General features: G+C 44.8%; 1 protein-coding gene, 1 non-coding gene and 3 pseudogenes across 3 annotated transcripts in view; 3 read left to right on the forward strand and 2 right to left on the reverse strand.

Moving 5' to 3' along the window:
- The first annotated feature begins 7424 nt into the window (after positions 1-7424).
- On the forward strand, positions 7425-8870 carry LOC123117090 (putative vacuolar protein sorting-associated protein 22 homolog 2; annotated as a pseudogene).
- An 11772-nt stretch (positions 8871-20642) lies between these two features.
- TRNAA-AGC (transfer RNA alanine (anticodon AGC)) lies at positions 20643-20715 on the reverse strand. The gene has a single exon. It is a non-coding gene; the product is annotated as a tRNA-Ala (tRNA).
- An 8628-nt stretch (positions 20716-29343) lies between these two features.
- LOC123115077 (NF-X1-type zinc finger protein NFXL1-like) lies at positions 29344-30482 on the forward strand (annotated as a pseudogene).
- Positions 30483-69561: 39079 nt separating this feature from the next.
- The window catches only part of LOC123117091 (immediate early response gene 5-like protein), a 2740-nt gene continuing 212 nt past the window's right edge, over positions 69562-72089 (forward strand). The window contains exons 1-4 of one of the 2 annotated variants that reach the window (XM_044537930.1): positions 69562-70078; positions 70228-70376; positions 70482-70547; positions 71562-72089. The exon at positions 71562-72089 is cut by the window's right edge and continues 212 nt beyond it. In XM_044537930.1, the coding sequence (XP_044393865.1) occupies positions 69639-70078; positions 70228-70376; positions 70482-70543 (651 nt within the window). In that variant the 5' untranslated portion in view covers positions 69562-69638 and the 3' untranslated portion in view covers positions 70544-70547; positions 71562-72089. The remainder of the gene's footprint in view (positions 70079-70227; positions 70377-70481; positions 70548-71561) is intronic. The other variant, XM_044537931.1, reaches the window with a different exon arrangement.
- LOC123115078 (MDIS1-interacting receptor like kinase 2-like) overlaps positions 71521-72089 on the reverse strand; it is a 3214-nt pseudogene continuing 2645 nt past the window's right edge.

Consider the following 72089-nt stretch of genomic DNA (forward strand, 5'->3'; position numbering starts at 1 on the left):
CGGATTGCCCCACGACAGGCCCGTCTCTTTCCAAGATGTGAGCCGGGTGGGGATGCCGGATCGAAATTCGGGGGCCGCTGCCCACTTAGGGTCACGCGGCTCGGTGATATAAAACCACCCCGATTGCCACCCTTTGATGGTTTCCACGAAGGCACCCTCGAGCCAGGTGACGTTGGCTATCTTGCCCACCATGGCACCTCCGCATTCCGCTTGTCGGCCTTTCACAACCTTCGGCTTGACGCTGAAGATCTTCAGCCATAGGCCAAAGTGGGGCTGGATGCGGAAGAAGGCCTCACACACGACGATAAACGCCGAGATATTGAGGATGAAGTTCGGGGCCAGATCGTGGAAGTCCAGGCCGTAGTAGAACATGAGCCCCCGGACGAACGGGTGAAGAGGAAAACCCAGTCCGCGGAGGAAATGGGGAAGAAAAACAACCCTCTCATGGGGCCTGGGGGTGGGGATGAGTTGCCCCACATCTGGAAGCCGGTGCGCGATGTCGTTAGACAAGTATCCGGCCTTCCTCAGTTTTTTGATTTGCCCCTCCGTGACGGAGGAGGCCATCCATCTACCTCCCGCTCCGGACATGGTTGGAGAAGGTTGAGGTGGGAAGTGCGGGCTTGGGCGCTGGAGCTCGAGCGCGCAGGGACGGATAAGCAGAGGAGGAAGAAGGCGTGAATGGAAAGGGCGGATTCTTATCCCCTTATATGGGCGGCCAAAACTACGAGCCCCCCACCGGCCTAATAAAACTCGCTTATCTCCCAAGCGCCGCGGTTAATGGCGCGGTTGGGTTACCCACACCCGTATTGATGAGAATCCCGGAATAAGGGGACACGATCTCTGCTTTGACAAGACGTGCCAAGGAAACCGCCTCGCTAAACGCGCTGAGGTGGAACAATAAAATGAATAAAAGCCTGGCCGTGGCATGATGTCACGCCGCGGAATACGTCAGCAGATCCGATTAACGCAAATATTATTCTCTCTACGGTGGAATGTGGAACTTATTTTGCAGAGCCGGACACTACCCTGGTGTTCAACATCTTCTATGAAATATTCGGAGGAGGAACCCGCCTTGCAATGCCGAAGACAACTTGCGCGCCGGACTCGTCGTCATTGAAGCCTGGTTCAGGGGCTACTAAGGGAGTCCTGGATTAGGGGGTGTCCGGATGGCCGGACTAAGACTTTGGCCGGACTCCCGGACTATAAAGATACAAGATTGAAGACTCCATCCCGTGTCCGGATGGGACTTTCCTTGGCGTGGAAGGCAAGCTTGGCGATACGATATGAAGATCTCCTCCCATTGTAACCGACTCTGTGTAACCCTAGCCCTCTCCGGTGTCTATATAAATCGGAGAGTTTTAGTCCGTAGGACGAACAACAATCATACCATAGGTTAGCTTCTAGGGTTTAGCCACTCCGATCTCATGGTAGATCTACTCTTGTATTACCCATATCATCAATATTAATCAAGCAGGAGTAGGTTTTTACCTCCATCGAGAGGGCCCGAACCTGGGTAAAAACATTGTGTCCCTTGTCTCCTGTTACCATCCGCCTAGACGCACAGTTCGGGACCCCCTACCCGAGATCCGCCGGTTTTGACACCTCAGGTACCTTTCGAAAGATGATCAGGTGTCTTATGTCAATGATATGCAGAAACATGATCTTTGGACTGAGCTGAAGGCAAATTTCGCCCTACCGCCAGAGGAGGATCCGGAGAAGCCAGTTAAAGAGCAATTAATCAAGTCTTGTGCTCTTAAGAAGATGGCAGGCCTATTCAGGAGGTGGAGGAAAGAGCTGAAAAAGTTTGTCGCCAAAGAAGAGACACCAGAATTCATCGACAAATATGAGAAGATCAGAGATCACTGGCCCGCATTTGTGGCCTACACGACATCGGAAAAGAGTAAGAAGATGTCGGCGACAAACAAGCAAAATGCTGCGAAGAAGAAGGTTCACCATCGCACGGGGTCAGGTGGCTACCTGCAAGCCCGGCCTAAGTGGTCCAAGGGTGAGAATGATCTGCTTGATAAAGGGATCAAACCGGAGACAATGAGATGGCCAGACCGTTGCCGGACTTGGTTCTTCAGGGCTGTCGGAACCTTGGACCCTGTATCAGGGAAGTTCCGTTGGACGGACGAGCAACTGAAAACACCAGTCACAAGGCCTCGACAGTATATCCATGCAGCGCAGCAAGGGACGTTCGTTCCAGACAGGGAGAAGGACGAGCTCACAATGGCCCTCGGGAATCCTGAGCACCCTGGACAGACACGAGGCACGCCAGGCTCCATTTTGTGGAAGGTTGGTTTTCCGGAGGCAGGGGGGTACAAAACCCACGAGAGGAGGAAGAAACTGGAGCAGAGCCAACTGCAGGCGCTGCACGAAAGGGTAATGGGGCTAGAGGAACGAGAAGCAGATCGCAACAAAGGACATGCCGAAGCTTCCCCTGAAGCTACCCCGCCATCTCAACGGAGAAGCAGCGTGGCTTCCACCGAGCTGCTTCAGCCGAAGCATGTCTTGACGGCTCCTGGCAGCTATCCCGTGGATGCTATCACGGGGGCTCAAAGTTGCCACCTTATGATGCGATGGATGAATTTGAAGGTCAAGGCGGCTGTTGGCTCTGTTTATCCTACTGAACACGGCGCAACTTTTCACTGCCGGCCGATTCTAGAAGGATATGCCAGGGTGATGGTGGATGAAATAACGGAGGGATTTGAGGACCTCCAGCTTGACTACCCTACCGGTGAAGGGGAGACTAGGCTGGGTTCTGCTCTGAAGACTCCATGCCTATGGAGGAAGGAGCTCATCAACCTTCCGAACTGGACGCATCCACCTCCTCCTCCTCCTCTGGCGAGTCAGGGCACTCCGCCTCCTCCACCGCCTCCTCCTCCGGCGAGTGTCGATCAGGGCACTAGTCCTCCTTCTCAGGCGCGTGGCGGCACTCCGCCTCCTTCTCCGCCTACACCGGCGCGCCCGAGCAGCCAGCAGCCTCCTCCTTCTCCGGCGCGTGGTGGCACTCCGCCTCCTTCTCCGCCTGCGCCGGCGCGCCCGAGCAGCCAGCAGCCTCCTCCTTCTCCGCCTCGCCAGCAAGGGCGGAAGAGACCCGCCGCCGCCCCGGCTGCTCTGGTGCGTCGTAGTCCTTCTCCTCCGCCTCGTAAGCAAGCACGAAAGAAGACAGGCGCCACAGCCGCTCCGTCTGTTCCAGCGTCTAGCAGTACAGCCAGCAGAGGCGGGAGGCAATACAGATACGGTCCACCTCTCAAGCCTCTAGAGAAGTTACCGTACGAGAGGACCGAGGAGGAAAACATGACGATCGTGCGGGCGCACGTGAAGGACTTCTTTGAAGGGGTGAAAGCAAAGAGACATCCACCTCCGGAGGAGAAGGTAGATCCGGTGAAAGCAAAGCGCACTATCGATGCCCTGAGGAAACCACCAAAGTCTCCGCCGAGAACCAACTATGAGCGCATTACTGAACAGACATATCTCGAAGCCCAATGGTCGGGAAGTACTGTCAGTGATAAAAGGTTAAAAGAACGAGCAGCTGGGAAAAAAATTGCCCAGCTCGGCGAACAAGCACAGCAATCGTGCCCCCGCTCAATGTGTCTAGCGGCAACATCGTCGCTAATGCTCCGGGGATGGTGTCCGATTATGGCAATCTTGGAGATTACCTGCCTGACGATCAACTTCCATATTTCTTGGAGGTGGACGAACACAGACACGAGTACGAGAAGCCTCTCATCAAAGATGAAAAATCTCTAACAACTATGATGCGAAGATTCCATGATTGGTACATGAAAACCTGCAGAGAGTCTGAGGGGACGAATGCTTTGTATCTGAATATTAAAGAGGAGCACGACCTCATTGGAACTGATCTTTTGACTGTTCCATTTGACGAGTTCTTCGCGTTCTTCAATCAAAAGGCCCTCGATAAACTAACGGTCTTTTGCTACTGTCTGTAAGTACTATTTCTGTCATTAAGTCTCTATATATAGCTCGGCTCTTTCATTGCATGTATTTATAATTAATTATCCTCACTATATTATGCAGATTGAAGATCGTCGAGTGCAAAAAACAAGAAATGTATGATATTGGGTTCATTAACACAAATATCATAGGTGAATTTCTGGTTGAAAAGGACGTCGAAGAGGCCGAGGGGTACTTGCTACAATCGTTGATCAAAAATCAAAAAAGATTTAATACTCTTTCCTTACAACTTCAAGTGAGTGTTACTGTCGTGTGCATATTCGGTTTCCCTTATTACTCGAGCGAGGTTATAGTAATGTAATTGATGAGTTATGCATGCGTGCGCAGATTCCACTATGTTCTTCTGGAGATTAAGCTTGAGCAGGGAGTAGTAAACGTCTTAGACTCGAGACGAAAAGATCCCCAAACCTATGCGGACATGACTAAAATGCTCAACAAGTAAGTTTAATCGATCATTTATCGCACCGTATCGGCAACTTTTTGTTCATTTCCTGATATCTCAAGTAATAATAATTATTTTCTTTGTCTTGCAGGGTTTGGAAACAGTTCACCGCAGAAGTTACGGGACTGCCGAAGGAGCTGCGATATACATACCTGAAAGTAAGTACTACTAGCTAGCTAGTTGCGCGCATCTCCCGTTGATTCTATAGCTGTACTTTCATCAATGCCATTTATAATGCTTCATTATCAGTTTGGTTGACCTTTATTTCTCGTAAAGTGCTTGTGGCAGGAACAAGGGAATGATTTCTGTGGATACTACGTGTGCGAGTTCATTTACAACGCGACTTTGAAAAATAACTGGGGCTACTCTAAAAGACAACATGAAGTGCGTAAGCAATAATATTCACAATTTGATTTTATTACACCATCATTTCTGTTGAGTTTCATTCATATATGTATTAACCCCCTTCTTCAAATTAGACGTGGCAGATGCGGGATGAACTCCTAGAACAAGATCGCATGAAAGCAATTCAAGAGGAATTGGCGGGATTCTTTCTTGACCACGACATCAATAAAATCGGAGAATATCATGTGGAAATTGATTTCAAATGCTAGGGGATTGTAAGAGATTTTACATATTGTATATGTATGTAGCCAGTAGCGTTGGATAGGATAATACGAAAACTTGTTGTTCGACCAATCTCTCGGAGAAGGAGAGGTCGATCGATCACTTCTCTCGGTATGCATGACGAACTTCTGTACTTAATGGTTCCCTTCATTTTCTTACTAGCTAGCGTGTCGAGGGCCTCTCTATGTACAGTACGTAGCGTCGACCAAGCACGGACATAAAAGAGGACACTTCTCTCTATTAATTAGCTAGCTAACACAATATATTAAACACCTAAATTAACCCCCCCAAAACCCCCCAACCCCCCCCCTTTCAAAAAAAAAACAAAAACCACAGCCACTGAAATGCTGACGCGTGGATGCCTTTTGGTCCCGGTTGGTGCCACCAACCGGGACCAAAGGCCCTCCTGCCTGGGCTCGGCGCACTGGCCACGTGGAGGCACATCTGTCCCGGTTTGTGTTAGAACCGGGACTAAAGGGGGAGGCATTAGTAACGACCCTTTAGTCCCGGTTCAAGAACCGGGACTAAAGGCCCTTACGAACCGGGACAAATGCCCCCTTTTCTACTAGTGGGGCATCATTTGTCCCAGTTCGTGTTGAACCTATAGTACCGGTTCGTGACACGAACCGGGACTAAAGGGGTGGTGGTAGGCTGGTGTCAGGCTGGGGCCCCGCCAATCCCTTTAGTTCCGGTTCGTGACATGAACCGGTACTGGAAGCTCACATTTAGTCCCGGTTTCTGTCATGAACCGGGACTAAAGGTTTTCCTATATAAACCCTTCGTCCAGCCCGCGATCAAGCTCTCTGTTCTTCCCCTTTCCGCTCCTCTCTGTTCTTCCCCAAAGCTCGAGCTCATCCTTCATTTTGCCCAAAATTTGTCAAGATTTGAAGGCCCCGCATCCATCCAAGTGATCACAAAGGTTAGCGACTTTGTCCTTTTATCTCTCATTGCTAGATTAGCTCTTGCAATGCTCTATAAGTATAGTGATTTGTGGGTTTTACTTTGGGAGTAATTATATCTGGTAGTTTATTTGATTTATACGCAATTTGAGTTCAAATTAACTCTTAGTTTGCATATTTTACTTAGTGCCTTCCCATCCCCGTCCTAACCACCGTCGATCGCCTGCACCACCTTGGTGAGCCTCTTGTTATTATCTTTTTTATTAAAAAAAATCATGTTTATGTGATTTAGATATATAGTTACTTGTATAATTTTCTTACCCGTACGTTGTTTGTTATACATAGTGGCATGGTTTTGATATCCGGCCCCGTCGGCCCTCGTCCGGTTTATGATTGGATGTGGTATATTCTCTTTTATAACTATTTGTTGCATTTCGTGTTTATGACAAATTATGCCCATCAAGTTGACATATATATTTTTATCTAGGAGGTATGTGAACCAGAAATTCCAACCGACCCTCTTGTCGAGAGGTTAAATTTAGTTGAAAAAGAAAACAAGTATTTGAAAGAAAAATTGAAAATAATTAAAGAAGATAAGATGAAACTAGAGTTGTATATGTTGCCGATGTCGTCGATGATCACAAGTTAGAACACCTTATATTTGTGGAGGGAGGGAGTAGCTTTCAACTACATGGGCGAGAATACACCCTCAGTTCAAGCAAGGTTCATCTGATCGCAAGAATAAGGTAATTCATTGCTTGCGGTAGTTGAGGTGAATTGAAGTGGAGGGGGCAAATTGCTTGTGGTAGTTCCACTGAATTGACACGATACTAACTATTATTCTGATCTACTATCAATCTTGCTATATTCCGCACTTGTTTGTATCTGCTATTTGCTGATCCTAACTAGCTTTTAAGTGCATGACCTGCATGTACCCAAAACTGAGCAAACATAACATGCTGTTGCGATTTTGTTTGTTTGTGTGTGTGTGTGTGTGTGTGTGTGTGTGTGTGTGTGTGTGTGTGGAATTACTCATATACACCCCGGTCTGACTAATATGCTACTATTGGGAAAGGTGTCAAGAGGGGGGCAATCAGCCATTTTGATATTTTTCATCATGGCACACCTTATCAAATTAGCATCCAGCAGATTGTACTGTACATATAGAAAGCTATATGTTAACATTATGGTTTATGGCAAAACAAATGCAATGTCAGCAACTTCATTTGTTGATTTCTACTATTTTAGTGACAAGTATTACCCTGGGGTTTGGCCAATTGATTAATAATCAGTTAATAACGTCATTATCAAACGAAGTAAAACCTAATATTATTGCTAAAACGCCCGTCTGGATCCAGAGAACACCAAGTAGAACTTTATTTAGTATCATCTTGTATCAGTTAGGTGTCAATTGGTTGCTATTTTTTGTGATAGCTGATAGTTCTAGATTTCACTCTTCTCATGGCATAATTCCAGTGTGGTGGTATTATATTTTTATCCCCATGTGCTACAAGAGATGAGAATAAATTGGTAATGGCAAAGCATATTTCAATTACCTCTGCTAATGGTATGTACATGATTGTGCTAGTGCAGAGTGACATCCGTAAAAAATCGGTATTTAGGCAGCAGTTTCATGAAATGTGTGCAAAAGTTGGAGTAGATCCATTGGCATCGAATAAAGGAGTTTGGGCAGAGCTCCTAGGAATCGGTGACTTCTACTATGAATTGGGTTCGTATAGTTTAGCTTCCTTTGATCTTCTTTCAATCTTGTAAGTTTCTCTTATACCTTTTTATGCTCAGCTTAACATCCATGTCAATCATGGCAGGTGTTCAGATTGTTGACATATGCATAGCAACAAGATCGCATAATGGTGGTCTTATTGACTTGATAGAACTCCGCAAACTTCTCTGCTAGAAAAGAAAAACTGATCTTGGTTCATTATCGTCAGATGACTGTTTACACGCTATAAGTAAGCTGAAGGTCAGTCTTATAAGCTTATATTGTCAAATAATATGTTTGGAAAATTGATGCTTCACATCATTTTAGAGTTTGAACTATAATTAATGCATAATCCTTGCTCAGTGCAATGTTATTTGATGTACTTTTATAGCTTTCCGGCTCTTGTAATCCTTCATTTGTGCAGGTTCTTGGTAGTGGTTTTGAAGTAATTTCTATTGGGAAGAAAAAGCTTGTGTGATCGGTTCCTACTGAGTTAAATAAAGATCATAATGGGATACTTGAACTAGCTCAGGTTTGTGTTTTTTGACACAATGTTACAATACAAGCGTATCAATAGCACATTTGAAAACTATTTTGGCAATATTTTAGTTAGGCACTAGACAAGCAAGACATAGGTTGATACAACCTATCAAACTGAGAACATGCATAAACTGATGTGACCTATACCATAATACCACATTACTCTAGTTGTAACATCATTCACATGCTGGCTAAAGGCTATGTCACTGTAGAACATATTGAGATGGAGTTCTTATGGTCAACTAGACGCGGAATCGATGCCCTTGAAACTTTGCTGAAGGTAAATACCGCTCTCTGGATTTCCTCCTTATGATAGCAATCTACATGGTTCATTCCTGCGCCAAAAGGAAAGAAAACCAGCTTTGTTTTTTAGACCGCAAGTTATGCTGGAACTCTGATATATTCACACTGGACCGAGACCTACACTGCTGTTTTCTGGAGCCATATGCATGCCCATGGACAATTTTCATGCCCGGATTATAATTAGCTGTAAAATTCTTTGCCGCCTGTATAATATGGGCGACTTCTAACCCATGGAACTCTGTTGCGCGATTAGGAGGGACTTGCCATGATCTACAACGGACACAGGGATGGCAAGCGTAGATACTGGTTCATGTGCGTCACCCTCAGCTCCGATGCCTCCAGTTCCGAAGCTAAGTCATAATGTACCCGTGTTGTTGTATTTTTACCCTTTGTGTTGATGAGAGCTGGAACCACCTGTGCTGCTGGAGCAGTTACATTATTGGCTCACTAGTACGCCCTGTGCAAGAAGTAAGTGAAAACAGTACACGTAGTACCTGCAATAGTCAAATCGTGTGCGATTCTTGCTTCAGACCTTTCTGCTCCTGCATACACACAGTAATTTTGATCAGAATTCTGATGCGTTCTTTCTGCTCCTGCATACGCACAGTAATTTGGAGTAGTTACAGTTGCTGAAGAAAATTCTGATGCTCATGTAGTTAAAGTGAGGATCAAGTAATTTCTGATGCTCATGTACTTTCTTATCAAGGATAAAGTGATCATTCTTCTTCTCTGATGCTCTATCTAACTTTTGCTGAAGAAAAGCAGAGAGTTAATTGAGGCTTAACATTTTGGCTGGCATACGCTGTGTGCACTAAATCTTGGTAATTTCATGACAAAGCCAAGCTACGACAATGCTACTCTTTCTCCAATGATTAATAACCATGGCATACATTACACGTAGTACCAGCAATAGTAAAATCGTGTGCCATTCTTGCTTCAGACCTCTGTTGTGTTCTTCAGTAAAAGTTGTGGATGCTGTTATGGGACTGGTGAACAACTAGAAATAAAGCAAGCGAAGGGGGAAAACAGAGGAGCATGGCCGAGGTCAGTGTGGTCATTAGTAAGCATGTGTTAGATTTCAGCCCGGACAGGCCCCCCAATCCAGTTCGCCGGTGATGATACATCAGGCTTGGCAGTTGACGGATTCAAAGTTCATGAAAATAAAATGTTGATGCTGCCTATAAGGAGGACTGAGGAACGGGCGCTTGGGGTTTTGTCAGTTTGTGATGAGTTTGGCGATTTCATTGCTGCGGGGGCTGGGAAGCTGCAACATGTGCGTACTGCTCTCCATGCTGAAACTGAAGCATGTGTCAAGGCCATTGAGGGAGCTATGGACCTGGGTTTGCACAGTGTAATCTTTGAAGCAGACTGCCAAACTTTGGTGACTGCCCTGAAAGACCAAAGAGTATGAAGCTGCAGATATTGGGGTCCTCCGAAAAGCTAGAAAATGTCTCTTGAGAAAGCTAATTTCTGGTTTTGCTCCGTGAATGTAATAGAGTTGCGCATGAGTTAGCACGACATGGTTTTGAGGCGCCTGTGCCGTTCTCTGCTTGGGCTGAAAACGCCCCTGACTTTTGTTGTTGCTTTGGTGATTAGCGATTGTGGTAGCCACCCCATTTAAGTGGAATACCATATTTCTAAAAAAAACTATTGTACACATGTTTGATATGGTGTATGCAAGCTTACTAGTTATACATGTTTACAACTTATGTGTTCCTATTTTTGTTTTTGCTGGGATACAACTCATGTGTTTCGACTGACGAACGAATTGAATGCTCCCCAACCGTCCCATGTGTGAAGGGTGCTTTCCCTTGTACATATATAGACCTTCAGCCGGTGTCATTCTATGCATTTCAACATATTGGTAGCACTAGCCTAGCACACTGTATATGTAGTGATCAAATGATCAAATTGAGGAGAGGACGAGAGAAGAGTTAGAAGGAAGATGTTATAACAAGTACTACATGAGAACGAGAGACGTCAGGAACAATAAGAAAACCAGATCCTTTAGTGAGTCAGAGATGAAGGGAGATGCTCAAATATGAAGCTAAATGGTGTGTCTCTCTTTTAACACCCCACAATGATATTCTGGACCTTGAAGCGGAACGCGCTTTAGAATTGATTCGCAACTTAGCAGCGGTCAAACCTATGAAAGATTCCGACATAGATGCTTTGGGAGTCAGGGTGCTAGATACTTTCTGTGCGGATCTTGCCCTATCCCTCCCTGAGACAAGGAGGATGACGGTTCTATACCCCTAGGGGATGTTGCCCCGATCGAGGATCAGGTTGTTAGGTCCACGGAGCCCGGTTGTGAGGACCGGATGGAGGATCAGAACAAGCCTAAACGAAAGTGGAGCTGAAAGATTTATCCAGCATCCGCGGTGCGTACAAGTGCCAGGATCTGTACTACTAAAATATTCCATCATGAATTATGAGAGGAATCTTTTGGAATAGCAGAGGTCTGAATGACTCGGCTAAAAGAAGGTTTCTAGCGGATGCTTCCATTGAGCATAGGTTGGATTTTATCGCCCTTTGTGAAACAGGAAGGGACAATTTTTCTCCACAGTTTTTAATTACTTTATCGGGAGGTGTCGATTTTGATTAGCATTGCCTTCCCCCAAGAGGAAGATCAGAGGGGATCCTACTTGGGGTTAGATGTGAGATGTTGGAAGCCCGAAGTGTGATTATGGGTGATTTCGCTGTCAAATTTCGGGTTAGATCCAAGGTCGATGGTTTTAATTGGGTACTGGTGGCGGTATATGGTGCCGCGCAGCCAGAACTCAAACCAGACTTTTTGGCGGATCTCGTCCGTATTTGCGGGTCTGAGCAGCTTCCAATCTTGGTTGGGGGTGACTTTAACATTATTAGAAGGAGAGAAGAAAAGACCAATAATAATTTTGACGGCAGGTGGTCGTTCATGTTTAATACCATTATAGAAAGCTTGGATCTCAGAGAGATAGAGCTTTCGGGTAGAAAATTCACTTGGGCTAATACGTTGCAAAACCCGACGTTTAAAAGCTGGGTTGAGTCCTCGCGACATCGGCTGGGAGCAGAAATTCCCTCTGGTAACAGTCCAAGCGTTATCTCGCGGAATCTCAGACCACACCCCTTTGCTGGTTGACTCTGGTGAGGCAACGCATGTGGGCAATAAAAATAGCTTTTCTTTCGAACTAGCATGGTTTGAAAGAGAAGGTTTCTTGGATCTGATAGCTAGGGAATGGGCGAAAGATGCAGGAGGAAGAACTTCTGTTGAGAGATGGCAGAATAAGATTAGGCACTTGAGAAGTTTCTTACGAGGGTGGGCTAAGCATCTCAGTGGGATTTATAAGATTGAAAAGGAAAGGCTCCTTACACTTATTCAGTCCCTAGATTTAAAAGCCGAGTCCACAATTTTAGAAACCACAGAGCTTAATGCTAAAGTAGACGCGGAGATGAGATTGAAAGAACTTCTGCGAGAGGAGGAATTGAAGTGGGCATTGTGAGCTAAGGTTCGCAAAGTTGTCCAAGGGGATGCCAACACTCAATTCTTTCATATGATCGCCAATGGCAAGCATAGAAAGAAAAGAATCTTTCAGCTCGAGCAAGACGAGGGGACGATTTTAGAACAGGAAAACCTAAAATTATACATAACCAATTACTACAAGGAGCTATTTGGGCCTCCAGAGGATAATTTCGTGTCCTTGGATGAGTCTAGGATTGAGGATGTTCCTCAGCTTGCTGCGGATGAGAACGATGTATTAACTGCCACATTTTCGGAGAAAGAGGTGTTTGAACCTATTTCACAAATGAAGAATAATAAAGCTCCGGCGCCAGATGGATTTTCGGCGGAGTTTTATAAAAAATGCTGGCACATAATTAAAGGGGATTTGATACCGATGTTCCATGATCTATTCTCTGGACATCTTCAGTTGTTTCATCTGAATTTTGGAACAATAACTTTGCTTCCGAAAAAACAGAGGCTGTGAGAACTTAGCAGTTCAGGACTATCTGTCTTCTTAACGCAAGTTTCAAAAAATTTACCAACGTTGGGACTAATAGACTCACACAGATTGCACACTCTGTGGTGCAGCCGTCCCAAACTGCTTTCATGCCGGACAAAAACATCCTAGAAGGGATTGTGGTCCTTCATGAAACGCTCCATGAAAATACGAAAAAAATAGTTGGGGTTGTTTTCGAAGTGGATTTCGAAAAAGCGTACGATAAAGCCAAATGGCCATTTCTGCAACAGGCCTTGCGTATGAAAGGTTTTGATCAGGCCTGGAGACACCAGGTAGAATTTTTCACGCAAAAAAGGAGTGTTGGAATTAAAGTGAATGATGACATAGGTTACTACTTCCAAACACATAAGGGCCTGAGACAAGGAGATCCAATGTCACCTATTATGTTCAACATAGTAGTCGACATGTTGACAATTCTAATAGGAAGGGCAAAGGATGCTGGTTAAGTAGGTGGCATGGTACCTCATCTAGTTGATGGAGGTGTGTCTATCCTATAGTACACCGATGATACTATCATCTTCATGGAGCATGACTTGGTAAAGCAAGAAACATGAAGCTGGTGTTATGCTTATTCGAACAATTGACCGGGTTAAAGATCAACTTCCACAAAAGCGAATTGTTCTGCTTCGGAAGAGCCAATGGGGAACAAGAGACGTACAAACAATTGTTCGGGTGTGAACTGGGGGCTTTACCTTTCACGTATTTGGGTATACCAATTCCCAATCGTAAGCTAACAAATAGAGATTGTAAGTGTATTGAGGATCGATTTGAAAAGAAACTGAGCTGCTGGAAGGGCAAGTTGATGTCATATGGGGGGCCGATTAATTCTCATTAATTCGATACTCACGAGCATGCCTATGTTTCTCTTGTCTTTTTTTGAGGTACCAGTTGGAGTTCGGAAAAGACTGGACTTCTATCGATCCCGCTTCTTCTGGCAGAGTGATGACCTGAAGAGAAAGTATAGACTCGCTAAATGAGATATTATTTGTTGATGAAAGACCAAGGAGGTCTAGGTATCGAAAATCTTGAGGTTAAGAACAGATGTCTTCTCAGCAAGTGGTTGTATAAGCTATTTGTAGAAACAGAGGTCACGTGGGCGCAGATTATGCGTAATAAGTACCTTCATTCCAAAACTTTATCCTAGGTGACAGTGAGGCCAACGGACTCGCCTTTTTGGAAAGGACTGATGAGAGTTAAATCAATCTTTTTCAACCGGACAAAGTTTATAGTCGGAAACGGTACCTCTACGAGATTCTGGGAGGATACATGGCTAGGGGAAACACCCCTCGCGCTTCAATATCCTTCCCTTTATAACATTGTTCAAGGAAGAGATGCTTTCGTTGCGACGGTACTTCAGTCCACTCCTCTTAATATCCAGTTCAGGAGAACACTAGCCGGAACCCGTTGGGAAGCTTGGCTCCATCTTGTTAGACGATTGATGGATGTGCAGCTTTCTCAACGACCAGACTAGTTGTGCTGGAAACTAACTAGGAATGGAGAGTTTACGGTTAAATCCATGTTTCTGGAGGTTATCAACTCTAGCTCTATTCCTAGTTCGAAACATGTTTGGAATGTCAAAGTACCTTTGAGAGTTAAAGTGTTTATGTGGTTTATACACAAATAAGTCATTTTAACTAAGGACAACTTGACAAAACGCAAGTGGATTGGTTTCACAAGATGTAGTTTTTGTGACCGGGATGAATCCATCAAACACCTCTTTCTGGACTGTCCGATGGCAAAATTTTTATGGTGGACTGTTCATATAGCTTTTTATATTACTCCTCTGAATAATATCAACATGTTATTTGGGACGTGGCTTGACGGGATAGATTCCGAAACAGCGAGACACATTCATGTAGGAGTATGTGCTTTACTATGGGCAGTCTGGAACTGCAGAAATGATTTGGTTTTTAACATAACAACAAATACTCATTTTTTGCAGGTTGTCTTCCGAGCCACTGCGTTGATCCGTATGTGATCGCTACTCACTCCGACGGAGCCCAAGGAGCATTTGGTTACTGGATCTATCCGATGGGAGATGGTAGCTCGGGCTATTTTCAACCGGTTTGGATGACGGTCATGTAATAGCATAGGCAATTAGTTTTCCTATCTTTCTTTTGCCAGTCGGTTGTGGCTTCACTTTTACCCTTCTGCTCTTTGTGAGCTTTTTTGGTTTGTTCGTTTTGAGACTTCAAGACCTATGTTGAACTTATTTGCTTTTTAATAAATGTGGCCGTATGCATCGCTCTAATGCAGAGGCCGGGGATCTCCCTCTTCTCTAAAAAACCCACCGCTAGAGCCCATCGTTGCAGCCGTTGTCGATGAAATAGGGTTTCACCCCGCTTTGTATTACAAAGCAAACATCACCGATACAACCAGATAGGTGCTGGGGCGAAAGCAGCACAAGCACGCCCAAAAGAAATGAAATGAGAAAAAGAAAAGAAACAAATGCCGACACTGGCGGATCAACAAAAATGAAGAAGCTTCGCGACCATCGCGCCCACCGGGGATCCTCCATTAAGCTCCTATACTCCAAAGCGCTTGTACCAATCAACACCTCCAAGAAGGGATGCGACGATGACGACGCTGCTGCCAAGGGTTTCCCCCGATACGCGACGAGGAGAGAGGAAGGGTACCCCCGACGCCCTCCAGGAAGGTCCGGCGGCACCCTCAGGCACCACCACGTCGGTGTCGGCTCAGCCGACAGAGATTTCTCCTGATCCCAACCTTTACCTCGGGCACTCCGGAGCACGCCACCAAACAAACCACCACTCTGCGCCAAAACGATCTTGAAGCTTCCGTACCGTCTCACCACGGCACCGCGAAAGGGGCCTGCTCAACGAAGAAGAGGAGCCGGGACTCGGGACAACAACATCGTCGGCACACGGGAGGGCCCAACCTCCACCGTCAACGACAGTAATCGACCGGAAGCGACAGCAGGAGCATACCAGGCCCATGGGCCCACAGGCCCCGCCGGGACCGCAATGCCCGTAAAACTCCCGCCGTCATGCTGCAAAAGGCACGCCGATGGCGCCACCACCACGAGTCCGAGCTTCTCCTCCTCCGCGCCACGCAGAGGACGTCGAAGCCACGCCAATGGCCGGTCCGCTAGGACCCAGATGGGGCCGGGAGGGGCCAGATCTGGGCCGGGGGCACGCTGTCGGCCACCGCACGTCACCACGCCGCCAAGGGGCAGCACCTCCACCTCGCCCGCCGCCGGGTCGCCGGGCCGCCGCCTAGCCGAGCAGCACCGCCGCCGTCCCTTGCCCCGAGAAGAGGAGCCGCACGCGCGGGGACAGGAGGTCCCGCCGCCGCCAACACCACCCGAGCTAGCGCAAGTGGCGCCCGCCGGCAGCGGCGAGGAGGAGCTGGAGGACGGGGACGGCCGAGAGGGAGAGTTGGGAGTGCGCCGCCCTGGCCACCTCCCGGGGAGGCGGGGGAGGAGGGGGCACGGGAGGGGCGCGCCAGGCGGCTGGTGGCGGCAGGAGGGTCCGGCGATGGCGGAGGGAAACCCTAGCGCTGGAGCCGCGAGCGCGGAGCTGCGGGGCCTCGTTGCCGTGCAGCTCCCCATGATGCATGTGCTTTTCCACAGATGGTCCGCTTCATCAACCGTAGCTTCGAACCCTGCGCTTCTGCTCGTTGTCATTGTAATCGCGACGGCCGCCGGGCACGCCTGACATATCTTTGCGCAAGGGTATCCCACGCTACTGTGTACCAGCCACAACTGCGCCGTTGATTCTCTTCCATGGCCTCAAGCAGCTCTGCCCGCCTCGATGAGTATCGCTTAGTAGCAGGTGTGGAGCTAACACTATATATGGCATCGGGTTCACGTCCCCCCATGGATTTACTATATAATATCTTTAGTAAATTGATGCTAATCAAAGCGTAATTAGTGCCCAATACATATAGTATACAAAGATGGCCCAATTGACAAATCTAGCTGGTTTCAACATTTGAATCCACGATGAACATTTCTTTCTTCCAAAAAGAGGGTTGAATGCACACAACCATATTATTAAGAAGTACCCACTTTACTTTAGTTGACTTTGTTCTTGCTGCCCACAAAGAAGAAAAAATAGGTATGTAGGGACAACAGGTTTTAAACATTTTTCACCCCAAACAAACATGCTAGATGCACGGTATTGATCCCCGCACCTCTAATGAAAAAATTGAATGCGTGCCAACCTTTGCTCTCATGAATGGTGATTTCAGGTCATTGCCCTTTATTTACACCGCCGCATCTTCATTCGAGCAGATTGCAACCTTTGTATTTCAATTTAATCTCAAAAAGGTGCCGGTAGAATTTTATTTTCTTAACAACACAGCTTAGTATATCAAATAGGTTAGTCACATATACATATCAATTACAGGATGGGAGAAGATACAATACAAATGTGAGAACCTATGGGAATAGAAGACATTGGGAATAGCGGTGGTACGCCATGTGAAAGTGGCTTAACAGAAACACGAGATATTAGATCTGCACGCGAGTGAACTGTTTTTGCACGAGAATGAACCGTTACAAGGCGTTTTGCTGTTTCCCTTTTGTTTCATTTACGATCCAATGTTACTATGGTTTGTGGCTGCAGCCCCGCCTTTGTGAATTAGATAGATTGTAAGTGTGGTCAACATGGAAAACATACATCCTTTTTCTCTCCCATATTTTTTTTGCATATGTACAGATTTCATAGCTGAAACAGAGGATGATTTAAACTCGTGGCTCGTGATATCATTGTATTATTATTAGGTTTTTTTCCTTATGACATGCTTTGCTCCATTCAATTCCTTTTGATGATACTCTGGTCACACCCTTGGACAGCGAAACCGTGGCGAGCTCATCCACTGCCCCCTCTGCTCCCACCGCCATACGCTGGTAATTCATGCGACGTGTTATCGCGAGCCCTCGGCAGGATGAGCGCCGCCGTACATCTTTTCTGCGACTGTCCCGACACCCCAGTATACTAGTGATCTAAAAGATCTTGTATAAGTTAATAGAGGGACCACTGCTCAAAACAGAAATGTGTTGTGTACCAACACCCCCCGTCCGTCGAAACAGACACGCTAGAATCCAGTGATTGTTCCCTAAAAAAAGAATCCAGTGATTGCTCTGTAGGCTTCAACGATCATGACATTAGATTCAAAACAAAAACATCTCTTCAGAAAAATAGTCAGGGGTATCGATCACCGATCCGTAATTAACTGATCAAGAGGTTTCTTACTCCACTCCGTGTAATGGGGCCTGCTATTTGCTCCAATTACTATCACATCTAGTGCAGCCCATGCCATTCAGCACATGAAAAAAAATGCGTACCAACCTTTGTTCTCATGAATGGTGATTTCAGGTCATTGCCCTTTATATACACCACCGCATCTTCATTCAAGCAGATTGCAACCTTCATATTTCCATTTAATCTCAAAAAGGTGTCAGTAGAATTTTATTTTCTTAACAACACAACCTAGTATATCAGATAGGTGATGGCCACATCTACATATCAATTACAGGATGAGAAGATACAATACATATGTGGGAACTTATGGGAATAGAAGACATTGGGAATAACGGTGGTACGACATGTGAAGATATGGCTTAAGAGAAACACGAGATGTTGGATCTTCACGAGTGAACCGTTACAGGGCGTTCTCCTGTTTCTGTTTTGTTTCATTTACGAGCCAATGTTGCTATGGTTTGTGGCTGCAGCCCCGTGTTTGTGATTGGAGAGATTGTAATTGTGCTAAAAAAGAAAAAAATACATCATTTTCATCTCCTATATTTCTTTTTCTTCGTTTGCATCTATAGGAAAGGGAAAACAGTTTTTATAGCTGAAATTAAGGATGATTGTATTATTAGGATTTTTTTCCCCTTATGAAATGCTTTGCTTTGTTCAGTTCCTTTTGATGCGACTCTGTCGTGACACCCTTGGACAAAAAAAGATCTTATGTTACTTTACAGAGAGAGTACTACTCAAAAGTAAAGGTTGAAAACAAAAATATCGCTTCTGCAAAATAGAATCCGTTGGAGATGCGGGTATCGATCCCCGTACCTCTCTCATCCCTGTTGGTGCGTGTGTTTAAAATGTAAATAATATTTACCTGACTTTAGAATAAACTCAGTACTCTCTGTGTTATTCCTTCACAGGACCAAATGGGTGGCGCAAGCTACAGCCCGCAAGCAGATATCAAAGTCCAGCGTGGCCAGCGATACCTTTGGAAAGCCTATCCAACAAGTTTGAGGCCCAAGCCAGAATTCCATCCGGCGCCCCACTCTCTCTCCTCCCTCCCTACATAAGACACTCCAAACGCCCCAAAATTTGGAGGACACTTGGTTGGACAGGGCAGGTGGACATGTCCTCCCAAGTTTTCCAAGCCATCCAAATGTGAAAAACACTCAAGGAAAAGCAGTGAAACTGCTGCTTCAAGGAGAGCAAGAAAGCTTGTACTTATTTCACGGCACGCCCACAAAGGCCGGAAGAGCGGAGGCCTCTCCGCTCGCTCTTAGCCCGGCATCAACCATCAATTTTGGGGCAGCGCCTCCACCGTAGGAGGTGCCCACACCTGCTTTCCCAGCCAGCCCCGATGGGCTGGGGGAGGGGGGACACGAACCGGTGACTGCCGACGGCCGCTGCTGAGCAAGCCTTAGCCCCAACCCTCTGGCCTTGGCCCAGGCGAGCTTGCACAACGCCGCATCCAAGACCTTCGGCATCGATCTGATGCCAATGCAGTAATGCTACGACCACCACGAACGTCCACCAAGCCCGTGACAGGAAAAACCGAGTATAGGATGACGGCACTACAAATTTAGAACCTATTAGAACAAAAAGAGAGAAAGAGGGCATGCTTATTTCTTTTGTTTTATTTTCTTGACGGGTACAGCGTGTAATGGACATGGCCCATATTGCAGTTACCCAAGTGTACTTTGGGCCACGATAACTGTCAAAGGCTTCTGAGCAGGAAACATAGGGACAAAACAATGAACACATATACTTTTATAGGGATAAAACTGAGCACCCTCGCAAACAAGCGACAAAACTGTCTAGGGTGACTCAATTAAGGGCATGAATGTAATTACCCCTTTTAGTTACTATCACAGCCAGTGCAACCAGTGGCAAAGCTAGCCCAATGGGTCAGAGTGGTCCAATAACGAAAGTATTTATACATATCCATTTATTTTTATTTATGCCCCTAAGTGCAACCCATGCCATTCAGCTCATGGGAAACCAATGAATGACTACCAACCTTTGCATCTATCAATAGCGAATTTTTGGCCATTGCCCTTTATATACAACACCGGAACTTCATTCGAGCATATTACAACCTTCCTATCTCCATTTGATCTCAAGATGTTGGCATATTTTTCTTCTTAATATTGGCAACAATAGCTTATAGCTAGTACATCAAATAGGTGATAGTCACATATACACATCCAGTAGAGGATGAGAGAAGAAACAGTGCAAAGGTTAGAACCTATATGGGAATGGAAGACATCAGGAATAGCCGTGGTGCAGCATTTCCGCCTCAAAGAGCCCTAACAGAAATATAATATTTTAGATCTTCGTGAGAGGGAAATGCTACATGGCCCCTGTTCTCTTCGTTTTATTTACTAGCCAAATGGCTAATGATGTGCAGCAGTAATGTATGTGATCGTGGCGCCGTGCTGACTTACCTTCATTGACTCACTCTCCCGGATTGATTCTGGGTGTCGTATAATCAGGAAAACAAGTAAAGGGTGCATTTTAATTTTTTTCGTCTCCTGTTTTTCTTTCCTTTTTGATATAGAAGAAAAAAAGTTTATTTTCAGAACAGAGCAGATGAAACAGCCGATAATTCGAACTCGTGACTGGCTATATTAGTTGCGTTTGGTTTTTTTCTTTTTCGTGTGGCATGCTTTGCTGTGTCTAGTCCCTTCTGCGCCGGGCCCAAGCCATGCCGCCGGACGTCGTTACTTCAACCGCCCTTGGCACCCCGTTCGTTGTCGAAACTGACATTGCGATGTTAAACCAGAAAGAAAAAAGATGACTACATCCATGAGACCCTGGCAGTGAATTTTCTCACAGGCAGCATCACCGCTGTGGGCGTGCCTCTACTGGACGCTTAACAGCTGCAAAATTTTAAAAAAAGATGCATAAAATGACTATTATTGGAGATGCGGGGTATCGATCCCCGTGCCTCTCGCATGCTAAGCGAGCGCTCAACCATCTGAGCTACATCACCGTTGGTGTGTGCGCCCAAAAAATCATCCCACATCCCGCGACCGCCACCGGAATGGAACCGCCAGCGAGGAAGAAGGCTCCCACAAGCAAATCACATGGTGGTGGCTTGAAGAGGCCGCCGCGCGACCTCGTCAGGGCTTCGTCCCAAGCGAAGAAGATGAAGGCGGCCCCGACTGTTGTTGATGCTTCAGCGCCGCCATGGCCCGCGGTTGGTGCTGCTGTTGATGGTGTGCCTCCTCCCCCACCAACTCCCGCCCCGTCGCCGGCTGTGGAGGAGGAGCCATTGACGCCTGCCTCCACTATCTCCAACTTAGTCTACGAAATGTTGCTATCACGTATTCCAGCATTAGTGCCCTATTTTACATCATCTATTGAAGTCGGAGGTTTTTCGGTGATGTAAAAAAAACCACTTTTAGGTGATATAAATTTTACTTGAACCACAATTGGGTGCACCATTTATATCATCTATTGGAGATGCTCTTAGAAAATATATAGTTGGGCTCCTCAAACACACACTATAAGTTTAGGAAATCGCGACCCAACCGGACCTATACATCCGGCCTAACCGACACCCCTCATATTTTGCCCATATATCTAGGGTGGATATGTGAGCCCAGACGCGCATGGGCTCGTCTGCCATGCCGTTATAGACAGACAAGACCCACCTTAAATTCCACCAAATCGCCTCCTACCTAACCGGATCTGCCCTTTTCTCCTGCTCTCTTCTCCCTTGTTTGCCCCACCCTCATTAGCTCCGCCGCTGACTCGGCCTCACAGTGCTGCCACCATCATCACAAAACTCCTCCCCGCCATTCTCGTTGCACTGGCCACCGCCGCGGTGTGTCCCGCTTTTCCCGTCATACACCTTGCCTTCTATGTGTTCTAAAAATGTTCGAGCAAGTTTTTTTGGATTCTTTTGTAGGCAAAATGATGGATTCATCAAGTTTCAGACGATGAGTATCAAGATAAGGAGCTTGATGAATTCATTCAAAAAGAGTTCTTCGATTCGTCCAATTTGGACAACGAAGATGCTGACTTGATGATGATGATTAGTTTCCAGGAGGAAATGGAGAAGGAAGTGGAGCACATTAGTGAACTTCAAGGGTTCGGTCAAAGGGAGGAGAGTTCTAAACCGGATAGGGTCACTAGCGCACGGTAGCTCTACAGGGACTAGTTCTAGCCTGGACCAACATTGCCTGATACATTTTTTATCGACGCTCCATATGCGCAAACCCTTGTTCTTGCAGGTGGAGGGAGTAGAGGAACATCATTCCCTACTTTAGGCTCAAGAGGGATTGTTGCGGACAACTTTCGTTCTCTCCTTTGCAGAAATGAAAGTCTTCTTTAGGATGCTTGAATTAGGTACTGTCGTCGATGTCGTTGGTGAGATGGTCTGGATGGGGGAGAGCACAAACCTTGATACCACTTTGAGATTTCCTTGTGTAGTGGGGAAGGTCTTTGGAGTAGGGTGTATGAGAGAACCAACTATGCAAGATACATGAATGTTGATGGCTATTGGAGCATGAGAGGTTTTTCAGCTCGGTTCAGTCGATTGCATGCATTCGCAATGGAATAACTACCCCAAAGGGTTGGGAGGGGTGTACCAATGCCACACCAGAAAGGCCACCATATACTAGAAATGTAGTGGCATCAAGGGACTTGTGGGTTTGGCATGCATTTTTTGGCATGCCTATGAGAACGACACTACAAATTTAGAATCTATGAGAACAAAATGAGAGAAAGAGGGTATATTAATTTCTTTTGTTTTATTTTCTTTGATGGGTACAACATGTATGTGACATGGCCCATACTTCAATCACCCAGGTGTACTTTGAACCAAGATAACGATTAAAGGCTTCTGAGCAGAAAACATAGGATTGATACAAAGGGTGCATATACTTTTATAGGGGCAAAACTAAGCACCCTCGTAAACAAGCGGAAAAACTATCTAGGGTGACTCAACAAAGGGCATGAATGTAATAATCCCCTTTAGGTTTTTTTAGGGAAATTATCCCCTTTAGTTACTATCACAGCCAGTGCAACCAGTGGCAAAGCTAGCCCAATGGGCCAGGGCGGTCCAACAATGAAATTATCTATATGCATCCATTTTTTTGTGCCCCTCAGTGCAACCCATGCCATTTATCTCATGGTTAAACAATGAATGACAACCAACCTTTGTGTCAATCAATAGCGAATTTTTGGTCATTGCCCTTTATATACAACACCACAACTTCATTCGAGCAGATTACAAACCTTCCTATCTCCATTTGATCTCAAGACGTTGGTAGATTTTTCTTCTTAATATTGCCAACAATAGCTTAGTACATCAAATAGGAGATAGTCACATATACACATCGAGTAGAGGATGAGAGAAGAAACAATGCAAAGGTTAGAATTCCTCCCAAAAAATGCAAAGGTTAGAACCTACGGGAACGGAAGACATCGGGAATAGTCGTGGTGGAACATTTCCACCTCAAAGAGCCCTAAGAGAAACATAAGATTCTAGATCTTCATGAGAAGGAAATGCTACATGACCCCTGTTCTCTCCGTTTTATTTACTAGCCAAGTGGCCAATGATGCAGTATAGATTCTGGCTGTAGGGTCGTGCTGAACTACATCACTGTCCTCAATTTTGATCCCGAGTGTGGTAATCAGAAAAACAAATAAAGGGCGTATCCTTTTTCCATTTCCCGTGTTTCTTTCCTTTCTGATATATATAGAAGAAAAAAAGTTTATTTTCATAATAGAGCATGTGAAACAGCTGATGACTCGAACTCAGTGACTGGCTATATTGGTTGCGTTTGGTGTTTTTTTCGTGTGGCATGCTTTGTTGTGTCTAGTTCCTTCTGCGCCGAGCCCAAGCCATGCCGCCAACACAGAAATGTACCAACACGCTTGTTCGTCGTCAAAACAAACATTACTATGCTACTGATGACTGGCTATATTAGTTGCGTTTGGTGTGTTTTTTCGTGTGGCATGCTTTGTTGTGTCTAGTTCCTTCTGCGCCGGGCCCAAGCCATGCCACCGACACAGAAATGTACCAACATGCCCATTCGTCGTCGAAACAGACACTACTACGCTAGTAAAAAAAATAAAAAGAAAGAAAGATGACTACAGCCATGAGACCTATTTTCTCACAGGCATCATCACCGGCATCGCTGTGCCCGATTTTTCCTAAAAAGATGCATAAAACGGCTATTGGAGATGCGGGGTATCGATCCGCGTACCTCTCGCATGCTAAGAGCATCTCTAGCCGTTGTGCCCCCCACGAGGCGTTTTTTCGGCCTCCTGGGGAGGCCTGGGCGCTAATTTAGTCTTTGGGAGCAAAAAATTTGCAGCCGTTGTGCTCCCCAGGTCGTCGTTTCTTCCTGGACCACCGTGGCCATCGCCGGAGTTCGGTCCATCCCGACGTGCCTAGCCCCTCTCCCCTCCTCCCAACCTATCCACGAGCTCCCCCTCACTCCCGCAGCTCGCCCCACCCACTTGCCCTCGCCGGAGCTGGCTGTTCCACCGAAAACCATCACCACCGTCGCCGCCTCTGTAACCTCATGTCGTCGTGGCCTCCCCTCTGTTCCATCCCTCCTCACTACCCCCTTGGCCTCTGAACGGGTGCGCCTCGTCGCCCCGGTCCCGCCGGTGTCCTTATATCATCCGGGGCCCGTCGGAGTTGCCCGCACCGTCGAAGACCACCGTCGCCCGCCCGCCTCTGTTTCTCCTCTGGCGCCGCCCGTTGCCGCGTCCCCGCGCCTTCCCGCACCTCCCTCTGGCCGGGAACGGGTGCGGTGGGCCCCGCCACGGCCACAGGTGTGCTCGGCTCGGGCGAAGACGGCAGGAGCCGGCCGGCCCGTCGCCGGCTTCGCCTCTCCCCTCTGCTCCTCTGTCTCTGGTCGGGTGGAGCCGGACGCAGCACGGTGGCGAGCAGGCAGGGAGCGGCGAGGAGAGGAGCAAGGCGGTGAGCGGGGAGATGCGGGGCAGGGGGCGGCGAGGAGAGGAGCAAGGCCGGCGACGGGAGATGCGGGGCGGTGGAAGGAAGAGAGAAAGGAGAGGAGAGAGGAGAGAGAGGGGAGAGAGAGGGGCTGCAGGTGGGCCTGCGCATGCAAAAGGCGAGCGCCGGCGTTCCCAGCTGCCCCGCAGGGAGCTGGGTGTGGGGTGGGCGCGCCGGCCGTAACATTTGCTAAATCCGGCGAAAAATGAGGTCCTGGATGCATGGCTGGAACGTTTTTTTACAACCGGCGCTAAAAAAGTACTCCTCTTTTTTTTGCACAAAGAAAGGCACCTGAAAGGTGCCCAAATTTTCATTGACAGCTTAAGGGGTCATTACAAGTTACAGGGGCAACAGACTGAAGAATAAGAGACAGAGCCCGAAAAAGAGGCTGCAATGGAGAAGCAAAGATAGGTTGAAAACTAATCAACCAGATGAACTGCAGCTTAAAGAAAAGACCACCAGCATCGGTAGAGATGTGTTGTCATATGCTTGTGGTAACACCAGAGTCCATCTATTCTTGCAGGCAGGAGGACCCTTGCTTTGAGTGTTGTTTTTAGTAGCAATACACCTTGTGTAGTTGGAACCCTGTGCCAGAGAATTGAGCTAGAGCAGCCGCAACAGGACAGAGGTTTGTGTCATGTGATCTTGTAGAGCAAATCATCATTGGCTGATCTGAAGCCCGGTACACCTGTTGTGCAAGATTGTGAGCCACTCCATTTAGATTCCTGGAAATGTGGAACACCTGAGCATTTAGAATAGAATAAATGCTATTAAAAGAGGCTAATTCATTTCTGATATTCCAAGGAGTAGCAGGGTGGTAAATGGTCTTAGAAGCAGCAGCAGAAGCGAGAGGAAGACAATCAGTTAGAAAAGTAGGTTGCCGCACATTCAATTTGTTTGCAATAAGAGCAGCGCAAGAAAGAGCCTTGGCTTCTGCATGAGTAGGATCTGTGGTTACAGGGGCAAAAGCCTGAATCTGAATATTAAGCTCACCATGATCAACGGGAATAGAAAAGTAAATTCCAATACCTGTACCAACTTGTCCCCTCAGAATACCTGGAATTTTTGAAGATCGAAAGGCCGCATCAGAATAAATTTTAGTCCCTTTAATGATGAGATCAAACTTGATAGTTGTACCCTGCAGAGGTATATGTTGTTCATTATTCAGACTGTCTGAAAAACTGTTGTACACTTGTCCCGACGCCAGTGCCTCAGCCTGCAGCGCGCAGTCTGTATTTGCAGCCATGATGTGAATCTTGTTCGGGTGTACTTTCCTGCGCTCAAAAAGGAGCTCATTCCTTGCTTTCCAAATGCACCATAAGAAATTGAAAACATTTTGCATTGAAGCAAAAGGATGACCAGAATTCAGAAAAAGAAGTAATGGCTGAAAGTAGAGAATCATGATTATGAACCAGAGTGTCAGATCTAATAAACCAAGGGTGCGCAAACCAGGCAGCTCTAGCAAAGTGACAAAGGAAAAAAAGATGGAAATCGTCTTCGTGATGCGCACATCTAGAACAAATTTGAGAAATATGACTGGAAAATTTACCTGCTCTCATACCAGTAGGCAGAGCTTTATTAAGAAGACGCCAAGCGAAAGTTTTGATTTTAGGGAGCATGGAATTGTTTTTCCACATCACTTTAAGAAAGTTTTTTAAATCAGTGGCGACTTGAGTAGGAGCTGTTCTAGGATGAGCATGAATGTCCTGTAAACAAATTTTATAAGCATGTTTAGGAGAACAGCTGCCATTGGGAGCTAAAGGCCAACAAAGAAGATCTTCATTATCGTCCTGAATAATATTGGTATTAATGATTTGAGAAGCAAGAGGTTCCCTAAAAAGTTGGCGGATGAGCTGATGATTCCAAGACTTAGCTTCTGTCATCCAAAGATCTTTAACTAAAGAGGGATAAACAAAAGCAGAATGCTGAGGAATAAGGTAGTCATAAATAGTATTCCAATTGGTACACCAAGGCATGCTCCATAAAGAAATATTCCCCTGGGTCAGTTGGTAGAACGCATGATTTTTAATCTTGGGAAACATTTTAAGAATAGCAGCCCAAAAAGCAGACTTAGGAGGAGCTGGAGTAGCTTTCCAAATAGTTGTATTAGGGAAATATTTGGCTCGGAGTACGGAATATAAATGTGAAGTAGGATTAATTGCTAACCTCCAAGCCGCAGCTAGAATTAGACTTCCATTAATTGCCTTCAAGTTTCTGATACCCAATCCTCCTTCTGTTTTTGAATTTGAAATGTCCTTCCAAGCACGAAGGCAAAGACTTTTCCTGAAATCTGTTTCTCTAATATCTGTCCACCAGAAGTTTCTAATTACTGCAGTAAGTTTAGCAATGAACTTTTTTAAGAATAAAATATTGGACATGTAATAAACTGGAATGGCCGAGAAAACATAACGGATTAATTCCAATCTAGTAGCATGAGAAAGCATATTAGCTTTATAGGAAGGCAGCTTGTTAAGAAATTTATCTAAGACAAACTTGTAAGCAGCTGCTCTATTGTTAGCAGGAAGAATGAGAGGATGACCTAAATGAGTGAAGCTGTCATCCAGATTAGCTACTGGAAAAATGCTTTTAATGTCATCTCTTACCTGTTGAGGAACATGAGAACTGAAAAAAAATAGCTGATTTACTCCAGTTAGGAGTTTGGCCAGAGATGTTACAGAAGTGATTAATCAAATTGACCATAACCTGAGCCTCCTGACAAGTAGCCTGCCCACAGACAAGAAGATCGTCTGCAAACAGTAAGGAGATGCTCTAAGCGAGCACTCTACCATCTGAACTACATCCGGTGCGATGTGCTGCTTGAAAACTTGCTTTTTTATTATCGTCACCCATGGTAGAACGTACTTCGACACTATCCATTTTTCCGATTGACGGACGAACTACACCACAGAACCGGGCAGTGAAAATGCCGTGATCGCACAAGAGTACCTTGGCTGTGTTTGACAACAAGGTATTGGAAAAACTGTAGTATTGGAAAACTGCAGTATTTTAAACTATAGGTACTAGATACCACAGTTTTCATATATCAAAGTATTTTGAAGTATTGAGAATACTTTGATGTGTTTGGTTGGTACTCGTTTACAATGACCGTAAATTAGCTGCATAGCCGTTTCATAGCAGTTGCAACATGGACGTTCTTAGCTAGCCTTGCAAAATGATTGGCCATGCTCACACAAACAGGCCAGGTGGCATGCCTGGGCATCAGCGGCGGCTGGAGCGCAGCAACACGACACAGAATATTGACCGACGCTATAGCTTGGCTGCTGCTTGGCCTAACATAGGCGCATAGTGGCGAGCCGGCTAGGACGATGAGCGGAGGCACGGGCGACGGTCAGGAGCAGTGCATGTGTGGACAACAGTGCCTTGTGGACTCGTGTTGCAGCCATCAGCACAACCATGGCTGGCCAGCGTACTGACCAGATGCATGCACGGGGCGTAGGAGGAGTGCAAGCGGAAGTACGAAGGCCATCATTTTTTTCCATTGCTTTCTCTTAGCTTGTCCATGACTGACTATGTCAAACAGAGTGCGGCAGCGGCAGCGGCGGCTTGCAGTGAGGAAACTGACGAACAGATTCGTTTTCTTCACCAGCTCTGTTTTTTAAAAAGAGGTCGGAGGTTTTCTTTTAATACAGAGGAAATACTGCGGTTTTGGCAATAGCAGTTATAAATACCATAGTTTTTTGGGTTGCCAAACAGGTTATAGTAATTAAAACCGTAGTAATTGAGAAAACTGTAGTATTCCTATAATACTTAGAAAAAAGCTGAGCTACCACACGGGGCCTTAAAGGCTACAAGCAGACATCTCAGTCTGACGTGGCCCAACTGCGCCTTTGGAAAACCTATCCAACTTTGAGGCCCAAATCAGAATTCGATCCAGCGTCCCACACGCCCCCTCGGCTGTACCTACAGAAGAAATCCAAAAACGTCCCGTCACGTCATTAAACTGGGCGGACACTTGGTTGGACAGGGCAGGAGACATTGTCCTCCTAAATTTCCCAAGCCAGCCATTCCGAATTGCAAGTTATACTTCAATTTTTTTTAAAAGGAAAAGCAGTGAAACTGCTGCTTCAGGAAGAGAAAGAAACATCGTACGTCTTTTTTTTTTCTCTTGCGAGGAAATAGCTCGGACGTCTGACTAAAATTCGCCTACTCCCTCCGATTTATATTAATTCTGGCTCCCTTAGTACAACTTTAGTACAAAATTAATCCGCAAAAGAAAAAAAAATAGTACAGGATTTCGCATTTCATGACCTCCGCATTGTTGATTGTTGATGACCATGTAGTTAAAGCAACTAGCTAGCTTCAGCTGAACCAAGCGAGGTGGCCACAAAATATGCAATGGGGCGCATAGTTTGTATCTCGCGTCCATACCACACATTGTTGATTGTTCCAGTACCCTTCGCCAATCACCACTCTTTCGGCGGCCAATGCGACCCATGCTAAGCTTCGGGTGGCCAACAACCGATGCTTTGCAAAATGCCAAGCGGTGGGAGGCCGTCAGCGCCCCTTGCAGAAATTTGGAGCTGCGGCCAGCTCGTGGGCTATAAGATGGACATGCAGGGCTCCGTCCATTGCACCACACGCAAAGCAACGAAACAAGTAGTCCAAGAGAGCAGTAGTAACTGACGGTCGTCATGGCCTCCACGCCAACGAGCTTCGTGGCCGTGGCGCTCCTCATGGCCGTCATGCTCAGCACGTGCCGAGCTGCGCGCCTCCTCGCCGACGTTCCGGCCTTGCCGGAACCGACGCTGCCGACCTTGCCCCCGGTCGTTCCCACGGTCCCTGCCCTGCCAGGCGGCGTCGTGCCGACCGTGCCGACCGTGCCGGAAGTGCCGACAGTGCCGCTGCCAACAGTACCCAGCGGCGTCGTGCCGACCATCCCGACGGTTCCCACCGTGCCGGAGGTGCCGACGGTGCCCACCGTGCCAGGTGTGCCGGCGGTGCCGCTGCCAACAGTACCCGGCGGCGTAGTGCCGACCGTGCCGACGGTTCCCACCGTGCCAGGCGTCCCGACGGTACCGTTGCCGGCAGTACCCGGCGCCGTCGAGCCAACAGTGCCAACCGTGCCAAGCGTGCCAACGTTGCCTCTGCCGACGATGCCGTCCATCCCCAGCTTGCCAAACTTGCCACTGCCGCCGATGCCGTCCATCCCCGGTGACCTGCCCAAGGTGCCGGTGCCATTACCACCGATTCCGTCCATCCCCGGCGACCTGCCCAAGCTGCCGGTGCCTCTGCCGCCGATGCCATCCCTACCGGACCTGCCCAAGGTGCCACTGCCCCCGATGCCATCCATCCCTGGTGTGCCCAAGATACCACTGCCGTCTGTTCCGGGTGTGCCGGCCGTGCCGTAGTTCCTCCTCAGCTGACGCACTAGAGGAGTAGAGGTACGTCATGACCGTGCATGCACGGGTGTGGGTGGTCGTTGTTGCCCTACCCGATTTACGAGTGTAATATAACTTTGACTTGATAGCATTTGTTTCGAGCACTACATGTATAAGTCAGTACGTGCAAGTAGAGAGAAAAAAAAAGTAAAGTACTCTCTTGTGTGCGTGTGGTCTATTTGCAAGTGAGTGTGGTGTGGATGTATAATGTTTACCTGTCTATACTTGTCCCTTTATGTGGTGGGAGTCATTCTTTGTATAGGCTAGGGCCTAGGGGTATTGCTCCATTTTATACGTGTGTGCACTGTATATTGTTTTCTTTTCACTTGTATCAACATACGCACTATTGATGCGGGTATCATAAGTTTCAAAAGCTTGGCTTTACGTATGTATGTCAAATTGTTCTGCCGTGATCGCCTTATCTTGTAATTGTTCTGTCATGGTTGCCTTTGTTCTGTACTCTGTGTAATAATCAATAAGAATGTTTGTGTGCAATGCAATGATGCAGAGGCTAGGGGGCTTTAACCTCATTTTAAAAAATGTATGTATGTCAAAAAGAGCTTACATGGGGCCAGAGGGTTTTGAATTATGTGAGTCTTATCTGCGTTTGGATTTTTTTTGTATAAATATAATTGATGTATATGTTTTATATGAGTTGTGTTAAGAATAATAAGCGATGCATTCATATAGCTGATATCTTAGGTTGTTACTCCACCAGTCTAAAAAAGTAGCGTTTAATATTTCAAACTCTCGCATGCTAAGGAGGAATTAAGAGAGGTCATTTAGAGTCCATGCAATCCCATCACATGTGGCTATAGATGCGTAAAGAGTCTCAATCTATGAATTTATGGGCGTACTGCCTATGTAATCACATCACATCATACATGTTCTAGCATAAGTACGAAATATTTTACTTCTCATATCTATGTTATCTTTGTCACACTTTTATAGTGAAACTATAAACGCTGGTCCAATTTCACAAATAAGAAACACCTTTGAACATCTTTTACATAGTTAGCAAGACTAAGAAGGTGAGGACAAACTTGCGCTAGATCATTGTTAGCGGCCTACAACACTCCATGCATAGTTAGCAGGACTCTCATCGACGACCTCTTATGCTACTTAGAGCCCATGCATTAGAGCATTTCTAGTAGTACCCCTAAACCCTCAAACCCTCAAAAATAACCATTTTTTACGGGATGAGACGAAAAAATTCCAAAGAATAGAACCCCTTAACCCTTAAACCCTCAAAAAATTTTAGAGGCTCAACCCCTATTCTCCTTCCCAGCCTGTAGAAACAGGGGTTGGCCAGCCCAACCCCTCCCCGACCCGGTTCCCTCGCCAATGACGCGCGGGAGGGAGTTTTCAGCTCCCCATCCCAGGGTCCGGCCGCCGCCGGCCTCAGGCCGCCCTCCCGCCGCTCCATCCCCGGCCGCCCTTCCGCCTCCCCGCCCCGTCGCGCACCGCCCCGGGCCGTGCGTCCTCCTCCCCGCCCCGGCCGCGCCTCCTCCTCCCCGCCCCGGCGTCCCCTCCCGCCTCCCCTGCGCCACTGCGGCCCGGCCGCCCTCCCGCCTCCCCTCCCGCCCAGGAGCCGGCATCGAGGAGCCGCGCCCCGGTCGCCCAGGCCGTCGAAGCCGCGCCGCCGCCCTGCCCTCCCGCCGGCCGCCCCTCCCGCCCTGCCCCGGCCGCCCTCCCGCCGTCCAAGCCGCGCCCCGGCCGCCCTCCCGCCGGCCGCCGCCGCCGCCTACTCCGAGGTGAGGTATGTGCTTTTTTTCATTTTGTTTCATTTTCTTTATTGTTTCATTTTTTAGCACTAATTAGTGACTGTCCTTTGCAGATGGAGATGAACAATGAGGAGATTGTCATGGACTCGATGTCCGATTCGTCAGATTGGTCGACATCCGACGATTCTAACATTGATGAGTTGTTGCAAGACGACGACGTCGGATGATGAGCCTCCTCATCGACGTGCAATCGTTTGAAAACCGCGTGAAGCTGATGGATCAGAGGAGAGGGTCGAAGATGGGGCGAGTCACCATCTACCGGAACCGCGCTCTCAGACACGAACATTTGATGGAAGACTACTTCGCCGAGGTACCTACATACCCTCCTCGTCTCTTCCGCAGAAGGTACCGAATGCAGCGTAGTTTGTTTGTGAAGATTGTCACCGATTGTGAGGCCGCCTCCTATTACTTTAAACGTCGTAGATCCGCCGCCGGTATCATGGGGTTTAGTGCATATCAAAAGATATCGGCGGCAATGCGGGTACTCGCTTATGGCATACCCGCGGATTATACCGACGAGTATCTTCACATTGGGCAAGATACAACCACGGAGTCTGTCCGTAGGTTTGCCAAGTTGGTCATCTGGTTGTACGGTGAGCAGTATCTTCGGGCACCAAACGGGGAAGATACAAAGAGATTAATGGAAATGAATGAAAAAAGGGGATGGCCGGGGATGCTAGGTCGTCTTGATTGCATGCATTGGAGGTGGAAAAATTGCCCAAAGGCATGGCACGGAATGTATTGCGGTAAAAGCCGTGATGCTACCATTGTGCTTGAGGCCGTAGCATCTCAGGACACATGGATTTGGCATGCATTCTTTGGGTTGCCGGGAACACTCAATGATATCAATATCCTCAATAGATCTCCTTTGTTCAGAAGATTAATTTATGGGGATGCTCCAGCTTGCAACTACAAAATCATGGACAATGAGTACTCAATGGGATACTATCTCACCGATGGCATCTATCCCGAATGGGCAACTCTTGTGAAGTCCATCAAGGAGAAAAATGGGGTTCCATTAACAAGAAAAGAGGCTCATTTCACCAAGTCACGAGAGGCAGCCCGCAAGGATATTGAGAGAGTTTTCTGTGTTTGCAAGCAAGGTTGCCATAGTTCGTGGTCCATCTCGGTTTTGGGACAAAAAAACCTTGGTGAACATCATGAAATGTTGTGTGATTCTACACAACATGATCCTAGAGGATGAGAGAGGGTTAAACCTCCCTTGTTTCTATGACAATGTTGGTACCCGTGTGCAACCGGAAAAAAACCCTTCTCGCATACACGCTTTTCTTCAAGCACATCGTGAGATTGAGGATGCAACCACTCATGGTCGGCTCCGGGATGATCTAGTAGAGCACCACTGGCAGTTGGATGGGCGGCGCATTGGCCCATGATGTATCTTTGTTTTACTTTTCTATGTCCTATTTGATTCAAACAATTAGTGTAATTTGCTCAAACATTGTTGTAATAATTTGAATGATTATTGTTTTATTCGGTGTTGTAATAATAACTAGAATGATTATTGTTTTATGTCAAATGTGATGGAATTTGTGATATGTCATATGATGAAATGTGATGAAATGTGTGATATATGAAATGACAGTTTTAAAGATTGGGGTTGAGGCAAAGACTAAAACCCTCAAATCCAACCCTTAAAGCAGTATAAGGGTTGGGTTTGAGGGTTCTAGTCTTTGCCCCTGTTTTCAACCCTTAAAAGTGTCAAAAACTGGCACTTCTCAACCCTTAAAACTGCTATAAGGGTTTGAGGGTTTGAGGGTTCTACTAGTAATGCTCTTAGCCTCATGGTGCATTCGATCATTGTTTGTCACGAACTTTCTCCCACCGAGAACAACCATTGGACCATGTTGTGTGCAAGTCTTGGATGTGTTAGCCTCTCTAATGACACATACATGGTGTCGTGGCACCTCACCACTTCTCGCCAATCGGTCAAATCTATGCATGCCCAGTTTAAGAAAGATCCTTCGCTGGATGTGCCTACGTGGCCAGGGGCCTTTGAAAAGCCAGCTTGTTGCTTATTAAAATTTCAGAAATACTAACGCCTACACGTGTGGGCGTCTAGCAACTCGCCCATACGCATGAATTCTCATCCAACCATTTCTGCACGAGTTCTGGCATGTTCTAGCAGTTTTTATGCCACGTAGGACTGAGCTGGTGTGTGGGCATTCATCCGGTCGCCTACACGCCCATTTCACCACGCGGAGTCGCTGAGGTGTGTGCGTTTAGCAGTTCGCGGCAACTGCAGTTGAGCAACCATGGCAACTGTAGTTGTCAGACATGGCAACTGTAGTTCAGCAACATGGCAACTGTAGTTAAACGAACATGGAAGAGGGTACGGAGCATGGCAACTGCGAGGACGCGTGATGACTGTCACGCGGAGCGTGCGGGACCATGGGTACGGGCATGTGGGTGTTATCGATTTTCCCACACGTAGGCCCTGTGGGAGGGACCGCGAGGCAAAAAAGAGGCGTGTGGGCATTACTTGTTTTGCCCACACGTAGGCGCGTGGGCTGGTTCTCTTAGACATCACACAAAACGTGTGGCCAGACCCCTTAACGCCCACACGTGTGGTGGTTATCCGCGTACTAAAATTTTCTTCTGACAAATGTTTAGAATAGACTTTTGACCTCTAACAACGTAGAGGTCCTCCGACGGGAATTGCTTGATTTGTGCTATTGTAGAATATGTTGACCACGCGACCTTCGGATGCCCCCTAGCGCGCTTCACATGGAGTACGGTTAAGGAACCCATGGGCACAAGCTGGAACCCTTCATCTAGTGTGTTGAGCTTCTTACAGTCACCTCAACTCTGCGTGGCTTGCTTTAGGGCACGGTATGGCGTTGTGTTGGGGCACTTATGTGGCCTCTCTGGCATATCCACAACAAAATTATTGTCGAGGTCATTTTTCCGACTCACCTAGCTGACTATCTTTTCAAATGCATTCTCTTCTTGCAACAATGGGAATTATGGGGAAGCGTGGGGACACCAAGGACATGCAGCGGGCGATGAACAAGCTCACCACATCCATAGCATCGCCAGAACCCCATCTGAAAGGATCGATATAGTTGACTAGAGGGGGTGAATAGACAACTAACACTTTTTATACTTTTCTTTACCAAATTAAACTTTGCATCAAAGTAGGTTGTCCAGATATGAAACTAGGTGAGCAACCTATATGATGCAACAACAACTAGCACTCAAAAAAGCAAGGGATACAACACAAATAAGCTTGCACAAGTAAAGGCATGAGGTAACCAAGAGTGGAGCCGGTGGAGACGAGATGTGTTACCGAAGTTCCTTCCTTTTTAGGGGACGTACGTCTCGGTTAGAACGGTGTGGAGGCACAATGCTCCCCAAGAAGCCACTAGGGCCACCGTAATCTCCTCACGCCCTCACACAATGAGAGATGTCGTGATTCCACTATTGGTGCCCTTGAAGGCGGCGATGAACCTTTACAAACAAGGTTGGGGCAATCTCCACAACTTAATTGGAGGCTCCCAACGACACCACGAAGCTTCACCACAATGGACTATGGCTCCGCGGTGACCTCAACCATCTAGGGTGCTCAAACATCCAAGATTAACAAGATCCGCTAGGGATTAGTGGGGGGGGATCAAATTTCTCTTGGTGGAAGTGTAGATCTGGGCCTTCTCAACCACTCCCGAGCAAATCAACAAGTTTGATTGGCTAGGGAGAGAGATCGGGCGAAAATGGAGCATGGAGCAACAATGGAGCTTTTGGAGAAGAGGTGGGTCAACTTTGGGGAAGAAGACCCCTTTATATAGAGGGGGGAACAATCCAACCGTTATACCCCCCCCCAAGCAGCCCCGCAGAGAGCGGTCTACCGCTTGGGTAGGCGGTACTACCGCTGAGCCAGTGGTACTACTGCGCCACCTAGCGGTACTGCCGCGCACAAGAGGGAAGCAGGGTCCTGGACCCAGAGCGGTACTACCGCGGTAGTAGGGAGGTACTACCGCTCGGGAGCGGTACTACCGCCACTACTGCCGCGACCAGTCCTGCAGAACCCGACACTAGAAAACGAGGGCTCGAGTCGAGGCGGTAGTGGCCCGGAGCCTCAGCGGTACTACGGCCGAATCCAGTAAGCGGTACTACCTCTGAGGAGCGGTACTACCACTTGATGTCTTCGATGGTACTACCGCTAAGGCCCGCGGTACTACCGCTGGGGCCAGACAGAGAGAGTAGAGAGGGGAATGAGGGCTCCATTGAAGCGGGAAGGAACAGCGGGTGCAATAAGAATGTGCACGTGTTGATTCCACCCTAGCCATACCAAAGAGGATCCCCTCTTGATAGTACGGTGACTCCTACGCAACTAGTCCACCAACAGAGAAACGAAGGAGCTGCACCGTCTTGAATAAAGCACCGAGGGGAGGGAATCGTCTCGTGCCAAAGGATGAATCTCTGAAAATCTGGACGCACATGATTAGTTCGCAAAAGCATTGTCATCAATCACCAAAACACCTTGGGGATAAATATGCCCTTACAATCTCCCCCTTTTTGGTGTATTGATGACAATACAGGATTTGCACAAACGAGAAGAGACATAGGACATGCGCAAACCCCACAACTCACAAATGTAGATGGGCTCCCCCTAGATGTGTGCTATCTAGATAGGTGCTTTGGACTGCACGGCACACATACTAGGATCAACGTTCCCCCTACATTTTGGAGACCAACAACCTAAGCAAGATATATGAGAGCAAAGTATATATAACAAGATAAGCATGCATCTCATAAGATACCGAAGTACTAGATAGACATCGATAACAATAATAAGGATAAGGTAGCATATGTCTCACACCATATGTCTGGAACTTAGGTCTCACTGGCACAAAACCAAGCAAAGCAAACGGCGAGAAAACACACCATAAAGAAAACACACTCGCAAAGCAGACAACGACACAAATCCCTAAACTCTCTCCCCCTTTGGCATCGAGACACCAAAAAGAGAGGGAGTGATGCTACGGCTCCAGGTGATAGCACGCGAGGGTCTCGAACATCATATCCCAGCGGGATCGTCTGCACTGCCGTCGTCGGTCAGGAACTGCTCGGCATCAGAATCTGTCCACAGGCAGTGCTACTGAATCCACTCCTCCTCCTCAGTAAGATGGTCCTCAGATCCACTGTAAACGATGGCACCCAACTGACGCATGAGCTCCTTGTGATGACCCCTGGCCTTCTTCTCAGCCACATGAGTCATGTACTGACCATGAGCCTCCATGAAGAACAACTTCTTCACCTTGAGCTTGAGCTTCTGTGCCCAAGAGGGCTCTGCCCCAGATGGCTCATAGTCATCATCATCATCATCATCAGCCTCCTCTTTAGTCTCCATAGCGGCAGCAGAAGATGTAGCCCCAGACCTAGGGACCTGGTTGCCTAGTTATCCTTCTTCCTCAGATGCTTGATCTCATGAGACACCAACTGTCCAGTCTCAAACATAACCTTGGGATAGACCTTATCACAGGCCTTCTCAATGAGTAGCATGATGAAAGGACCATATATCGGGCACTTGCGCTCAGAGATAGCAGATAAGAGCTCAGACCACATAACATGAGAAATGTCCAAGGACTCGCCAGTGTTAGCCTCCTTCTCATGTTGGCAGAAGAGAAGCATGTCCACAAGAAAGGAGTGAACCATATCCAGATTCCCGATACGAGGGAAGAGAGTCTCCCGGAAGACACGGTGAAGAATGTCCAGAAAGGCAGGCAGCTCATATGTTACCTTCTTAGTGTCAGGGTTGATCTCTTGAGTGCAGTAGGGCCAGAGAGCTTGCTTGTGAGTGGAGGTTGTCTTACTGTGAGGGCGAAAGCCGACAGGAGTCTCAAGCCCGTGATCTTCCACTCCAAATAACTCCATGAATGTCTTCCACTTGACAGAAAGTAACTTGCCATTGGTCATCCAAGTCAGAGTCCTGTCCTTATCAGTCTCAAGATGGACCGTGGCATAGAATTGGGCCACAATATCATCATCATAGTCTTTGTTGAACTGCATGATTCTGAGAATGTTTAGTTGAGTTCACATCTGAAAAGCTTCACCAAAGTACTCAGGATCCTTCTCCATATAGTCCGTGACAATGGAGCGCACATCCACATAGAGGTTCTTCTTGGCCTTGAGCACATCAAAGAAAATGGCAAACTGAAAGCGTTTCCAGAACGAACAGTTGACCAAAGTGGGTTCTTGGTCTTCCACATAGGGGTTGCGGCGACGCCTTGCCCATAACTCCTTGGCATTCATTTGAGGCACAGTTTTGCCCTTTGGCTTTGGCTTGACGGCAGATTTCTTCAAGAGCTGAGGTGGAGGTGGAGCACTAGAGGAACCTCCTGCTGACTCAGATGTGCGGTAGCGCTGCGACGTGGCACGGCCGGGGTTGACGCGGCGAGCTTGATGCTCAGGATGCTCATCACCTGGAACCAAACACAAGAGCACGCAAAACAACCAGAAAGAACGATCATAAGCCACCAAACAAAACAAAAGGATCACAGAATGGTAGGAGCATGATGGAACTTGGTAGGAAGCGGTAGTACCGCGACCTGGAGGCGGCAGTACCGCTCCAAGCGGTAGTACCGCTTGAGGCGGGGAAACGGCGGTTTCCTACTGCCGCGGTCAGATCCGGCACTACCATCCTACCAAATTCAAAAATACTCCTACCAATCCCTAATCCAAACCGTCTAGTTGCCTTCTCCATCCTACTCAAGCCTAGATTTAGCCAAAAATCTAGAGATGCAACCACTATTGCCCCTAAGACGCTAGATTTGAAATCTAGACAAGAAGAGAGAGGGAACGGGGGCAATACCGGCATCCATGGCAAGAGGATGAGGTGGGGATCGACTCCACCGAAGGGAATGGAGAGGGACGCCCCAGAGAAGAAGATCCGCCGGAGCCCTCCCGCGGCGAACAGTTGCTGGAGAGACGAAGAGGAGCGAGGGGGCGAAGCGAATGGGTGTGGGGGAGAAGAAACCTCCCCCTGCCCCGATATAACCCCCTGACCCCGCCCCATAGCGGTAGTACCGCGCTGATGGACGATAGTACTGCTTATAAGCAGTAGTACTGCGCACCACCAGTGGTAGTACCGCCCAGCAACTCATGGCCACTAGACAGCACGGCTAAGCTAAAAAAGAAACGGAAAACCAACAAGAAGACGGAGGAAAGACTAACTCGACAGCGAGCACACTAGCAAGGGGCAAATACACACCTCTTCAAGAGAGGGCGGTGGCCGAGGCCACCTATGTTTGAGTCAAGAGGTATGGCGCCATGAAGATTTTAACCTTGGGCCCATGACCAAAACTCGTCCTTGAAGCACAAGTACCATCGAAGATGGTTAAAGTGAAATACTTGATCAATTTATGCATAATGAGGGGAGAAAGAGTACACTGAGAGAACAACACTCCCCCTATGTCCATGCCTACACCTAAACTAGACAATATGTTGAATGAGGTGGGGTGTGCAAGGGTTCAAGTCACATTGCTCGAATCAATGATATTTAGCTCATGCCTTAACTCGCGAAATCTTGCTTCATCCAAGTGCTTCGTGAAAATATCTGCAAGGTTATCATTAGTGTTGACATACTTGAGCTTGATCTCCCCTCGCCTAATGTGATCCCGGATGAAGTGATACTGAATCTCAATATGCTTCGTCTTGAAGTGTTACACCGGGTTGAGAGAAATCTTGATGGCACTTTCATTATCACACCAAAGAGGCACTTTGTCACAAATGACACCGTATTCCTTTAAAGTTTGCCTCATCCATAAGAGCTGTGCACAACAACTTCCGGCCGCCACATATTCCGCTTCGGTGGACGAGAGAGACACACAACTTTGCTTCTTGGAAGACCAACTCACCAAAGAGAAACCAAGAAATTGGCACCCTCCGGAAGTGGACTTCCTATCCACTTTGTCTCCCGCCCAATCAGAATCCGTAAAACCTTCAAGCTTGAAGTTTGCTCCTCTTGGGTACCATAAGCCAAAGTTTGGGGTATGAGCCAAATATAAAAAGATTCGCTTGACCGCCACATAGTGGCTTTCCTTTGGTACGGCTTGAAACCGTGCACAAATTCCCACACTCAACATGATATCCGGTCTAGATGCACAAAGGTAAAGCAAGGATCCAATCATGGAGCGATATACCTTTTGATCCACCGCTTTACCATTGGGATCAATCTCAAGTTGGCACTTGGTAGGCATTGGAGTAGAAGTCGGCTTGACATCACTTAGCTTGAATCTTTTTAGCATGTCTTGAGTGTATTTGGCTTGGTTGATGAAGGTACCTTCTCTTCTTTGTTTGATATCAAAACCAAGGAAGAACTTCAACTCTCCCATCGAAGACATCTTGAACTTAGAGGTCATGAGAGCGGTGAATTCCTCATTGAAAGCTTTGTTAGGGGAACCAAAGATAATATCATCAACATATAGTTGGCATACAAACAACTCCCCTTTGACCTTCTTAGTAAAAAGAGTGGGATCGATTTGCCCAACCTCAAATCCACGATCTTGTAACAACTCGGTAAGGTGGTCATACCACGCACGTGGGGCTTATTTAAGGCCATAGAGTGCCTTATCGAGTTGATACACATGATCCGGGAAGTAGGGATCCTCGAACCTGGGGGGTTGCTTGACATAAACCAACTCATTAATAGGACCATTAAGAAAAGCACTTTTCACATCCATTTGTTGTAACTTAAAATTGTGATGGGAAGCATAAGCAATGAACAAACGAATGGATTCAAGGCGAGCAACGGGAGCAAAGGTTTCACCTAGTCGATACCCTCTACTTGGGAGTAGCCTTGTGCTACCAATCTTGCCTTGTTGTGAATGATGTTCCCATGAGCGTCTTGCTTGTTCTTGAAAATCCACTTGGTTCCAATGACGTTATGGTTCCCCGACGGCCTTGGCACCAACCTCCACACCTTGTTGTACTCAAAGTTGTTGAGTTCTTCATGCATGGCATTGAGCCAATCCGAATCTTCAAGCACCTCATAGACCTTTTAGGGTTCAACACAAGAGACAAACGCGTGATGTTCATAATAGTTTGCTAATTTTCTATGAGTGCTTACCCCCTTTCTTAGGCTTCCAACCACATTCTCCATGAGATGGCCTTTAGTGGTGAGCTTGGAAGCAATCTTCACGGCACGATGCTCTAATTCTTCCTCGGATGTGGAAGGAGGAGGATCAACTTGATTATCTTGAGCGTTGTCTTGAGCTTGTTCGAGATCTTGAGCTTGCTCTTGATCTTGAACTTGCTCGAGGGGGAGAACTTGACCTTGGGCATAATTTGGTGGATTTTCACCATCTTGAGGTTGATCTTCCCCTTGGTCTTGTTCACGAGGTTGAGGGCCTTCACTTTGTTCTTCGGAAGCGTGTGGGTCTTGGGTTGGTGATGGCTCCACTTGAGTGGAGCATTGTCCTTCTCCTTCGGCCATAATGGGTTCCTCAATGGGTAGGATATGACCCATACCCATTCTTCTTATGGCTTGGGGGGAGGGGGATTTCATCACCTACATCACAAGTACCACTTTGCTCCACTTGGGAGCCGTTATTTTTGTCAAACTCCACGTTACACGTCTCCTCAATGAGTCCAGTGGACTTGTTGAGGACACGTTAAGCATGAGAGTTTGTAGCATAACCAACAAATATGCCCTCATAAGCTCTAGCCTCAAATTTAGACAAACGGACACCTTTCTTGAGAATGAAACACTTACACCCGAACACTCGGAAGTACTTGAGATTGGGATTGTTACCGGTAAGTATTTCATAAGGATTCTTGTTCAAGCCTTTGCGGAGATAGAGCCGATTGGATGCATGATATGCTGTGTTGATGGCTTCAGCCCAAAAGTTGTATGGAGACTTGAACTCCACCATCATGGTTCTTGCCGCATCCATCAATGTCCGGTTCTTCCTCTCCGCGACACAATTTTGTTGAGGGGTATAGGGTGCAGCATATTGATGTTTGATCCCCTCATCACTAAGAAACTCATCCAAGGTGTAGTTCTTGAACTCGGTGCCGTTGTCACTTCTTATTGTCAAGATCTTTGCATCATATTGGCGTTGAGCTTCATTTGCAAAGTCGATGACGGTTTGTTGAGTTTCACTCTTCCTCTTGAAGAGATATACCCAAGTGTATCTTGAATAATCATCCACAATCACCAAGCAATACTTTCTACCCCCAAGACTATCAAAGGATGGAGGCCCAAAGAGGTCCATGTGAAGGAGCTCCAAGGGTCTCTTCGAGTAGATGATAGTCGTGGGAGGGCGAGCCTTCTCATGAAGCTTCCCTTCGATACAAGCACTGCAAGCACGATCTTTGGCAAAACTAACATTTGTTAGGTCACGAACATGGTCCCCCTTGAGAAGACTTTGTAAAGATCTCATATTGACATGGGCTAAATGGTGATGCCAAAGCCATCCCACATCAACTTTAGCCATTAGGCATGTCGCGGTCATAGTGGGTCGCTCCGAAAAGTTAATCACATAGAGATCGTTCTTGACATGCCCAACAAAGGCTACTTTAAGAGCCTTGCTCTACAAGAGGGCCACGATATCAATATCAAAGAAGGTGGAAAAACCCATGAGTGCAAGTTGATGAACGGAAAGAAGATTGAATGCAAGGGACTCGACAAGCATGACTTTCTAGATCGTTAGATCATGAGAAATGACAACCTTGCCAAGACCCAATACCTTAGAAGATGAGGCATCACCCCACTCGACGTTGGTGGGCATAGATGGAATCTTGTGCACGTCCACCACCAACTCCTTGCTTCCGGTCATATGATTTGTTGCTCCACTATCGAGCAACCATGATCCTCCACCGGTAGCAAACCCCTACATGAAATCAATGCTTGGCTTTAGGCACCCATTGAGTAATGGGTCCTTTGATGTTAGCAACAAGGGTCTTGGGAACCCAAATAGACCATTCAATATACTCATAGGGAGAACCAACAAATTTTGCATAAACATGTCCATCACTAGCATGGCATAACACATAAGAGGGGTTAAAGTCGTCAGCTTTGTTGGAAGGGGTGGCATTGCCCTTCTTGACATCACCATACTTCACCTTGTTCTTCTTCTCCTTAGGAGCACCCTCTCTCTCCTTCACAAATGTTTGCTTGAGAGGAGGAGGTCGTTTGGTCTTGTCATTCTTCTTGTTGTTCTTGGACTTGGGGGTAAACCCAACTCCCTCCTTGGCCACAACTTCCTTTTGATTGCTCAAAAGGTCTTTGAGGTTTTTCTCACCTTGAATGCATGTCACAAGACCTTTCTTCAATTGCTCTTTCAATTGGGCATTCTCCTCCACAAGATGCACATGCTCACAACATGGGTTAGTAGCATTTGCGTTATCAATTAAGACCATATGAGGAAAAGTGGCTTTCTCCTTGGTTAGCTTCACTTGGAGTTGAGCATGAGACTCCTTGAGGCTAGCATGAGCACCCTTCAAGGCCTTGTGAGCCTTGTCAAGTATATCAAACTCCTATTTGAGTCTAGCAAGATCAACCGCAAGTTTAACCTTCTCGGAGTTAGCCACATGAGAGACAACAATAGCATGATCAAGATCTTTCTTTAATTTAGCATGGTCATCGTTGTGTGACTCCTCAAGAGTCAAACGATGCCCACGCTCTTCCTCAAGAGCATTAGAGAGATCCGATATCTCATCGGCATAGTCACGACTATGTTCTTCCATCTTAGAGATGGTTTCTTCATGAGCCTCGATCATGTCATTGGCTTCACCAAGTTGTTCCAAGAGATCAACAAAGTGCTTCTTGGATTTGCCCTTGAGTTTACTCATAAAAGACTCAAATTCATTCATCTCTTCATTAGACCCCTCATGTTCATCAATGCAATCCATCAAGGAAGGATTAGTAATGATGGTGGTTTTGATGTTGGGGGTTACCTTGTTAGTGGCTTTAGCCATGAGGCACTTGGCGGTGATGTTCTCGTTGGGTGAATCGAAGAGAGACATCCGGGGAGTTGTGGCAATGGCAACGGATGCCATGGCCATTGCTTCATTATCTTCATCATCATCGTCATCCTCATGGTATTCTTCTTGAACCACCAACCCTCGAGTAGGAGTCTTCTTGGTGAAGTTTTTCTTGTTGGGGAAGGACTTGGCTTTGTCTTTTTGGATGAGCTTGCCACCATTGTCTTCCCGCTTCTCGTAAGGACAATCCGCAACAAAATGGATCACATTGCCATAGTTGTAACAAGTTCTTACTCGTTGCTTGCCCTTGAAGCCACTTGAGTTGTTCTTGTTGAAATTTGGTCTTGAGTTCTTCTTGCTCCAAACTTGCCTTCAAGCAAGATCCATATGCTCATGATAATCATATTTTGTATCTTCGGGGTTGCTCTCCTCATCTTCCTCTTCTTCCTCTTCTTCCACAATAACCTTGGCCTTCAAGGCAAGGTTGGGCTTCTTTGCCCTTTGAGACCGGAGCACCGCGTTATCAGCGGTCTTGTCCAAGATGCTCATTGCAACGAACTCATCCAACACTTTACTTGAGGTCATGGAGTGGAAGTCCGGTCTTTGATGAATGACGGAGGACATGGCCTTGTTGTAGGGCATCATGGCCTTGAGGAACTTGCGTTTGATCCAATTATCATCCGTGTCATTGCTCCTATGATCTCAGAGTGAGACCGCGAGTTTGGTTACTCTCCGAAAGAGCTCACGAGGTTCTTCATCTTCCTTCATAGAAAACTCATCGGCTTCATCTTGCACCACTTCATAGTTGGAGCGTTGAATGCTTGCGCTTCCCCGATAGAGAGACACAACACAACTCCATGCGTCTTTGGCCATGGCGTAGGGTCGAAGATAAGGGAAATCTTCGGGGAGAATTGCATCTTGGATGATGAATAGAACATTCTCATTGAATTGATTATCCATGGCTTCTCTAGGAGTGAAGTTGCTTGGGTCATGTGGATAGAAACCTTCTTCAATGATTCTCCAAAGATTAGTATTCACATGATTTAAATGACGCTTGAAGCGATACACCCAAGAATCAAAATCCTCATTTTTCACAATCTTAGGAGGAGGACCGACATGATTTAAATGAGTAGATGGAATCGGTCCTCCATAAGTTGGAGGTTCCACATGGGCATAGATGCCGGTGCCATTTCTACCACTAGTAGAAGGACCCTTTTCACTGTTAGCTTCCCCCTTGTCGGAGGTAGCATCCATCACCTTGTTAGTGGGATCACCCACTTTCATCGGCGAGGTAGACAATTTAAGTCCTTCTAGGAATTTAGTAAACATGCTTTCAACCTCGGTCGTCATGGAGGTTTTCAATGTGTCCAAAGCCACAGTGAATTCCTCACGAGAGACCGTGGTTCCCCCATCGGCCGTAGACGAGATAGGATTCACATCGGAGTGCTCCTCCACACCGTCTGTGGTGTCAACCATACTCTTCAGACGGCAAAGTCCTTAATAAAGAGACGAGGCTCTGATACCAATTGAAAGGATCGATATAGTTGACTAGAGGGGGGGTGAATAGGCAAATAATACTTTTTATACTTTTCTTTACCAAACTAAACTTTGCATCAAAGTATGTTGTCTAGATATGCAACTAGGTGAGCAACCTATATGATGAAACAACAACTAGCACTCAAGCAAGCAAGGGATACAACACAAATAAGCTTGCACAAGTAAAGGCACGAGGTAACCAAGAGTGGAGCTGGTGGAGACGAGGATGTGTTACCAAAGTTCTTTCCTTTTGAGGGGAAGTACGTCTCCGTTAGAGCGGTGTGGAGGCACAATTCTCCCCAAGAAGCCACTAGGGCCACCGTAATCTCCTCACGCCCTCACACAATGCGAGATGCCGTGATTCCACTATTGGTTCCCTTGAAGGCGGCGACCGAACCTTTACAAACAAGGTTGGGGTAATCTCCACAACTTAATTGGAGGCTCCCAACGACACCACAAAGCTTCACCACAATGGAGTATGGCTCCGCGGTGACCTCAACCGTCTAGGGTGCTCAAACACCAAAGAGTAACAATATCCGCTAGGGATTAGTGGGGGAATCAAATTTCTCTTGGTGGAAGTGTAGATCTGGGCCTTCTCAACCACTCCCGAGCAAATCAACAAGTTTGATTGGCTAGGGAGAGAGATCTGGAGAAAATGGAGCTTGGAGCAACAATGGAGCTTTTGGGGGAAGAGGTGGGTCAACTTTGGGGAAGAATACCCCATTATATAGAGGGGGAACAATCCAACCGTTACCCCCCCAAGCAGCCCCGCATAGAGCGGTACTACCGCTTGGGTGGGCGGTACTACCGCTGAGCCAGCGGTACTACCGCGCCACCTAGCGGTACTATTGTGCACAAGAGGGAAGCAGGGTCCTGGACCCAGAGCGGTACTACCGCGGTGGTAGGGGCGGTACTACCACTCGGGAGCGGTACTACCGCCACTACTGCCGCGACTAGTGCCACAGAACCCGACATGAGAAAACGAGGGCTCGAGTCGAGGCGGTAGTGGCCCGGAGCCTCAGCGGTACTACGGCCGAATCCAGTAAGCGGTACTACCGCTGAGGAGCGGTACTACCACTTGATGTCTTCGGCGGTACTACCGCTGAGGCCCGCGGTACTACCGCTGGGGCCAGACAGAGAGAGTTGAGAGGGGAATGAGGGCTCCATTGAAGCGGGAAGGAACAGTGGGTGCAATAAGAATGTGTACGTGTTGATTCCACCCTAGCCATACCAAAGCGGATCCCCTCTTGATAGTACGGTGACTCCTACGCAACTAGTCCACCAACAGAGAAACGAAGGAGCTGCACCGTCTTGAATAAAGCACCGAGGAGAGGGAATCTTCTCGTGCCAAAGGATGAATCTCTGAAAATCTCAACGCACACGATTAGTCCGCAAAAGCATTGTCATCAATCATCAAAACACCTTGGGGATAAATATGCCCTTACACCATCTGTCATTGCTTTAGGGCAGTCGTGACTTTTGCTGCTTCCGAGCTTACGTGCTCTTGTTGGGCGTTCCTGGCCCTGTATTACTCTAGACTTATTTTTAACTTGGTTGAATTGCCTTGGTATGTTTTTTGTTTTGTGTTGAGCTTCATGTACTCTGCCAATTGCAGGCTTTATTAATTTGAAGTCAGACGTTGTTTGCGTCTTTGTTCCAAGAAAATGTTACTCGAATGTGAAAGAAAATTTCTTTATTTTTGCTCAACAATCATATCTTATGTTTGCTCTACCAGCTTAGAATTTGAAATTTCCAATAAGAATTCAAACTCACGAGGACTTGCATCGTGTCACATTGCATGTTAATGCACACCTCCTCAAAACTAATCACACCAATGCTTATCTTCCAAAAGATCTACAGTAATTAAGGGCATCTTTGATCCGTAATATGAAAACGGTAAGAAATGAAAATAAGCAAAATTGTAACATATAGAAATGATTCCTATTAAATGGTGATGCGTCCGTCGACAGAAAAACGATGGCGCGAATAATTTTCTCAATCTTTCACGGTACGGTGTCACCCGAATCAGTGTGGCACTCGCGATCTTGTAGATGCAATCACCACCAAAACAACACGCACGCCCAAGAGAGGAAGTACGTGGACGATCTTCAGCAGATCAGCAGAAATTAAAACTCTAGAATCAATCTCAAACCAAAATCACAAAGCCTCAAAAGCTATCAACAAATATTCTGCGGCGGCCTGAAGATACCCCAACTTGCTAATCTATCCATCGATGCAAAATAGCAAAAAAAAACTCCCCGTACACGGCCGGCCGGCCAGCCTTTTATATAGGTGATAAAAACTGTACCGACTTAAACAAGGAAAAAGGCATACGGACTCTCTCTCTCCTATCCTAACAAATTAAATCTTAACTAATTTAAGTATCCGGCCACGTTGAACACAAAAGTCCAAAACGGACTAGTACTTTGACAACCACGTGCATGCTCCTTTGTGAATCCTTATACTGTTGCTTCAAAAATAGTTGGACTCAATATTTCTGATCGTGCCTTGATTGCATGGTGTTCGAAAGGTAGGCTTCACTTCTTTCTCCGGAATAATCTGAAATTTCATCCTGCCAATCTGTAGTACCTGTACCTTCCAAGCTAAACACGGCCTGGTCGTACTTTGTTTATGCATAGAACTGGCAGTAACCATTTAATTCCTTTTGTCACGGCGCTTAGCTGGTATGACATATTTCTCCATTAACAAAACGTCAGTGTCTGTAGACAATGTCGCATCATCCTCCCTCCCTTGAAGAGAAACCGTCCTCGGTTTTGACCGGTGTCTTGTAGATTTTTTTTAAACACTTCGATGGTACACTCTATATCTTTTGCATCTTTGGGAACAATAGCATAGAACTCGCCCTTATGCATAAAAGTGTACCTATTTATTCGCCCATGATGAAGAGCATTAACATCGTGCTGCCACGGACGCCCCAAAATAAGATGACAAACATGCAGTGGCATAACGTCGCATTCCACTTTATCCACATAGCCATCAACAGAAAAAGGAAACTTCACCCTGTGAGTTACCTTCACTTTGCCCACATCATTGATCCACTTCATATAGTATGGTTTCGGATGCTCCCAAGTTGGCAAAGAAAGGGACTCCACCACATCCTTGCTAATCATGTTGCTAGCACTACCGCCATCAATTATTAGTTTACACACTTCTCCCTTGATGGTACATGCAGTTTGAAAAATACTCCGTCCCTGACCTGGTTCAAAAATGACCTTGTCATCTCGCTGGACCTTATGTGCTAGCAAACTCTCCATATCAGGATCATCTTGAGGATAACATAGTATGGTATCACCATGACTTCTTTCGATTCCATCCTCTAACTTAGGCGTCTCATCTTCAGATTCTGAAATATATTCCGCATCAACAAGTAGAACCCTTCGTTGATTGGAACATTCATGCTTCATGTGTCCACGTCCTCCACACTTGTGGCAAATAATATTACGGCGATGCGATGACGTCGCACTAGATGAAACCTGAGAAACCTCCTTTGGCGTAGTCGCCACTTTGCTCTGTTCAATACTTCCGGACTTATAAGAAGGAGTCGGTTTAGCACTAAACCCACCACCAATAGGAGAAGAACCATGTCGCCCACTGTTGTAAGTTGGACGAGTCTCCGAAGCTTGCTTCTCCAATACCCAACATTCAGCACGCTCCGCTTGATGAAGCAACTCATGAATATCATTATATTGCATTAAATCAACACGGTCGTGAATCTTTTCTTCTAACCCCTCAAAGAAACGTACCGTAGTCGCCTCCGCAGACTCACACACAGTTGTATGGATCATTAAAACTTGAATCTCCTTATAGTACTCATCAACTGATTTTGTACCTTGTACTAGACGACGCAGTCTACTATGAAGCTGGTGAGTGTAGTAAGCAGGCACAAAACGTTCCCTCATGATTCGCTTCATGTCAGCCCATGTCGCTGGTCGCTCGTGAGTACGGTTTTTATTATCCCACCATACAAGAGCATACTCTGTAAATTCCATTGATGCAACACGAACCTTCTTCTCCTCGGAGTAGTTGTGACCATCAAAAATCTGATTTATGCGCATCTCCCACTCCAAATATTTCTCCGGGTCGGCACAACGTCCCGAGAATTCTGGTATGGTTATCTTGATTCGACCCAAGCCATCATCCTCATGGGCACCATTGCCGCCATAGTCACGGCCCCGCCCAGCATGGCGGTGAGCCCCAGCATCATGCCGTGGTCGGTGAGGTAAGCCTCCACGGGCATCAGAATCCTCAGAAAAATCAACACCATCATCGTTGTCACGGTCACGACGTCATCGTGGTGAGCGGGACTGTCGAGGTGCCACATCTCTCGCCTAAAGGCGCTGAACTGCTGCAGTGAGCCGATTAAGACTCTCGGTCACCACCTGTAGACTATCAGTGCGCTGTCGGTCGCTGGCAGTCAGACGCTCGTTCAACCTGTCCTCGACGCCTACAATATTTGCAGACAATTCCTCAACCCTTGTCCCAAGCTTTTTGTTGGCTCCCTTGATAGACATCAGATGAATACGCAAATCATCACTTATCTCCAGATCCTCCGGAAGTTCATCGCCTTCCTCATGATCAGATTTCTCATGCTGCGAGTTCACCATCTTTCAAACAATTGAATCAAATAGCAGGAAAAAAATTGTACCGTGATCAACCTTGCTCTGAATACCACTTGATGCGTCCGTCGACAGAAAAACGATGGCGCGAATAATTTTCCCAATCTTTCACGGTACGGTGTCACCTGAATCAGTGTGGCACTCGTGATCTTGTAGATGCAATGGCCACCAAAACAACACGCACACCCAAGAGAGGAAGTACGTGGACGATCTTTAGCAGATCAGCAGAAATTGAAACTCTAGAATCAATCTCAAACCAAAATCACAAAGCCTCAAAAGCTATCAACAAATATTCTGCGGCGGCCTGAAGATACCCCGACTTGCTAATCTATCCATCGATGCAAAATAGCAAAAAAAAACTCCCCGTACACGGCCGGCCGGCCAGCCCTTTATATAGGCGATAAAAACTATACCGACTTAAACAAGGAAAAAGGCATACGGACTCTCTCTCTCCTATCCTAACAAATCAAATCTCAACTAATTTAAGTATCGGGCCACGTTGAACACAAAAGTCCAAAACGGACTAGTACTTTGACAACCACGTGCATGCTCCCTTGTGAATCCTTATACTGTTGCTTCAAAAATAGTTGGACTCAATATTTCTGATCGTGCCTTGATTGCATGGTGTTCGAAAGGTAGGCTTCACTTCTTTTTCCGGAATAATCTGAAATTTCATCCTGCCAATCTGTAGTACCTGTACCTTCGAAGCTAAACACGGCCTGGTCGTGCTTTGTTTATGCATAGAACTGGCAGTAACCATTTGATTCCTTTTGTCACGGCGCTTAGCTGGTATGACATACTTCTCCATTAACAAAACATCAGTGTCTGTAGACAATGTCGCATCAAATGGTTGAATTCAAACTGAATTATAGTTTGTTTGATTATTACATAGGAAAAAATATTTTCAAGAAATACTACTCAATGAACAAAGAAAATATTAGGAAGAAAATATATAGGACTCAATCCTACAAAACTAGCAGCCCCATATACAAAAAATCCCTAATTATTCTGATCTCAAAATTTCATTATGAAATCTTTTGACTCCTAGAGGTCCTAAGTACATATGCATTATTTGTTGCAGCTGATGCATACAGTTTCTGATCTCCCTCGTGGAAGTTTTTAAATTTTCATATTTTTCTAATGTTTCATGGACCTCAGATTTTCTAATGGAATACAAAGACAAAGAAAATTGAAGTGTTGAAAAGAAAATATTAAATAATTATGAAGCTATTAAATTCAAAAAAAAAATCATAAAATTATCTGAGAACACTCATAAAAACAGAAAAAGGAAAAAAATCGGTTACACTCCACTAAATTTAGCCTTATGTGGATATATGAGTGTTCCTTAATGTGTGAGATATTTTATTTTCTGTATGAGGTTTGTGATTTTTTTTCTTTTTCCCAGTTCATGTGTTTGAACCTTTTTATTTGCAAAAGAAGCATGGAAGGCTCACAATCATGTTGATTGTATGTTTATTGAAAATGTGGGATATGTACAAGGTATTTTACATGCCCAAAGGCCGGGAAGATATAAACTTCACAAGTTGATTTTCTAATTTTATTTTTCCTATGTACTTACTAAGCTTTCAACGTTAGCAAACCACCACCAAGTGTTTGTGCTTAGACACAAAATCTAGAGTTAGGCGGATAGTTGAATGGTAAACATGTTTTCATAATTTTGTTACTATCACAACTAGTGTGACCCATGCCATTCAGCTTATGGGAAAAATAATGAATGCCTACCAACCTTTTTTGCTTTCATCAATAATGTTTTTAGGCCATGGCCCTTTATATATATCAGTGCATGCCCCTTCCTCAAGCGGAGTAGATTACAGCCTTCGTGTGTCTATTTTATCTTAAGATGTTGGTAGAACTTTTCTTAGGATTGGTAGCACTAGGCACTAGCTTAGTACATCAAATGGGTGATGGTCACATATACATATTGAGTAGATAATGAGAGAAGAAACAACAGAATGTTATTAGAACCAGTGGGAACAGAAGACATTGGGAGCATTGTTGGAGACACGGGTCAAAGAGTCTGAAGGGAAATATGAGATTCTGGATCTGCACACGAGTACAATGTTACAGTTTTTCATGTTATCTCTAATCCTAATGGAGGAGTCCGTACATCATTTGGTTGGTTCGCACATAGTCATTAATGCGAAAATAGTTTGGAAACCGACTACCGAATCAATTAACAAATCAAACCATTAATGCAATTAATTACTTGATTGCTAATTGTGGGTGCAAGTTAATTTTATTAATTTAAATAAGGATTTTTCACACGGAATCAATTTTAAAATCAAGGCATTAATGCAATTACTTCATTAGACATACATTTAATTAACCCGGTAGATAATTGGAAGTAGAATTTTATTCCAATTTGGCAGGAGATTAATTAATTAGGTAGGTAATTAATTCGGCCTTCTGATAATTAGGCATGCAGTTAATTTATCCCGCAATTAATTAATTAGGCAAACAGTCAAGCGTGTCCAACAATTTCAAAGTGCTCACTGGTGAGGATGGCCAGCACGCTCTCACCGACTGTTAGTGGGCTTTCCGCGACATCACCGACGAGTGCTTTCGAATATGGACAACGGCCACCGTGCGCTTTCGATGTGGGCGACCAAGCGGTCGGTAAGATGGATGATGACCATGCTATGTAGGACGATCATACACCCACAGTTGCCAAACATTCATAGGTGATGTCAACAGGCGCTCGAGGAAAACCAAGCACTCACGATAAAATGTTTTGACCTCCCCTTCAAGGACAATGGTGAAAATAATTTGGAAACCTGATGCCAAAACAATAATCAAGCCATTGATGCAATTAATTACTAGATTGTTAATTATTTATGCAATTAATTAAGTCCATTTCAATATGATTTTTTTAGCGCGGAATCAATTTGAATACTGAGTTATTAATGAAATTAATTAATTACGCTGATACTTAATTAAGCATGTAGATAATTAGATATAGGAATCTCTACTACTAAAGGAGGAGTTGATAGCTTCTCATCACCGGTTTATTTTTGTCTCATTTTTTACGCCTCACCTCTCATCACCCTTTGTCACTGAATTTTTCTCCCTCCCATTAAAAATCCAAATCCATTAAAGTGGGAGATACAGTTTCGTGCTTACTTTGGTAGGTGATGAGTCATAAATAATAGATAAATAAGGATTAAAAAATAATACCATACATCGGAGATCACCTGCCTAAAAGAGTGACAAAAGATTTTTCTCGATAACCTTCCAAAAAATCAGATATTCCTCGATAACAAATGGCTAATACCGCATTATGCCATTTATTTCTAACAATATCTATATTATTAATTGACAATCACAAGTTTCCTAACAAAAAAAAATTATGGGCTTACGCATCTGCGCGCCCCTACGGAGGGACACCGTGCGTGGCACCATGGAGGATGCCAAGTCCGGGCCTGACGCTGATGCAATGCTCGAGTATGCCATGGCGGGAGCTTGGCGTCGAGGATGGCCGTGGAGAAAGGCGGGTCATCGGACCACCACGTACATGTCTTTGTGGACGCGATCATATTATATTTCTTGTCAGTCATACAGATAGCCAGCCAGGATATATTCTCAAATCAAGTGCACCATTCAAATGTCAAGAAATTTGAAGTAGGGATTTTTTCCAATTATCCAGATAATTAATTGATTTAATTGTCAATTAATTAGGCATGCATAGAGTTAGGTAGATAGTTAATCGCACTGAATCATTTTGAAATCACTCATGGACAAGGACGGTCAATAGGCTCTTAGCGACACCGAGCACCATAGACAACGGCCACCATATGCGCTTGCGACATGGGCAACCAAGCGTTCACCAAGATGCATGACGACCATGCTCTGCAATATGTCCACACGCTAACGGTTGCTGAAACTTTCGAGGCGGGGGGGACAACACGACACTACAGTGGCCATGTGGTTATTCTGTAGTAGAAATAAAGAGCGTTCCAAGAATAAGAAGGAAAAATAATTAAAGCAGCCAAAAGATCCATTGTGTTAGAGAAGAAAAGAATGTTCCAGAAAATAAAGCGAAAAAAGAAAGGAAGAGTATCCTATAAAAAAGTAGGATCAAGAACTAAAACTAGCGCGGAAGGAGGAAGAAGAAGATGAGACGTCACTGACGAACACACTAATGTTGACGTGGTGTTGGTTGGCACCAACAAAGATTGACGAAGAGGCTAGGAATAAAAGATGTAGGGAAGGACGAGGAAGAGAAGAACGATAAGTACTTCTAGCAATGAATGTTGTGTGGGCTAGAGGTGGAGCTTATTGGAGACAAGGAATATGTTCAGATTGCCACTCGCTTTACAAGTGGGTCTTAATTTGCAAAGTTGAATGAACCTTTGAGAATTAGCTCTATAGTTATTTGTTGTTTTGTGTTAATAGTATATGTTAGCTCTCTCCGCTCTATTATATTGTTAATATAAAATGTTCCATACATGTTGCAACGCACGGCGAATATGAGGTGAACATCATCTGGTTCTAAAGGTGACGGCTCAAGTGAGAAATGTCCCGATATGACGAAAAACCGAGTAGGAAATGGAGGGTCCGATAGGAAAAAGGGAAGGACGTGCCGTGGGATGGGGTTTTTGCTGTTTGGTCTGCGTGTTGGAGATAACATGGAGAATAGTCCAGACACCCATATTTCTCCCCCACATATGATATGGATTTGGGGAGCCTGAACTATCCAAACCTTTAAATTCCGGGGAGCCTAGTAGGTACTCGTCTAATGTTGGAACACACCGAACGTATGAGAGAGAAATGAGCTTCGATCATGAAGATAACCCTAATTATTTATTTTATTTATTTATATATGCATTATAGGCCATAGCAATGCACGGACATTCTAATAGTCCTTTTAATTACTAGCCAGTCATGTATTATTTGTGGCTAAAACCTTGCCATTTGAAGAAAGCTCGTTGAGGTACCTTTCTACTTGGTAAACTGGATTGATCATGAGAGTGGTAATCAGAAAAACAGAAAATGCATGTTTTTCATATCCCATTTTTATTTTTCTTGAATCTAGAACAGAAAGTTTCAAAATAGAGAGCTGAAACATATGTTGTTTCTAACTCGTGGCTCGCAACATTACTTGCGTCAGGTTCTCTTCAACCGTTTTTTTTTTGGTTAATTCTAGGGAAATGTTTCCACCCGGTGCGCCGGCGGAAACATTGGGCCGGTCCTGTCGCTTGCGTTCGATCGCACAGATCCAGCCTAAGAGCGTGACCCGCGCGCCTCGCGCCCCTTCCATATGCGCTCCATCCCCTACCTCCAGCCATACGCGCACGCATCTCTCCTCCCCCCTCCCCTCGGGCTATGACTGGGCCACCACAAGCTCCATCGCCGGCGGCCAGGCGCTCCCTCGTCGGCCGCCATGGGCTGCCTGCTGCCATGGCCAGATCCATCCCCTACCTACAGCCTTCACGTGCGCGCATCCCCTCCCCCCTCCTCCCGGGCTGCGACTGGACCACCACAAGCTCCATCGCCGACGGCTAGGGCGCTCCCTCGCCGGCCGCCATGGCTGCCTGCCGCCATGTCCGAATCCACCCGCGTATATAAGTGTTGCAACCGTCATCTAGAAAAGCTTCAACAACTGTTGAGAAAATCTTCAACCATAGACATAGAGAGCTTCAATGGCACTCCACAACAAAGGGAAGCTGCAACCGTAGTTAGAGTTTGCTACTACCGACGAAGCTTTTTGCTACATCCATCAGGCGGAGCTGTGACCTTGCGACGACGGCAAACGTCGTTTTTGCTGCAAGCCTGCAACCGCAGCGGGATTTTTGCTACATCCATGTAAGGCGGAGCTATAACCGGTGTCAAAATTTGCTACAACCTTTCTGCAACTCCGTTTGGAGTTTTTTGCTACATCCATGTAAGGCGGAGCTACAACCGGTGTCAAAATTTGCTACAACCTTTGTCGATTTTTGCTACAACCAGCGTATTTGCATTTTTGCTACTTTGGCACAAGCCAGCGTCTGAATTTTTTGCTACAACCCTTGCTCGATTTTGCTGGAACGTGCGCTCGTTTTTGCTGCAACAGGCGACCGAGATGTTACGACGGTGAGATGTGACCGACGAGCTGCGGCAACAAGTGTGAGCGGCGATGAGCACGACGGTGAGCTATGGCCCTCGCCATCGACGCTGCAATCACCGCCACCGGAGCTACAACCACGGGGTGCCGATGTTACATGCGTGGACTGGCCACCGGCGGCGGCGATAATCGGCGACCATCGGCGAGGGGCGGCGACCAGCAGTGCCCATCGGCGGGGGGGCCGCGACCGGTGATGGCCGGGAGGGACGAGCGGCGCGGGGCGGCCTGGGGACGCCAGGGGATCCGCGCGAGAGAGGAAGAAGGGGATGGGGAAGTCAACGCGCCCAGATCGAACGGCTGGGGATAGTCACATCGGACAGCTGGGGACAGACCGGCCGAAACTTTCGGCCGGCGCACCGGCGCCCAGTGCTGGCCTTAATTCTATGCCTTTGTTGTTCAAAGCATATTCCACGGTAACATACACACGTAAATGTAAGTAGGTTTAGTCGGACACATTCTAGTTGGCCAAGAATCCCATCCGCCACTAGAGATGCACATTGATCGAGATCGACTACGTATGATGATGGGTGTAATCCATCTTACAATACCATCCTTCCATTCTCCCCATTTTAGCAACATGTGGCCTTCCTGCAAAAAAAATGTCGCTAACCACCTAGCTGAACTCGTCATGACCAAAAATTATTAATACAAGTAAATGCAAAGTACAAGTTACTATCTGTAAATTTCGTAGTTTCCATATTAAATCAGGCACAAAAAAAACCAAATACAATTGCAATACAATTTGATGGTAAAATGTTGTTTGGATTGGAACAAACTCCTTCAACTTTTGCTTAACAACCATATCTTGTGTCTACTCTATTCTTGTTTACAACCATGTGTCTGGTTTCTCCGGCTCTCGTCGGCACCGCAGTCGATCAGCCTCGTCTCCGGTGCCTTAGGGCATTGAGGCATGGTGGACCCCGATCCTTGCCGACGGGAGGGTTCCTGCATCATTTTAGGTCAATTAGGATTTGTGTCTTGCCGGCTCCGATAGGGGAGCGGTGATAGCGGCTCGTCCGCGGCTCATTTTGGCGGCAGTAGTGGTCGTTCGATGGTCTTAGAATCCTGATGTAATTTTTATTATGTTTGAGGTGCTTTGTACCTCCGGTGAACTTTGATAATAGATGAATCATCTTCACAAAAAGTAGAGTTCTTGTGTTTCCCGAGACGGCGACGGCTCCCTGAAGATGGTATAAGATTTTCCTGCCTACCCCCATCCCAACGGCGCGTATAGCATCGCCGGAGGGCGTGTGGATGTGTGTTCCTCATGGATCTCGCGGGATTTAGTTGGTATTGGTCTTTGTTGAATCTTTGCGGATGCAATCCTCGTCCGTGTGCCTACAAGTTGGATCCTTTCAGCCCCAAGTGTCTAAGGGCTCCCAACTATAACTCTCTGATGCGCTTGACTAGACAGATATAAGGAATAAGGATCGGGACCACTAATTTAGGGATTCTACGGTTGTCGCAGATTTATCCCTCATAACTGCATGATCCATTAGGGCAAGCGGGCGAGTAGTTGATCCAGTCGCAATGAGCGGATGAGTAATCAGAGTGTGCTAATGTGCCGACCTAGTTGCACCATAGGGTATATTTGGCGCAGAAGGCGCCAACGAGGAGCTCCCACCAGCATATGCAGCTCACACCCCACTGATACGTCTCCAACATATCTATAATTTTTGATTGTTCCATGCTGTTATATTATCATTCTTGGATATTTTACAATCATTTTATAGTTATTTTTATATTATTTTTTGGTACTAACCTATTGACATAGTGCCCAGTGCCAGTTGTTGTTTTCTGCTAGTTTTTTACATCGCAGGAAATCAATACCAAACGGGGTCCAAACGCAGCGAAACTTTTTGTGGATTTTTTCTGGACCATAAGACACAAGTTGGGCCGAAGAAGTACCAGAGGGGTGCCCCGAGGGGGGCACAACCCACCATGGCACGCCTGGGTCAGGCGTGCCCAGGTGGGTTATGCCCACCTCGGTGGCCTCCCGCACCGCCTCTTTGCTCTATAAATACCCCAATATTCCAGAAACCCTAGGGGAGTCGACGAAAATCAATTCCAGCCGTCGCAAGTTCTAGAAACACCAGATCCAATCTAGACACCATCATGGAGGGGTTCATCATGTCCATTGGTGCCTCTCCGATGATGCGTGAGTAGTTCTTTGTAGACCTACGGGTCCATAGTTAGTAGCTAGTTGGCTTCCTCTCTCTCTTGATTCTCAATACAATGGTCTCTTGGAGATCCATATGATGTAAGTCTTTTTGCGATGTGTTTGTTGTGATCCAATGAACTTTGAGTTTATGATCAGATCTATGCTTTTATCCATGAAAGTTATTTGAGACTTCTCTTGATCTCTTATATGCATGATTGATTATAGCCTCGTATTTTTTCTCTAATATTTGGGTTTTGTTTGGCCAACTTGATCTATTTATGTTGCAATGGGAAGAGGTGCTTTGTGATGGGTTCGATCTTACGGTGCTTGATCCCAGTGACAGAAGGGAAATGACACGTATGTATTATTGCTATTAAGGATAACAAGATGAGGTCTATTTCTACGGAAATAGATCTTGTCTACATCATGTCATCGTTCTTATTGCATTTCTCTGTTTTTTCATGAACTTAATACACTAGATGCATGCTGGATAGCGGTCGATGTGTGGAGTAATAGTAGTAGATGCAGGCAGGAGTCGGTCTACTAATCTTGAACGTGATGCCTATATAATGATCATTGCCTGGATATCGTCATGATTATTTGAACTTCTATGAATTGCCCAACAGTATATGTTTTCCCACCGTTTGTTATTTTTCTCGAGAGAAGCCACTAGTGAAACCTACGGCCCCCGGGTCTCTTTTTATCATATTTGTCTTTGCGATCTATTTTCTTTTGTTTTTTATTTTCAAACCCATTACACCAAAAATACAAAAATACATTGCTGCACTTTATTTTATTTGTGATCTATTTATCCAATCTATTACAACTTTATCCCGTCTCTGAGCCAATTTCTGGCGCCGTTGCCTGAAAGGGATTGACAATCCCTTTAACACGTCGGGTTGCGAGTATTTGCTATTTGTGTGCATGAGCTGTTTACGTTGTGTTGTGTGGTTCTCCTACTGGTTTGATAACCTTGGTCTTATCACTGAGGGAAATACCTACCATTGTTGTGCTTCATCATCCCTTCCTCTTTGGGAAAATACCGACGTAGTTCAAGCAAATATCAAAGGAATTTCTGGCGTCGTTGCTGGGGAGACATCATCAACATCCACCAGGTTTCTAATCACAAATCTCATCTCCTTGCAATTTACATTATTTCTCATTTACCTCCCGTTTTCCTCTCCCCCACTTCACAAAAAATTACCGTTTTATTCGCCCTCTTTTTCGTTCGTCGTTTTCTCGTCAGATATGTTTTTGAGTGCAATTTTGTTGTGAATTCACCATGAGTGATTTTCGTATGGCAGAAACAGATGATGGCCTAGCTCCTAAAATGGAGCGTACGGGTAATCTAGATGCCAAAACTTTTGTCTTGGGGCAAGGGAATTTTATGGGAAAATAACATATCCAAGAATTTTTCAATTGTGTTGGAAATTTAAGTCTTGATGATGCTCCTATACTTAAAAAGACTAAATCTTATGTGGAAGCTATTTCGGCACTAGTTCTGAAACTTGAAACTAAATTAATCCGTACTCACCCTACCTTGCAAAGATTGTTCTATGAGTTGCCCGTTATAAAGAATCCTAAAGCTAAAAAGTTAGCCACTCTTGTTCCGATGAATGAATTCGACTACATAATATGGGAAGCTAGGGAAATCTTTGATTTTTATGGTATGAATCGTGAAAACCCCGTGATTGATGAAATTCTTTATAATAGTGATTATGCATTGAGACATTTGCTTGGGGATAACCAAATCTTTGATGAGAATCTTTAAAAGCAAGTCCCTGTTTTAGACATGATCCAACAAGTTTTCAATGATATTAATCAACACTACTCTTGGATTGCTCCCGGAAAACAAAAGGGTTATGATAAAAAGCAACTTGATAGTGCTAAGGTTTCCATGGATAATGTGTTTTATGTTTTATTTGCAAAAAACCCTGACAAAAATACTTCCAAGAAAAACAAGGCTAAAGATGACAAAACTTAGATCCTACGCATTATGCCTTGCTAGGGGCGTAAAACGATAGCGCTCGTCGGGAGGCAACCCAACTTGTATCTTTTTCTTTTTGGTTTTCTTGCTGTTTTTAATAAAATACCCAATTATGCCTCTGATTAGATGTGTTTTTGTGGTTTAAATTAGTGTTTGTGCCAAGCAAGGCCTTTGGGATGATTTGGATGAGAGTTGATTTGATTTTGCTGAAAAACAGAAACTTTTGCGCTCACAAAAGTATTTCCCATTTTTAACAGAAGAGCACTTTTGAGTTGATTCTTTTTGCCGAAGATTATTAAACAAATTGAACGTTTTCCTAATTTTTTAGAATTTTTGGAGTTACAGAAGTATTCGAAGTAGTCAGATTGCTGCAGACTGTTATGTTTTTGACATATTCTGTTTTATTTGTGTTGTGTGCTTGTTTTGGTGATTTTATGGTTTTCTTTGAAGAGTTTTTGCCATAGAAAAGTCGGAATATAGTAGATATAATGCAAAAAATAAAATGTGAATGGGTTTGCAACAGTACTTGTAGTAGTGGTTTGCTTTCTTATACTAACGGATCTCACGAAGGTTTTGTTGAGTTTTGTGTGATTAAATTTTGGTGAGATTACGATGGATGAACGAATAAGGATTAACAAAAGGCTAAGCTTGGGGATGCTCTAGGCACCCCAAGATAATATTCAAGAAGTAGCAAGCAACTATGTTTGGGGATGCCCCCGAGTGGCATCCCCTCTTTCTTCTAACAACCATTGGTATTTTACTTGGAGCTATATTTTTATTCGTCGTATATTATTAGTTTTGCTTGGAGCGTCTTGTATGATATGAGTCTTTGCTTATTTTGCTTTGTGTTTTAAGTCTTGAATCCTTTCTGGATACACCTTTTTGAGAGAGCCAAAAATTATTCTATGCTTGCTCCTATGATTCACTTAAATTTTTAGAGCCTTGGAATTGCTCTAGTGCTTCACTTATATCTTTTTGAGCATGGTGTACTTTGTTATTTTTGAAGAAATGCTCTCATTCTTCACTTAGATTATTTGGGAGTTAGTAATTTTTTTTATGAAATTCTCTCTTGCTTCACTTAGATTATTTTGAGAGAAAGAAATATTATGCTCATGTTCTTCACTTAAACTTGTTTGAGCTTATTAAAAACAACATATGAAATTAGTCCCAAAGTGATAGATATCCAAGGAGGATATAATATAAACTTTCATGAAGATCATTGGACAAAATAAACTTGGTTCTTAGTAATGGTTTTGAGATATGACGATATCATATGTGAGTCATGTTGATGAGTAATTATGCTTTAGTAAGAATATTGGTGTTAAGATTTGTGATTTCCTATGCAAGCACGAAAGTCAATAGTTATGCAATGAAATTATATCCTACTTGTGGTGCATTATTCGGTGTTACTTATGCTTAATGCTTGGGTACGAGATTTTTTGTTTCTTGGTTGGACGCTTCTAAATCTTTTTGCTAGCCTTCATTTGCACTAAGTATGATCACTACTTGTGCATCCAAAAGCCTTTAAACCAGTTTTGCCATATGAGTTCACTATACCTACCTATATGAAGTATTTTCGTGCCGCTCTAAGCAAATTTTCATGTGCCATCTCTAATTTTCAAAATAAATTTCTCTTTTGTGTGCTCGTACTGCTCGCGAGGCGGTGAGGGGTGGCCGATATTTTCCATGCTAGATGTGTTATTCTCACGATGAGTGTTTATTCGGCAAAGTTATTAGGGATGCCCAGTCCCGAAATGAAAAATTAATTTACTTTATGTTGTCAAATAATAAATTCCTTGGAAAGTGTTGGTATGGAGGGAACCCGTAGATACGATTAGCCATGGAAAGTGAAAGTATGGTGAAAAAAGAAATAAACTTTATTTTCTATTTGGGAACCGCCTATGATTTATCTAGCATGGAAAGTGTAGGAAACTCTAAGTCGTTTTCGTTGGTGGGAGAAGTATACATCCCAAAATATTTTTATCTCTCGATTTTCTTTGAGCTCTGGCACCTCTACAAATCCCTACTTCCCTCTGCGAAGGGCCTTTCTGTTACTTTATGCATTTTTTATTTTTAACTTGAGTCTCCATCTTCCCTTATAAAGCACCAACTAAGGGGCACTATGATCGTATTTGAGCACTGGGTTTAGCTAATATTCGAGTGTTTTTCATGAATGGATCAATGATTGATCATAATGGGCTAGGGATAACTTGCTTTAGTGTTGATATTTTGAAAGACACTGTTGCTTGTTGATATGCTTGAGTATTAAAATCTTCATGTCAAAACTAGACTGTTGCTTTGAACCATATAAAAGTCCAAATGTCCATGCTACAAAGAAAAGAATATGTGATGAACATGTTAGGCAACATTCACATCAAAATTCTGCTTTTATCATTTACCTACTCGAGGACGAGCAGGAATTAAGCTTGGGGATGCTGATACGTCTCCAACGTATCTATAATTTTGGATTGTTCCATGCTGTTATATTATCAATCTTGGATGTTTTACAATCATTTTATAGTCATTTTATAGTCATTTTATAGTCATTTTATATCATTTTTTATACTAACCTATTGATATAGTGCCCAGTGCCAATTGTTGTTTTCTGCTTGTTTTTACATCGCAGAAAATCAATACCAAACGGAGTCCAAATGCAGCGAATTTTTTGTGGATTTTTTCTGGACCAGAAGACACAAGTTGGGCCGAAGAAGTACCAGAGGGATGCCCCAGGGGGGCACAACCCACCAAGGCGTGCCTAGGGGCCCAGGCGCGCCCAGGTGGGTTATGCCCACCTCGGTTGCCTCCTGCACCGCCTCTTTGCTCTATAAATACCCCAATATTCCAAAAACCCTAGGGGAGTCGACGAAAATCAATTCCAGCAGCCGCAAGTTCTAGAAACACTAGATCCAATCTAGACACCATCACGGAGGGGTTCATCATGTCCATTGGTGCCTCTTTGATGATGCGTGAGTAGTTCTTTGTAGACCTACGGGTCCGTAGTTAGTAGCTAGATGGCTTCCCCTCTCTCTCTCTTGATTCTTAATATAATGGTCTCTCGGAGATCCATATGATGTAAGTCTTTTGCGGTGTCTTTGTTGGGATCCGATGAACTTTGAGTTTATGATCAGATCTATGTTTTTATCCATGAAAGTTATTTGACTCTACTTTTGATGTCTTATATGCATGATTGATTATGGCCTCTTATTTCTTCTCCGATATTTGAGTTTTGTTTGGCCAACTTGATCTATTTATCTTGCAATGGGAAGAGGTGCTTTGTGATGGGTTCGACACGTGTGTATCGTTGCAATTAAGGATAATAAGATGGGGTCTATTTCTACATAAATAGATCTTGTCTAGATCATGTCATCGTTCTTATTGCATTACTCTATTTTTTCATGAACTTAATACACTAGATGCATGTTGGATAGCGGTCGATGTGTGGAGTAATAGTAGTAGATGCACGCAAGAGTCAGTCTACTTATATTGGACGTGATGCATATAAAATGATCATTGCATGGATATCGTCATGATTATTTGAAGTTCTATCAATTGCCCAACAGTAATTGTTTTCCCACCGTTTGCTATTTTTCTCGAGAGAAGCCACTGGTGAAACCTATGCCCTCCGGGTCTCTTCTTATCATATTTGCTTTGCGATCTATTTTCTTTTGCTTTTTTATTTTCATATATATTAAACCAAAAATACAAAATACCTTGTTGCACATTATTTTATTTGTGATCTATTTATCCAATCTATTACAACGTTATCCCTTCTTCGTGGCAATTTCTAGCGACATTGCCTAAAAGAGATTGACAACCCCTTTAACACGTCGACTTGCTAGTATTTGTTATTTATGTGTAGGAGCTGTTTACGTTGTGTTGCATGGTTCTCCTACAGGTTCGATAACCTTTGTCTCATCACTGAGGGAAATATCTACCATTGCTGTGCTGCATCATCCCTTCCTCTTTGGGAAAATACCGACGTAGTTCAGGCAAACATCAAAAGGAATTTCTGGCGCTGTTGCCGGGGAGACATCATCAACATCAACCAGGTTCCTAATCACAAATCTCATATCCTTGCAATTTACATTATTTGCCATTTGCCTCTCATTTTCCCCTCCCCCACTTCACAAAAATTTACCATCTTATTTGCCCTATTTTTTATTTGCCGTTTTCTCGTCAGATCTGTTTTTGAGTGCAATTTTGTTGTGAAGTCATCATGAGTGATTTTTGTATGGCAGAAATAGATGATGGCCTAACTCCTAAAATGGAGTGTATGGGTAATCTAGATGTCAAAACTTTTATCTTGGGGTAAGGGAATTTTATGGGAAAAGAACATATCCAAGATTTTTTCAATTGTGTTGGGAATTTAAGTCTTGATGATGCTCATACTTAAAAGACTAAATTTTATGTGGAAGTTATTTCGGCACTTGTTCTGAAACTTGAAACTAAATTTATTCTACTTACCCTACCTTGCAAAGATTGTTATATGTGTCCCGTTGTAACAAATACTAAAGCTAAAAAGTTAGCCACTCTTGTTCTGATGAATGAATTCGACTACATAATACGGGAAGCTAGGGAAACCTTTGACTTTTATGGTATGAATCGTAAAAAACCCGTGATTGATGAAATTCTTTATAATAGTAATTATGTGTCGAGACATTTGCTTGGGGATAACCAAATCTTTGATGAGAATCTTAAAAACCAAGTCTCTATTTTAGACATGATCCAACACGTTTTCAATGATGTTAATCAACACTATTCTTGGATTGCTGCCGGAAATCAAAAGGGTTATGATAAAAAGCAACTTGATAGTGCTAATGTTTCCATGGATAATGTGTTTTATGTTTTATTTGCAAAAAATCCTGACAAAAATACTTCCAAGGAAAACAAGGCTAAAGATGACAAAACTTATATCCTATGCGTTATGCCTAGGTAGGGGTGTAAATCGATAGCGCTCATTGGGAGGCAACCCAACTTGTATCTTTTTGCTTTTTGGGTTTCTTGTTGTTTTCAATAAAATACCCAATTATGCCTTTGATTAGATATGTTTTTGTGGTTTAAATTAGTGTTTGTGCCAAGCAAGGCCTTTGGGATGATATGGGTGAGAGTTGATTTGATCTTGCTGAAAAATAGAAACTTTTGCACTCAAAAAAATATTTCTAATTTTTAATAGAAGAGTGCTTTTGAGTTTATTCTTTTTACAAAATATTATTAAACAAATTGCTCACGTTGTTCTTTTTTTTTAAAGAATTTTTGGAGTTACAGAAGTATTCGAAGTAGGCAGATTGATGTGCTGCATCATCCCTTACTCTTTGGGAAATACTGACGTAATTCAAGCAAACATCACCCACCAGATAAGACTCTTTGAAGCGAGCTTGTCATGTAAATGTTCTGTCAACCGGTTTTGTGAAACTTTCGGAAGCTTCTAGTTTTTTTCCTTTTTCTAGTTTTTTTTCGGCATTTGTACTCATATTTTTTCCTTTTCACTTTTCATTTTCTTTTTAAATATCATTTATAATTTTAAAAATTCATGAACATATTTTCAAGTAAAAATTTATATTCAAATTTATTTTATTTTATTTTAAATTCATGAACTTTGTCCAATTTCGTGTTGTTTTCAAACTTCTGAACTTTTTTGAATTCATCAAAAATTTCAAATTTGTGATTTTTTAAATTCTTGAAGTTTTTTTACAAATTCATAAACTTATTTTAAATCTATGGAATTTTTTGAAAGTACAAATTTTGAATCTTAAAAGAACTAGAGAGTCATTTTTTTCCTCTTCTAAACCAATAGTTGCTGTTTTTTTGCTGAAACAGACAGCGAGCCGGCCATCCAGTATGGCGAGTGGGCGAGTAGGTGATCCAGTTGGGATGAGCGAACATATTTGGATTTTGGCGTGAGGCGCTGGCGAACGACATATCCCATTTGGCGCTTACGCGCCGGTTTGCCAACCGGCGCCTGCATGCGTTTCTAATTGGGTCGGCCTGTTTCGTTCTTTTTCCCTGTTTTTGAAACGCAAAAAGGAAAGTGTCCGGCAACGAGGATTCAAACCAGCGCCCCCCTTGTTGCAAGGCCATGGCTATAGCCACCAGGGTAACTCCCCGCCGACTGAAAAGTTAGCTCGTTTTTCTCCTTTTAACTTTTTTCTTCAGTTCGGTTTCCTTTTTTTAATTTTTCTTTTACTCTTTTTTCTTTTCTTTCTCATCTTTCATTGTTTTCTTTAGGGCACTGTTTTTTACAAATTTGATGAACTTTTTTCAGAACTGATGAACTTATTTCAAATTCGATGGACTTATTTTATATTGGATGAACTTTTGGGAAATTTGATGAACTTTTTTCAAATTCGATGAACATTTTTCCACATCAATAAACTTTTTCCAAAACCATGAATGTTTTTCAAAATCGATGAACTTTTTCCAAAACCCATGAACATTTTTCAAAATTCGATGAACTTTTTTCGAATCCGATGAATTTTTTTCAAATTCAATGAATATTCTTAAAAAAGATGAGTTTTATTTCAATATGATGAACTTTTTTAAAATATTGATGAAATTGTTTTCAATTTCGTGAACTTTATCCAATTTTATTGAACTTTTTTTGTTTTTCAAATCCGTAAACTTTTTCATTATTTGTGAACTTTTATGAATATGTGTGCCTTTTCTGTTTTGAAAAAAATTCACAAACTTTTTTTTGGAACCGCGCAGCCCATATTGTCCTTAATTAAGGTCGAGGTAGTACTGACCATAGGTACTAGGTATTACCTTCGTCCGGAAATACTTGTCCTAAAAATGGTGAACCATTTCTAGGACGAGTATTTTCGGACGGAGAGAGTAGCTCCAGTGGTTAGCTGAGCGGGTATAGGACGCAAAGGCGTGAATTCGAACCCTGTGCACTGCAATTTTTTTATGAAGGCGCGGAGTATGAGCTCCCCTGGAGAGGCACACCAGCCAGCGGGCATCCCGTTCCCCTCTTGCGCACCCCTATCAGGCCGGCCCATGAGCGGGGCTGGACGACCCCCAGTTTTCTTTTTGCTTTTTTTTGTCTTTTGTTTTTATGCTTTGTTTTCTTCTTTAAAATAATTTGGAATTTTTAATAATTTACTTTATAAAATAATGAACTTCGGATTTTTTTTCAGAAATCATAACATCTTTGTGGTTTAATTTTTTTTCATGATTTCGTAAACATGTTCACATATTGAAAAAAGGTTCGTAATTTGAAAAACAATGTTCATGAATTTTTAAAAAACGTTCATTGATTGAAAAATAATTGTGATTTTTGAAAACAGGTCATGTATTAAGAAAATTTCAAATTTGCAAAAATTAATAAATAAAATGTTCAAATATATTTAAGAATTTCAAAAAGTGTTCATAATTTTTCGAAAAATATTTAGAAAATTCAATAAAAATTGTCTGACTTAAAAGTATATTCGTGATTCATAAAATATTCGTACAAAAAATATTTTTGAATTGCAGAAAGCTTTTTCACGAATTTTAAAAATGTTCGCCTATCCAAAAAACTTGTTCATGAGTTCCCAAATGTTCCTGAATTCAAATAATATTCACAAATCTGTGAGAAATGTTTATGAACAAAAAAACTGGTCGTGATTTCAAAAACATGATGAGCTTTTTTTGAATTTCATGAACAAATTTTGATTCCTAAAATTCTCACCCCAATTTGAAACAATGTTCACTGATTTGGTAAAATGTTATCGGATTTTAAAATATGTTCGTGCAATTTGAAAAAGTATAGAAAATGAAAAGTAAAAAGAATAAAAGGAAAAAGAAAATGAAAAACCAAAAAACAAAAATTAAAGTATAAAATAAAAATAAAAAATGAAAGAAAAAACTGCCGGGAGAAAAAACAGAAAATCGAAATATAGCTAGATTGGACCTGTTGACATCAGATTTTGGCATGGTACGAAATGCAATTAAGATTATTTCAAATGTAGAAGTGACCTACATAGAAAAGTTATGTATTGTCTGACATGAACATCATTGAAGTTTGGGCCATCGCCATCCGATCGCATCTTGAAGGCCGAAGTTGTGTTTGAAATACCGAGTTTTTGTATCCAGAGCATTGTTGAGCAGATTACGCCTCAAGGGCTGCCTCAAATGAGAAAACTTTCTACACGAATTGTCTTCGCCTCGTCGAAGCGGTCAATTTTGATTTAAAAATCGCCTCAATCCAAGATCGTATCTAAATGTTAGAGCCATCTGAATATGGTCCTGTCATGAGCCAAAACTGGCCCGCCCCATCAGACATTGTGTCTGATGGGTAGCGTGAGAAAAAATATTTTTTGTGTGAGCGATTCGGACCTGAAGTTGCCTCGAATCAAAAGGTATTCAACACGAAAGTTGTTCGTCTCGTGGAAACGGTCAAATTTGGTTTTGAGCTCATCTTCATCTGAGGTCGTTTGTGACCCGCGGGACATAAAAACCGAACTGTTGTCCCAGACTTACCTAAATCCGAGTTTTGTTAATTTTGGAAAGATTTGGATGTGATTTGGAGTCATTTTCTTGTACGGGAAGTCCATCTGCCTCTTATATTGATAAGAGGGGACGGCCGATTGAACAACACACAATCGCAAAACCTAGCTTTACATCCCTCCCTGGTTCTTTCTCTCTCGTTCTTCGTTCGTTCTTCGTGTTGAAGGGCGGCGATCCTCGAGGCTCCTGGGGTGGGTGAACCGACCTAGGGCAGCCCATAGCCGCCGCGCGTCCAGAAGGGGTCCCTCCCGGACGCGTGGGGTTTCGGGTCTTCAAAAAGCACCCGCCGGATTGCTTGCTTACCGCACTTCCGGACGGATCTTCTTCGACGTGAGTTGTGGTGCATCACCCTCGGCGTTGGAATTTCACAATGACGTGTTCGTGTACGAATAGGACCAATCCAAATTCGGTACGTAGCGGGTGTAGGGTACCGGCGCTCGCGGGCACGTCAAACAACTGACCGTTGTCCTATTCGACGCATGACGCATTGGCGAAATTTTTTTTGGGACGGAGGGAGTAGTACAAAAAACCTAACACAAATTTTTCTAAATACGGATATATTAGATTCATCCGAATAGGAAGTGGTACAATGCGTCACGCGTCGAATAGTATCCAGAAAAGCATCTTCAATGAACCGTCATTTTCCATATAAAATGATCGCTCAGTTACCCTTAAAAAACATATTCACTCAGGCCCAGGGCCATGCAGACAATTCACAACCAAATTTACTGTTTCACAGTTGTTTTAAACAAACACTTCTACACAGCAACATTTTCACGACAGCTTTTCCAGAATCTGCAGCTCAAGTAAATACAGCCTTAGATTGATGTCAAAAAAGAAAAGGAAAAATTAGGAGCTCCCTTGTAAACATCGCTCCAGCACACATGGCAGGGCACGATTGCGGCGCATCTCGCCCTTCCCCGGGGCCTGAGCATTTCCGCACCGCCGCCACCCCTTCCCTCCACGGCACCGCCTCGAGCGAGCACCACCGCGCATTCCCCTCCGCCCCTCGGCCTCGGCAGTCAGCTGCTCTCCCGGTCTCCGCGGCCTCTGCCCCAGCCGCCATGCCGCCGGCCCCTGCCTCCCTTGCGCCGCCGAAGTCGAGGAGCACCAACTCCGATTCGCACTCCTGCTCCTCGGCCTCGGCAGTCAGGTGCCCACCGGCCTCCGCCGCACTGCCGCCGCAGGCCCCTGCCTCCGCACCGTTGGGCCGCCAAAGCCGAGGAGCGCCGACTCCAGACTCCTCGCTCAGCTACTCTGTGCACCGCTGCTGCTGCTCGCCTCGCCGACTCGGCAGTTTCTTGGACTGTGAGCGAGACACTAAGTAATTTCTAAACTTGTGCATTTTTTTTGCGGGAATTCTGAATTTGTGCATTGAAGCAAGATTCAGTTGAAATAGAGATGCGCATGTGTTGAATTGAACTCGAATCGATACATTTTCTTACCACTCTACAATTTCATTTCATGCTGTAGAAATAGAAGACGAGGAGGTTTTTTTCATCAAGTGCCCGCAGCATCGGGTACGCCCTATTGCTTCAGCTCAGGGGAGTCAGGGAGTGTATTTGCAAGCATTGATGATAATGATATTTTATATCGTCTTCAGTCCTGTAGATCTCGCAAAGGTTTTCTTTACCTCGTTGTAGTGCTAAGTTTTCAGATTTGTATCAATGGTTATTATTTCACTTGGTGTTTATGTCTTATGAAATTATACTTTTGATGTCTTGCAGGTGTTGGTTCTTCTTCTACCGTTGATCAGGTCATGGGACACACAGATGAAGCAAATTATTGATTTGGTACACTTCTGTATCTCTGTTTTGTTATTTGTAGGATTTATCATGTTTTATCTATTTTGTCAGATGTTAAGCATTGAGTTTAAATTCTAGATCTATTGTGCAATTGGGCCATATTTTGTATGTATGTTTTTGCATGGGGTATTTTTTGTGGTAGTTATGAGGTGGTTTTGGCGTAGTTATAGGCGCTGCTGATTCATGTGCTCACAATGTCTAAAGTCGCCTAAGGTTGACTTAAGGTGCCTTACGGACGACCTTATGGCCACATTGGAGACACCCTTACAGTCAATCTCCTCAATGTGTAAATTAGTCTAAGGTCCACCTTTTGATAGTTATGGCCGACGTACATTGGAGACGCCTTAATGGGATATAAGCTGGTGTAAAATGGAAAACTAGCACATGCTAAATTGCTAAAAGTGTAATAACAGTAAAAAATTACTCCATTCTTTATGGTAGCATTTGAATGATTACCTGAACAATCAAATTCCAATTGCTTACCTGTAGCAATTTGCAGGCTAGATTAAGTCAATCTGAATTCCAGTAGAAGAAACGCATCAGGAGTCCGCCATTTCATAATGATCATTTCCAAGAGCGTGAGTTAGCTCACCGGCCGGCAATAAAGTAGGCCATGGCAGTGAAGATATAGGAAATAACCAGTTGAATACTTGAATCGGATCGCAGTTCTTCAATAACAGGATGCAAATGGAATATTTATGTGTTCTTTTGAAGAAATATCACGAGTCAGCTATATAAATATTTACAGCTAGCTAGTAGCTAGCTAGTAACGAGCAGCCAAAAGTTCCTCTGCATTGCTATACAAATATTTAGAAGTAGCAAATAGCCAACCAACGAGCACTCATCAGCTAGTATAGTACTCTTATTGTACAATATTGAGGGTAAAGCCAAAATAATCTATGATCGGAATGAGTAATTATAGTCTCTGGTCAAAAGGTGCAACCGAAGAAACACCAATGTGCTAAGAACATTCAAAACCAGAAGCAGTCATGACATTTTCAGTGTGCAGGTAATCAAGATTACCGGGCCCTTCATCTGCAGAGAACACTTTGATTGCATCCTGCATCATTGGACGGTTTGATGGGTCAGGTTCTATGCACCGAACCGCGATGGCAATCACTTTGAAGATTTCATTTGCAATCTCAGCTTTAGGGAATGGGAGTCGGATGTCCAGCAAATCCTTGGGTATTGTATTTTTCTTGTCCATGGACGAGAGGGATGAAAGAAAATCACCCGGATGATGTCCCATGAACAACTCGAGCACAAGCACTCCAAAACTATAGACGTCGCACTTATCCGTCACCCTTGTTGTGTATGCAAGCTGTGCCAAACCAACAATGAAGAGTTAATTTTAATAACCTTTTTGTATGTATGCACTAAAAAAAGGGGTGTGAAGGGATAATAAGACTTGTTCCCTGCCACACATAAGTAAGAAGGCATGGCTCGAACCCGGGCTGGCTAGCCCACCAACCATGGTACTAATCATTTGCATCCGGGAGAGTTCTCATATATAGATTGTAGAGACCAGAG

Source organism: Triticum aestivum, chromosome 5B, assembly GCF_018294505.1.
Source record: "Triticum aestivum cultivar Chinese Spring chromosome 5B, IWGSC CS RefSeq v2.1, whole genome shotgun sequence".
Taxonomy (NCBI): domain Eukaryota; kingdom Viridiplantae; phylum Streptophyta; class Magnoliopsida; order Poales; family Poaceae; genus Triticum; species Triticum aestivum.